Consider the following 71,610-nt stretch of genomic DNA (forward strand, 5'->3'; position numbering starts at 1 on the left):
CAAACAAGTAATGGATGTTGTATTTTAGTTGAACTTTTTAAACAGTTTTCAGCCACTGTAAAATGTATTTCCTTATACTTTTTGTCCTGTCTGACATCTTTATGACTTTGTTTAGGTATCTGTTTGAGGACGTACACAAAACGTAAAATAATCAATAAAGCATACATTAAAGATTATTTATTTAGGCTTTTTGCATTTATTAATGAAAAAAGGGAAGAAGGGGCGACTTGCAGCAAAGGGACGTTTTTTTGTCTGGTTTCAAACTCCGACCACTGCAGGAGTCAGACTTAGTATATGGGCCACAGAAAAGGAGAGGATTGTGCCTTTGTCCTCCAGTGAGGACTGGACATTTCAACAGGCTGAGCGACACTAAACCATTCTCACATGGTTTCAGTCACTAACAGGAAACATGTTCTGCCAACACGTCTGTCTCACTGGGTGTTTCTCAATGTCGAGGAGGCTTCCTTGTCTTCCGAGTCAGGTCCATCAGAGGCTAGGCAAGAATCCTTCCTGGCATTCGGAGAACGAAGAATTGAACAGGCTAGCAAGTGTGCAAGTGTGCGTCATATGAGAGGCCCCGCTTTACATTTTCCGCCAAAGATTTGGGAAATTGTTCCGTGCGCAAAGCATTGTGGGGATTTTAAGACCGCGGAGTCTACACATGTGCAGCCTCGAAATTTCACGCTACGAAGTACGCCGGCCTCGGTAGAATTCCAAGTATGCTGGACATTGAAATAGTGGCTCTGGAGCAGCTTTCCTCGACATTGAGAAACACCCAGTTACAGAAAAAAGGCCCGTCGTCCACTATGGGCCAAAACCACAGCCCCAAACAAGGGGCCCCTTGAGAGGGCCTAGACATCAGGAGCAAACCCATCTCGGCATAATGCTGTATGCTTATCGTCTGCATAAAAACCCAGGTGTAAAGCTATTGTGTCTTTAGGTCAGTTCACCAGTTGTTTTTTCTCAAGTGAGCCAGAGTTCATTTTGTTATTGTGGTGTGGTTTGTACTGTGATAATGCCCTTTTGTTGTGAAAGAAGGAGGAAAAGCAGCACACTTTGTAGTGTTAAATGTGTTTCCAGTGAAACCATAATGATTTGCATGTCATCAATTGCCTCAAGTGTCAGATTTATCTCTGCATTTCAAAAAAGGATGGAGTACTACAAATGAGGGCTCAGTATTTGTTGCATTGAGTTGTTGTGCTCTAATGTTGTGTATGTTAATGTTGTTTGTATACTATGCTTCGCATAACTAACACCCGATGTCCTCTTCAAAGGACACACAATAATTGTTTTAGTTTGTGTTAGTCATTATGTTAATACCACCCTAAAGACTTGTGTGATCTAAAAAAAAAAGGACATTTTAAACCTTTTTCTTTCTGGGTCTCAGGAGGAAAGTCATTCAAACTAGCTGCACCTTTACCAGCTTTGAGAACACTTTAATGATCAATCATTATAAAACATATCGTATATATTATTCTGAAATGGACCAATCTGCACAATGACTACTTTGACTTTTGGTACTTTAAGTATATGATCTCAAAAGTATTTTTGTAAAACTTTAAATCTAATGTTAATTACAGAGAGGGATGCTGAATGGTCTCATTTGAGTTATGAATGTAATTAAGCAAATGAGGGTTTTATTACATATTAACGGACGTTTAATCATCAAATCCATATATAAGAATTATAAAAACAATATTTAAAGGAATACTTTTTCCCCCTGAATGTTAGTTTTTCTCGATTGCTAACACTAAAATTATTTTAACTGACACTCAAAGAGCAAAACATCGGCTCAAATCTCCAAAACTCTAAACACGTTTTCAGCTTTTCACACAATTTGCAAATCAACATGGCACTTTTGGCAAACCACTGCACACGTTTCTCCACGTAAGACACAGGAATCTGACATAAAGTCACGTGTTAGCTGGTTTAAAACACTGATATTCAAAATGCCTCACACATGGACCAATGATCAAGAAACACGTTCCACCTGACCAAACACCTGATAGCATAATTGTTGGCTCATCAATCAGGATGTTAGCACTATAAAAAGACCACAGGTGAGTACTTTCTTGGAAGCAAGAGCAAGAGGAAGAGGAAGAGGAAGAGCTGGGCTGAGAGTGAGAGGAGGAGGAAGAGTACTCTCTAATGAAATGAAATGTTATCAACCATGGTTTGACGATGAGAGAGGCTGGACAGAGGGTTCAGCCTAATCTAAGCCGATTTACTGTTATAGTGCTTATATCTGTTGTGTGAAACGTATTTACTTCATTACTGTAATTTAATTGTTGGCATGTTGCATACTATAACTGTACAGAAATCCTGCACAATGTACTGTGGTAGGCTTACTTTTATGCAACACAAACACTGACCAACCACTATATCTTTGTTGTTTATCTGAAGGACTGAGAAAAGAAGAGGTATAGGTGGAAGGTTAAGGATTTTCAATGAGGCACAGGAAGCAGCAGTTACAAACTCAGCACATAGTAACTATGTGCTGAGATGCATGTTGCATAATGTTATTTTTGAATAAAATGTGATTTTCAACAACTCATTTGTATTTCTTCATTTACTGTATTTCTGTATAAGCAAGCAATCTTTCTCTGCAGAAACCTCTATGTACAGAGCATAGCCCATAAAAGATGAAAGTGCTTTAGATTATGCTCAGCAGTGTGTAGTTGGGTGGTCAAACAATCTAGAATTATGAATGAAGTGTGTTATATTTGGTGCTAAAGTTTGCATTTGGTAAGTGTTTGTGTAGTTTTGAGTGCAGTTCTTCATTTAGCAGGAGAAATTAGGTGCTTTGCACTTTGGGTGTGTGGTTTTTTGAATTGTGTTTAGTGTTCTGAGAAACTGAGCAATTTAAAAAAAAAATTGTGTGCTAACACAATTTTTTTTTTAAATCGAGAAAAACTGTAATGTGGAGGCTGCAGCGTTGGCCCCGCCTAGCAGCTTTCCCGCTCTCCGTCTTCTCTTAGGTCCGCAGTGAATATTTATATACTGCCGGTCAAACTGCTTCTACTCATTCGTTCTTAACGACCCGACTCAACAAGACTTGAGAATGAGTGGAAGAGGAAAGGGAGGAAAGGGACTCGGCAAAGGAGGCGCCAAGCGTCACCGTAAAGTTCTCCGTGATAACATCCAGGGAATCACCAAGCCCGCTATCCGCCGTCTGGCTCGCCGTGGCGGAGTGAAGCGAATCTCCGGCCTGATCTACGAGGAGACCCGTGGGGTGCTGAAGGTCTTCCTGGAGAATGTGATCCGTGATGCCGTCACCTACACCGAGCACGCCAAGAGAAAGACTGTGACCGCCATGGATGTGGTGTATGCCCTCAAGAGGCAGGGCCGCACTCTGTACGGTTTCGGAGGTTAAATACTCACCATCTGACAACAACAACCCAAAGGTCCTTTTAAGGGCCACCCATATCCTCAAATTAGAGAGCTCAATTCCCTCATGATACCGCATTAGTGAGCACTAGAAGTTGGTGCAGGTAAGAGTTCTTTGTCGTCTCTGAAAACATCATGTTCAGGATCAAAATGTCAATAAAACTACTTAACATAACATCCCTTGCAAATTAACATTAACTGTATGGAAACACTGCTCGCAGTGTTTCCATACAGTTAATGTTAATTTGACTGCGCTTTGTGGTCAAAACAATAACTGATATATTTGCAAAAGCGATATAACTGCATAATGTTTTAACTTAAGTGTAGGAATAATTTAAAGGATTAATGGATTCTACTGACATGTAGAGCTGATTTGACTAAATTGTTGCAATCGGAAGTACTCGCACAGTAAATACAGGTATATCTAATACAGGTTTGCAACTCACATATAAATATTCCTATTACTGTATAGAACAGCGGTTCCCAACCTGTGGGCCGCGGCTCCCTAGTGGTCCGCGAAGGCATTGCACATTTTTAATTTAATTTTGTACAGGCTAAAGACACAAACATGGACATAATAACATAATAGGACTTGACATTGACATTGACATTCCCATCTCAGACAAAAACAGAATACATAAAGATACAGTCAGTAGGATCACTTCAACATTTCACAAACAAAAATAGTTTGACAACCAAATGCCACCAAAAACACAACATGGCAAGCATATTTATTGTACCTTTAATCCCACTCTTTGTTAGAGCTCATTATTTCCCATTTCATGGCGTGTTGAGCCACTCTTTGATTTTTTGTGGCAATACTTTTTCCAAAATAAATTGTATTCTACTCTTCAAACACCTTAAATTAAGATTACTCCTTGATTGACTTTTAAAAATATGTATTTTAGCCAGAAGAATAGTTGTATTTATTAACTGTGTGCGGTCTTCATCTAAAAGCCCAAATAAAATATTAAAGGGTGTAAATGTAAATTCAATATTTGCCGCCAAAATCATTTGTTATGATTTGTGTGGAAACATTTTCATTAAGATTTTTTTATTTATTTGAACCTCTTTTCCTTTCTTTCTTGATCCTCCTTAGCAACGGTCATTACAGTCCTTGACAGCGGTCTGTTCTACTGGATTTACAACGTGTCACATGTTCTGAATTGACCAATCAGAACTTTATTTAGCCTCCGTATTGTTTATGGTTGAATGTGGGCCGCAACATTTTTTTTATTCTTAAGTGGGCACTGAGTTGAAAAAGGTTGGGAGCCGACTATTCTGCACAGTTTCTATCATATTCTGTTTCGATTATTTTCTATTTTATTTTATTCATGTGTACTATTTTATCTGTTTTATTGTGTTGCACTGTTGGAGGAGCCTGTGACCTAAGATTTTCATTCTCATAACTACACTGTAGCACACATGACAATAAAATATACAATATACATCAGAATATTGTGGAAAAGTCTCATATGGATTCATTTCACACAAAGTGAATTATTTCAAGTGTTTGAAGTCTTGATGATTACGGCTTACAGCTAATGAAACCCCAAAATTCAGTATCTCAGAACATTTGAATATTGAAAAAAGTTCAATATTGTAGACTCAGTGTCAAACTATGATCAGCTAATTAACTCAAAACACCTCCAAAGGGTTTCCGAGCCTTCAAATGGTCTCTCAATCTGATTCAGTAGGATACACAATAATTGGGAAGGCTGCTGAACTGACAGTGGTCCAGAAGAGAGCCATTGACCCCCTCCACAAGGGGGGTAAGCCTCAAAAGGTCATTGATAAATAAACTGGCTGTTCACAGAGTGCTGTATCCAAGCATATTATCAGAAAGTTGTGTGGTAGGAAAAGGAGCACAAGCAACAGAGTGGGCCGAAGAATTGAGAGGATTAAAAGCAAAAGCCATTAAAAAATGGGGAGGGGGGGAGCTTCACGAGGAGTGGACGGGCGCTTGGGTCAGTGCCTCAAGAGCCACCATGCACAGACTTACCAGGACATGGGATACAAGTTTGCATTCCTCGTGTCAAGCCACTCCTGAACCAAAGACAACTTCAGAAGCATCTTACCTGGCCTAAGGAGAAAAGGAACTGGTCTCTTGTTCAGTGGTCCTTATTTCAGATGAAAGTCCATTTTGCGATGAACTTGGAAATAAAGGTCTCAGAGTCTGGAGGGAGAGTGGAGAGGCACCTAATCAAAGATGCTTGAAGTCCAGTGTGAAGTTTCCACAGTCAGGGATGATTTGGGGAGCCATGTCATCTGCTGGTGTTGGTCCACTGTGTTTTATTAAGTCAAAAGTAAACGCAGCCGTCAACCAGGACATTTTAGAGCACTTCATGCTTCCTTTTTCTGAAAAGCTGAATGCTGATTTTATTTTCCAGCAGGACTTGGCACCTGCCCACACTGCCAAAATGACTAAGCCCTGGTTGAATGACCATGGAGATACTGTGCTTCATTGGCCAGCAAAACTCGCCTGACCTAAACGCCATAGGGTATGGGGTATTGTCACGAGGAAGATAAGAGACACGAGACCCAACGACGCTGACAAGCTGAAAGGCGCTATTGAAACAACCGTGGCTTCCATCACACCTCAGCAGAGCCGAAGGCTGATCGCCTCCATGCCACGCAGTAATTTGTGCAAAAGGAGGCCCAACCAAGTACTGAGAGCAGAAACATGAACATACTTTTTTACAAGCCCGACATTTCGGTATTATTTTTCGGTAATTTTCTGAGAAACTGAATGTTGGTTTTTCATTAGCTGTAAGCCGTTATCATCTTGTTAACATGTACCTGTAGATACATGTTCCAGTTGATGGTGAACAAAACACATAAGAACAATATGATTTATGCAGCTGAGATAGTTATTGTTCCACTTAAGAGTTCTTAAAGAAGTTGGTTATTTGATGCTGTTGCATTTCCTCATATAGAACTATATTTTGTGGATTTAATGTTATAATCATAAGAAACATCATGTTGAAGAGCTAAACAAAATTAAGTACATTGTTCTAAATTAACATTTAAAAAACAACATAATGTAAAAATGCAATTAAAATAGGGAAATGAAAAAAATGATATTATGTATGCACACATAAGGGAAACAATGTCAAGTTTACATTTACAGATCAGTGCCTCTTAAAAGCCACTCTTGTCCTTTTTATATTTTAATTAGACCATTAAATCAGCATCAAGTTTTCTGATGAGTGTCAGTGAAACAGTATAACTAACCTGTATTTGCCAGGCCTCATCTGGAGACATGTTCACAGCGAGCAACTTTAATGGGAAGCCTGGTTAAACCGCACCCTCCCGGATCATCAGTGTGTTTGCTCCTACCAGAAAACTTCATTTTATTATAATATCATAAACAACAAACAGCTGTTTTTTACAGGGAGTCCCTGGACACACATGTGGGTCACTTGGAAACAGCTTTTATCAAAGATTTGGTGCATTTGAAATGTTTTCAGTAGAAGAATTAGAGGGATAAGCAGCTGAACAGTGCTGGCCACAGCGGGGGAAATGTGACGATTGGAAGCTCCACAAACAAAATTCAGTGAGCATCAGAGCTATACATCATTTCAAAATGAAGCAAATCAAGTCTGCTATCAGTTCCATTAACAGTCAGCCTTCAGCACTTTTTCCACAATGAGTTTGGAGGCTTTTATCAGTGACGAGAAAACACAAGTGGCAAAGTTTTCAGACTGCGGAGTGGCGCCATGGGCTTAGTTGAGTCTCCACGGTTCTCATGGTGTGTTTAAGTGCAGCCCCTGCTCTGCTCTCTCCAACAGTTCAGTCAGACTCGTGTTAGTGTGAGCAGGAACAGAAAACTCGAGCAGAAAATGGCAGAAGTCCCTCCAGCCGCAGCACCGGCCAAAGCCGCAGCACCGACCAAAGCCGCCAAGAAGAAGGTTTCCAAGCCGAAGGCAGCTGGCCCCAAAGTCAGCGATCTCATCGTTAAAGCTGTGGCCGCATCCAAGGAGCGAAGCGGCGTGTCTCTGTCCGCCGTCAAGAAGGCTCTGGCTGCCGGAGGCTACGATGTGGAGAAGAACAATTCCCGCGTTAAGACCACCATCAAGAGTCTGGTCGTTAATGGGACTCTGGTCCAGATCAAGGGCATCGGAGCTTCCGGATCATTCAAGATGAGCAAGAAGGTTGCCGAGCCTAAGGACAAGAAGCCCGCAGCCAAGAAAGTCGCTCCTAAAGCCAAGAAGCCCGCAGCCAAGAAACCTGCAGCGGCCAAAAAGCCCGCGGCAGGAAAGAAGTCTCCCAAGAAGGCGAAGAAACCCGCAGCAGCCATGAAAGCAGCCCCCAAGAGCCCCAAGAAGGCCACCAAGAGCCCGAAGAAGGTCGCTAAAAGCCCGAAGAAGGTCGTTAAAAAGGCTGCAAAGAGCCCCGCAAAGGTGGTGAAAAAGGCCCCTGCCGTCAAGAAATCCCCCGCAAAGGTCGCCAAACCCAAAGCGAAGAAGGCAGCACCCAAGAAGAAGTGAGCTGTCATCAGACTGATCTGACTAAGATCCACAAAAGGCTCTTTTAAGAGCCACCCATTTTGTCATTAATGAGCATATTTCTTGTGTCAATAACTGCAGTCAGTATAAGATGAGAGACGATGCAAAACGTGTCTTTTTATGAACACGTTTGCTTGTATGAAAATGTTTGATCTCAGACTCAGACATCGAGTGTTGCAGCGTATGTGCAATTTGATAATAATGAATAACCTTAATATTCAAATAATGTCATGGTTATTATACTTAAGGCGCAATCCTATTAACAGTGACTTGTTGAATAAGTACAAAGTCCAGAAGTGTAGTTAGCGCTATAACCAGCCCACAGCACACACAGCACATTACACACTACAGTCACCATTCACCCATTCATACACAGATGAATGCCATTATCTTCCTAACTGTTTCTTTTGCTTTATTTCTGTTTCCATACTTGAATATTATTATACCAGTGTCCAATCTTCAATTATTTAATTTAAATGTTGCATGGATTGCTTTGTTCTGAAAAGGTAATTTATTTTATATGCAGACAATTTTTATAATAATTAAACATATAAATAAATACATTACCAGCTGTCAGTCTGCAAAAGCACCCTGCATATATCTCTCATCCTTTACCCTTCTCCGACAATTCTTAAATAATCCATCCTCTTCCAATTACCGTTGTACAGTATTGGCCTTTCCTTCAATGTTTCCACCTCAATTCCTTTTATCCTTTAATTTTTTTTTTTTTATAAAACTTTATTTTAAATTATTTGGCAGTACATGATATACACAAGTTACATTAATAATACACATAACTCACAATGCATACATATATAAATAACATAAACAGAGAGCACGTCCATATTCCAGCGAGACTCAGTTCGGTCAGAGACTCAACATTTGTCCAGGGTTTTTCTTCTTAGTTCGTTGATAAGTTGTCCCACATGAGGCGACCTTTTACAGCACATGTTTGCTCTTTATCTATTATTTTATCTAGTATATCTGTTAATCTATTCATTATTATTTTTGCTAGTATCTTATAATCAGTATTCATAGTTAAACGTCTGTAATTATCTATATCACATTCTTATCTATGTCTTCCGTTACTGCATTAAAATCTCCACCCAATACAATTCTATAACCCACCGTTAAAACCTCTCCAAGTTTTCTAAATACCTGTAACCCACTTGTTGCGTCAGGGGCAGTATAAATACCAACAAGTCGACATTTTTCATTTCCACAAAAACAATCCACCACAAGCAGCCCCCCGGAACCACGTCCCCTCTTCCAACAACAGCAATGTCCCCCTCCCTGAAGAAAATGCCAACTCCATCAGCTCCGCCATCTCCGACGGAGACAACACATTCTCCCCCGTGCCACATCTTACACTCTACATCTCTAAATTAGCCCGTTTTTCTATTTCGTTCAAGTTTCTGCTTGCAGGTCTCTTTTTTTTAGAGACCTCAAACGGGGCCTCCCTCTGAGCCTCACTCGGGGGGTCTGGATAATCCGGAGTCGGAGAAAAAGACCCCGAGTGACTCTCAGGGGGCGAGTAGAGGGGCATGCTGACTCGCTGACCAGCTGTAAGGCTGTCAGGGCTAGAGTCAGATCCTGGGCTTTCGCTCACACTCTCATAGTATTTATCATCTTCAATCTCACTGTCAGAGCTGCACTCACTCTCAACATCACTGTCAATGGTCAGTCTGCCCTCACCTGACAGGGGTGGAGAGTCGTCTTCAGGAGATGAAGGCTGTTGATCATCAGGGAGAGGGACATCCTTGCTGGCAGGACGACGATCAGGCTGCTGCTGGGCTGAAGGACGAGGACCAGGACCAGGCTGCTGCTGGGCTGAAGGACCGGGACAGGGACCGGGCTGCTGGGCTGAAGGACGAGGACCAGGCTGCTGCTGGGCTGAAGGACCGGGACCGGGACCGGGCTGCTGGGCTGAAGTACGAGGACCAGGACCAGGCCTCTCCTTCAATGTTTCCACCTCAATTCCTTTTATCCTTTAACATGTGTGTTTGAAAGTTATACAGAAATGTGCACCGCATATATTGGAAATGTCCTCTTTTCAGTTAGAATCAGATGTGTTTGTATATCGAACTGTGTAATTGACAACAGATGGAAGAATATCATCAACAGTTTTAGGTTTATTTATAAGTACATATTACGTTGTATGGTAACGGAAACCTCAAGACATCTGATGTGAGCAGATGTCTTCTTAAAATAATCAAGAACCTCTCCACAGTGAAACACTTGATGTAACAACTTGACCCACTTGTACTTTTTGGAGCAAAGACAAATTAATGATCTATGTTTCTGTACCAAAATTAAGTTTTAGAAAATACCGCTTCGTACTCTTTGGGACAACTAACCCCCGGCCCGAAGGAAGAAGCTAATTCTGAGTGCATGGGGTGGGAGTCATCGTCTAATATGGAGCTGGATAACCGCTGTAACTGCCTGAGGTACAGCCAGGGTCTCCAGGTGTAGCTGTGGCTCACCAATCAGTCTGCTGGACCCCTTTACGATCTGACTCAGAGAGTTTCTGCTCTTTAAAGTCAGGTTACCAAACCATGACATTAATGAAAAAGACAGAATTGACTCGATAAAAGCACAATAAAACATGATCATCATGGTGTTGTCAATGTTAAAATAGGACAGTTTCCTAAGACAGTACAAACGCTGGTGCCCCCTTTTGCACACAGCTTCACAGTTTGGTGAATAGGCTGACCCATTTACACATCCCATATGCAGGTTAATACAATAGTTTCTATTTTCCACAATTACTCACATCCATGCTAAAGTGGGAAAGAATGAGTCCTTAAACCCTAAACAAAAGCTGGAATGTTAGGATGAGTACATTCGCTTAAAATAAGTCAGTGGTTGACACACTTTTAAAAGTCTTTATTTTTAATATGTTATTACTTGTCCCACTTGTAAATGTCTGAAGCTAAAATGTTCTTTAATAAGCATACAGTAACAACATATTGTTGAGTGACCGATTTCAGATTCCCACCTCACTTTACTGAAGTCTGCTTGGGGAGCAGCATTGTAGCTGGACTAGCAGACAAACAGCTACTGGAGAAATGAGTTATCTGCTGTTGGTAAGAAAGATGCCCTACATATCCAAATATATTCTGCTTCATGTAGATTTCGCTTGTATCAGGTATCCAATTAACTGGTATTTAAAACACAAGGAAAACCCATTCAACCGTATAACTCAGTAGCAGTCAGAGTTATGGCTAACTCTGACTATGCTACATTGTTGATGTATTTTGACAGAATAACTATTTTTAACCTTTCACTCATAAGTACAAATAAAACAGTGTGGCTTTAACAGGTATTTGTTAATATCCCCTCTAAAGGCTCATGAAACAAATACTAGTTTATTATTTACAGAGAGTAAAAACAATCTGCTATCTTTTTTTAGTCTCACTTTAAACTAAACAAAGGGGTTCAATCAGAGGCCTTTAGGGCAGCTGCTTTTCTTCATATTCACTCGGATTTTTGGCGGTGCAGCTTCTGTTGAGAAGAGGTTTTGTTTTTCAAATTACTTTTGTCGAATAGTTGATAAGCTACAGCGCACGTGTCATCTTCCCTGGGCCAATCAGCGCTGACCTGACTCCGGCAGTTCCTTTATAAAGCCGCTGTTCTCGGCGAGATTTTTACTGTCTTGAACTGTAAACACACAGAGAAACTACAATGGCAAGAACCAAGCAGACCGCCCGTAAGTCCACCGGAGGCAAAGCCCCCAGGAAGCAGCTGGCTACCAAGGCAGCTCGTAAGAGCGCCCCGGCCACCGGCGGAGTGAAGAAGCCTCACCGTTACAGGCCCGGTACCGTGGCTCTGAGAGAGATCCGTCGCTACCAGAAATCCACGGAGCTGCTGATCCGCAAGCTGCCCTTCCAGCGCCTGGTCAGAGAAATCGCTCAGGACTTCAAGACCGACCTGCGCTTCCAGAGCTCCGCTGTCATGGCTCTGCAGGAGTCCAGCGAGGCTTACCTGGTCGGCCTGTTCGAGGACACCAACCTGTGCGCCATCCACGCCAAGAGGGTCACCATCATGCCCAAAGACATCCAGCTGGCCCGCCGCATCCGCGGAGAGAGAGCTTAGACTGACCCAAAGCCAGCCCATAGAAACCCAAAGGCTCTTTTAAGAGCCACCTCACTCTTCACTAACGTGCTCATTCCTCTATTTTGACATTTGTTACCAACAAGCACTGGCCAAGATTGGCTGTACAACAATATCAACCGTTACTTAGCGATCGGTTTAATAATCATAACAAAGTTACATTGTTAGGGATAATGACTCATTCAAACATTGTTTAGTAAGTTTATCATCTGTTCATGCACAATTTTTAATTTAGTATGGGCCTTGCGTTGCCTTAACAAATCTCATTAACACTTTGAATCGTGTCCGTTAATAGCCAGTATTAAATGAACTTAAGCTCTACATAATGCAGTTTACAATCGTAAACACTAATACAATGTTCCCCTTGTCTACTATTGGCCAGTCACTGCGGTAGCTAGGAAAGATGCACGACTCTACTACATGCACATGATGGGTCGTTCTACAGAAAAGGTGGAAGTAGTGTCACTTACTTTTGCAGACACCAAAATACATGACGTTGACCTAATACTCACATTAATTATATATGTTGAATAAATAGAGATTGTCTTTGCAATGGTACTAAATAAAAAAATAAAATGGTTTTATACATAAATTGCAATTTATTTAAAATGCCAAGTTCAAGGGACTGCCTTGTCACTTTGATCATACATGGAAGTGGAGCATATAGTTTTAATTTAAAATATTTTTTTTTCAATAAATATAATTTATATTTACATAACATAACACTGAACTAAAAAACGCAAATTATTAATATCAAATAAATGTCAGTCACCCAAAATTACGTCATTGGTTAGTTAGTGTCATTAGTGTTTTCTCCAAATTGTCACTGATGTTACTCTTCTCCCTGGTAACACCAGTGACGTTCCTATATAAATCCTTTTTTTTTTAAATGTATAAAAATACTTTAAGCAAGTTAAGAGTTAGTTATTGCTATTTAACAGGTTTTAGATGGAATATATATTTCAGCAGATTTGTATCACCCAGATTCCACATTTTCTGTAGAATACAAGAGACTAAAAGATAGGTAGGAAGCACTCTTTTAAGGAGGTTTGTGTGGCTCTTAAAAGAGCCGTTGTTGTTTGATGAAGCGGGTTCAGGGTCTTCACTTCTTGGCGGCCTTCTCGGTCTTCTTGGGCAGAAGCACAGCCTGGATGTTGGGCAGTACACCGCCCTGAGCGATGGTCACTCCTCCCAGCAGCTTGTTGAGCTCCTCGTCGTTGCGGACAGCCAGCTGCAGGTGACGGGGGATGATACGGGTCTTCTTGTTGTCGCGGGCAGCGTTTCCAGCCAGCTCCAGGATCTCAGCGGTCAGGTACTCCAGCACAGCCGCCAGGTAGACGGGGGCTCCGGCTCCGACGCGATGAGCATAGTTACCCTTCCTCAGATGTCTGTGGACACGGCCGACAGGGAACTGGAGCCCGGCACGGGAGGAGCGGGTCTTTGCCTTTGCTCTGGCCTTTCCGCCGGTTTTGCCTCGACCTGACATACTGGATTGGTTTTATTTTTGAGATTGCAGAGGAAATATGTCACCGATTGCCAAAACCGACATTTTATATATACCAAGCTGCTTGTTGATTGGCCGTCTTGAGCGTATCTCTCATCGTCCAATCGGTGGAAAGCTTAGGGTACGTTTCCTTATATGTCATAGAGCCTCCTCTTTATACTGTTACTTCAAAATAAAAGTATGTAATGTCTTGTTGCTTTGTTTGTCTGCCCGTGGACTTTGTTGTGTGTAGAATATATGATATTCAATAAAGAAAAAAGAAAAAGCAGCAATATGGAGATAAGACTTTATTTATCACCAAGGAAATCGGGTGCCAGAGTTGCAAAAGATTAAATATAAAAATCATAGTAATAATAACACTAGTAAAAAAAGTAGAAAAGCTAATTGAACAAGAAACAAATAATGACCTTAAGAAATTGTCCAGTGAGGAGTGCTATTGTAACAGTACAAACAAAATGTAGTGAAAATGAAATGATTTGTAATACATTTAATATGGTAATTGTTCCATTTATTGCTCAGTGGATGCTTTTGTTTTTTTTGTTATGTTTGGTAAAGTTAAGACCACTAAAATGAATAATACTATACAAAAGGATAGCAATGACCCATTATTATTCTCAATTTCTTGTCAGACAGTATTATTTTTAATAATCTCAAAATTCTAGGGCTACATTTTACTATTGGATGGCGAACACTTAGGTTCATTTAACATATTCACTTTCTTCTTTTTCTGTGGTTTTTAGAGGCGGTTGGCATCACTTTCTTTGGTTTTCATCGTTGTGCATTATTTTCTTGGACCTATTCTTGTTTTTTTGTATCTCACTCTGTCTTGGACAATCAGATACTCCCATGAATCCATGCTTCGTGATTCCCCCCCACACTGACTACACTTCGGCTCACTTTCACTGTTTCTATCGCTGCACATAATCATCACAAGATTTGCCACAAATCCCCGAAGAGTGTCTACAGACCAAAGAACTCTGACCAAATTTCCAACATTGAGGAACAAACGTCCTCACAGGGTAAGTGATGTGATCCAGTAATACTTTGTACAGCAGGAACTCAGTATCAAAGTATAGAATAATTGATATTGTTTGTGATCTTTGTCCATCACTCATCCTGTACATTCTGTGGCTGTCTCACTCTGTCACATATCTTGAATCTACTGGCATCAAGTTAGTCGGTACTCCGACGACACCTTTCAGTGGAACTCTTTTAGAAGGTTGGAAACTCAACAGTTGGTATTCCTCCAAATTGTTAATCTCAACGCTTTCTTTAGTTGTGCTTGTGACTCACACTCCACAATGATCTTTCCACTTCCTCACATCCACCAACTTAACATCTCCAAGGTTGTCCATGATCCAACCTGCTACCTCATGTTTGTCACAACTCAAACTATATTTCTCCCAGTCAGTTTTATTCCTGCCAAGTATGTTTCATCTTTGTTGTCATTACTATCACTGTTACTAGATCTCTTGTCTTCTTTTTCCTTCCTGTTTTTGTCCTGCTGCTCCTTTCCAACTTGTCTACCCCCTTACTCGCTTTGATGTCAACAACATATTCACCTATTTTTAATTGTTGTTCAAATAGGTTTTGCAGTGAGATGGCGGGGCGTTTTGGACGTCCAGCCCCTGATTTGTGGGATCCAACTGAAGCTCAGCAATGACTGGCTGGCCACCGCCGAATCTCTGCTGCTTATTGGCGAAAATTCAGAGTGGGACATCCTCCAATGAAATCATCTTTTCCGGTCTGGTGGTGACACGTCACGTGCTCCACCGACATTTATTTTTCAGTGTGCTTATAAGATTCTTTGACAATGGGTGAACAGAAATGAATTTTTTATTAACATCACTAAGAGTTGATGTTTTGTAGGCTTGAGCCAATGACAATTTGGGTTAATTAAAGGACACCAAATCTGTATCATTATTTTAAATTGTTATGTCTAAATATCAAAGAGGAAAGTTGGGCAGATAACAGAGATGCTAACAAATAGAGTAATCTGAGAACATCTCCAAGACATACCAGTTATAGAATTTAATTGAATGTGGTTATAACTTATGCACCCCTCTTTGCCTTGTAAATATTTTAGATATAATTACAGTGTAAATACTTCTTGCACTATGTCCACCTCGCAAGGTTTTACTTGGCCACCACTGTAAGGAATTTCAGCGGTCTAATGCTGCGTTCATACCGGACGCGATGCGATGTTTGGGGGCGGCGGGATTACATATAAAGTCAATGCAGAGACGCGGACCGATGCAAATTCGCTCCGACGGTGCGCATGAAGCGGTGGATGCGAATGCCGCGGCGCGATTGAGGCGATTGGAGGGGGCCGCTTGAGTTCAATTTTTTCAACTCGAGCGTCAAATTTGCATGACGCGACCTCGCGGTAGCCAATCAGCGGTGAAGATCTCAGCCTGCCGTCACTGAGGTTGAACCACAAAACCAAAACATCAGCCGTTAGCTGTTAGCACTCAGAGCTCACAGCTCCTCATATCTGTTCAGAAACTAGACAAAAGTTAAAGAAGTACAAACCACAGACTCTCTGTGTCATGGTTAATACAGTCACTGGTTTACTTATGTCTGTAGGCCGTTGTTGTGAGTGTGGACGGAGCATATACAACGTTAGCTTAGCCTGATCGATCCGATCTCCATTCAGAAAACACGCATTTTAAAAGGTTTTTCGCCTGCCGTCTTGTCTGCAGACTTGTCAACGCATTAATTCATGGTTTTTACTAACCGGTATCAGTATGTTTTTACTTCGGCATCATTTTGAAACGTGCATTACAATTAAATCAAAGTAAAATCAATCAATCAATCAATGTTTATTTATATAGCCCAATATCACAAATGTTACATTTGTCTCAGTGGACTTCACAGTTTGTACAGAATATCAGTATGACAATATGACACCCTCTGTCCCTCACATCGTACAAGGAAAAACTTCCAAAAAAGCAAAAACCCCACCGTTTAAACACGAGTGTAATGTGTAACGTTAATCAAATCAAATCATTCAATTTGATTTGATTTGAATGTGTAACGTTAATGACATCACTTACGCGACTCTGGGATTTGTAGTCTTTCTAGTTGCGTATTTTTCATAGTCTTATATTTCAACAGTTTTACGACAAACTGACTTTTTTGACATGGAAATTCTTTTTTAAGATTGACAAACATCATGTGTAATTCGTGGCACAATTCAAACGGGATCGAAAGATAATCTTTCTCTCTCCATTGACTTCAATACATAGGCCGTGTCTCAATTCAGGGGCTGCACCCTTCGGAGGACCCAGCCTACGCGGTCGACGCAGGATGCGGCCGACGTAGACCGCGTAGACTGGAGCGAGCGGCCTGCGAAATGAGACGGTCTAGTCTACGTCTTGACATCACCAACAGTTCCCCGCCCCTACGTTTTGCCGCCTCTGTTGCCTAGCAACCACTTCCTTTGAAGACAGAATTTGTTTGAAGTTATTCTGAAGAAAGAATTCACAAAGATGGAGAACGAACTTGCCACCGAAGTCACGTTGCTGCTTTTAATCATGTTCATGGAACATGTGGTTCCAAGAACTAAGAACAGGCGAGTCCTGTACTTCAGGCTTAGAGAAGACCATTTCCAGGTAAGAAAAATATAGCTTAAGCCCTGTACTTTATTGTTAATATTGGCTTCAGAAAACTATAGTCAAGTATGCTAACTGTAGTTCATATGGCTAATCCCATTTCATTTTGACAATATAACACATGGTTAAAATGCCATTAATAAGATTCATAATGTGGAATAACCTCAGCTATGTAATATAGTATATATAATGTGGAACTAACCCACCAAAATACATGATTGCTCCCATCTCACCATGTTCAAATCACATATCAAAACTCCACTCTTCATAACTGCTTTATTGTCAATAAAGTTCTGTTTTATGTATTTAAAGTGGGTTGCTTTAATTATGTCTTGTGAATTTTGAGTGTTTAAAGTGTTGAGTATGTGAAAACGCTATTCAAATAATATGTATTATTTCAGATATAACATATATTATATACACTGACAAATAAGCAATTTATACAGAATTCTCTATTGCCCTTTTTCCTCCACCTTTTCTTATAGCCAAGACCCCTGTACTGCAGGATAAATCTGACCGTCCCTGTCCTGGACAGGGACGCACGGCCAGATTTTCGGCTGAGCAGGGAGTCCCTGAATAACATATTGCCACTTTTGCTATTTCAGGTCATTACAGCATGTGCTGTAATGCACAATATCTGCATCGGAGCCGGTGACATCATGGACCCCGATGCAGATATTGTTGAGGACGTGGCGGAGCCCATCCAGGTCCAGCAGCACCACCTGGGACTCCCTGCTCAGCCTGAATATATATAGTTAAACTGTTGTGTCTTATGCTGTTGTGTTTGTATTGTGTTTTATGCTGTTGTGTGTTTTATGCTGTTATGTTATATATATGTCGTTAATAAAAAATAGAAATCATTTTTTTCAGTTGATGACATTATTTATTGTTGTGATAAACATTTATTTGTCCACAATTTTCTCCAGTATGGAAAACAGTCGGTCCATCCTCTCCCTATTCTCTTGGGCTCTCCTCTCCTCTGCCTCTCTCTGGTACCTCATATCCTCTTTTATGAGATCCACTAGTGAACTAGTGAGATCTCTCCCTTTCCTCTTTCTCCCCTGTGATGGCCCTGGCTGGCTATCTGCATCCGCCTCCTGCTCCTCCACTTCCTGGTCACCCACTGCTGCACTTGGCTGTGGTGTGTCCTCTGGGATGGAGGAAATTAGGACAGGAGGTGTGATGGAGGGCCTCTGTCCTAATACCTCATCCATTTGGATGAACCACGGCCAAGATACAGCGGTGGATTTCCCACTGACTCCCTCTCCTGACCCTGGGTACTTGCAATCCTAAGGCAGAGTAAAACCATCATGGCAGTAAAATAACAGCAGCAGCTACACTAATGTCGGCAAATGTGTTTATTAATGTCACACACACACACACACACACACACACACACACACACACACACACACACACACACACCCACACACACACACATACACATACACATACACACTTCTTCTTGTTCCACTTTTTCTTCGCTTGCAGGGGGGTCACCTTCCCCTGCAGGCCCATTTCTTCCAAAATCTTCCTACTCACAGAAATAATAGAAGAAGAAATTAACTATTATCAATAACAATAACGTAAAAAGGCTAAATTTGGAAAAACTGACACTGCAAGACACACACAAATAATTAATAAAACATTTACTTAATGCTCAAAAGGCTGAGACATCACTACAGAAAAATACAAAGAAGAACATTGGGTATTGCTGCATTTAATTGTTGTTTTCTTGGGAGGGCTTTTTATAAAATGAGGGATAATTGATAAGCGTAAGAATGATACAATTGGTATATTGTGCCTTACCTCCATCCAACGCTGGCCGAGTATTTGGCCCCCGTGAAGAGGGTATCATTTCCCCCCCTCAGCTTTATAAAAAGCTCCGTCTGTTCTTTGTTCCCTAAAACAAAAGCAATTGTAAGCAGATGAAAAGCTACCCCTTTGGCTATCATTTTTGTGTCGTTAAGTATTTAAGTGGGATGAAACACTTTTACTCACATTTAAAAACGAAATCACTCGCTACTGCCACGGATGGGACGGTTGACGCCATTCTCTGAAAAAACGTAACTGGAAGGATGAACCCCCTGAATTGAGACACGGCCATCATTTTTCCGAAAAAGGTCCCATGGGTCGGAAGTAGATGGGCGGGACTTCGCCTCTCTATAGAGTGGCGAAGTCCCTCCCCTTCCGGTGGACCTCCATGGGACCTTATTTCGGAAAAATTATGTATTGAAGTCAATGGAGAGAGAAAGATTATCTTTCGATCCCGTTTGAATTGTGCCACGAATTACACATATGATGTTTGTCAATTTAAAAGATAATTTTGCAAGTAAAAAAAAAAAAAAAGGTGTCGTAAAACTGTGAAGTAACACATTTGTTTGTGTGAAACGCTCAATGAATTACATCTCTGGTCAACAACACACGTCACCAAGATGGCCGTCACTACTGTCTTGTCAACAAAACGATTGACTACCCTCACTATCACCACAATGAAACACGTCCTGAAGAAAGTCATGCAAAGCTGCCTGCCTGCCTTCCTTTGATTCTCTCTGAACTGGCTGGTCTTTTTAATGTTTAATGTCAACCATTTGTGCAGATAGCATGAAGTAGAGAAGATCGCTAGCGTTAGCATTTCTCCCCCGGGCTTAAATGGTGTATTATAGAATGATCACACCGGTGTGACAGTACTCTTCAAAGGGTTCACGAAATATGACCACTACTCTTACTGTTTAACATTTTGGGTTACTTAATGTTACTTCATGTTAAGGCTAATAAAAATGACAAGGCTGTAATGCTAACTAACGTGCTAGCTACTAGCTAGGTAGCTAACTTGATCAAGCCACTCCTGGTCCTTTCATCAGACGGGAAGCAAAAGAACGAGCAAGACCCATTGCTGGTATAATAACAACCTGTTACTAAGCACACAGGCATCTTGTTAAAGTTATCTTATCTTAGCCAGCGCCATATAGATAGATTATATCTATATTGCGCTGATCTTAGCTATCTGAATGGTGGAGGAAAACAATTGTGACATCACTTACGTGACTCTGGGATTTGTAGTCTTTCTAGTTACGTATTTTTCATAGTCTTATATTTCAACAGTTTTATGACAAACTGACTTTTTTGACATGGAAATGATTTTTTCAGATTGACAAACATCATATGTGTAATTCATGGCACAATTCAAACGGGATCGAAAGATAAGTTTTCTCTCTCCATTGACTTCAATACATTATTTTTCCGAAATAAGGTCCCATGGGGCGGAAGTAGATGGGCGTGACTTCGCCACTCTATGTGGAGGCTGCAGCGTTGGCCCCGCCTAGCAGCTTTCCCGCTCTCCGTCTTCTCTTAGGTCCGCAGTAAATATTTATATACTGCCGGTCAAACTGCATCTATCCATTCGTTCTTGACGACCCGACCCAACAAGACTCGAAAATGAGTGGAAGAGGAAAAGGAGGAAAGGGACTCGGCAAAGGAGGCGCCAAGCGTCACCGTAAAGTTCTCCGTGATAACATCCAGGGAATCACCAAGCCCGCTATCCGCCGTCTGGCTCGCCGTGGTGGAGTGAAGCGAATCTCCGGTCTGATCTACGAGGAGACCCGTGGGGTGCTGAAGGTCTTCCTGGAGAATGTGATCCGTGATGCCGTCACCTACACCGAGCACGCCAAGAGAAAGACTGTGACCGCCATGGATGTGGTGTATGCCCTCAAGAGGCAGGGCCGCACTCTGTACGGTTTCGGAGGTTAAATACTCACCATCTGACAATAAAAACACAAAGGTCCTTTTAAGGGCCACCCATATCCTCAAATTAGAGAGCTCAATTCCCTCATGATACCGCATTAGTGAGCATTTGAAGTTGGTGCAGGCAAGAGGTTTTTGTCTTCATCATGTTCAGGATCAAAATTTCAATAAAACTACTTAAATAACATCTCTTACAAATGAACATTTGGACAATAACTTTATGGAAACACCGCGAGGACTGCGCTTTGTGGTCAAAACAATAACTGATATATTTGCAAAAGGGATATAACAATGCATATTTTATTAGGAATCATTTCAAAGGATTACTGGAATCTACTGACATGTAGAGCTGATTTGACTAAACTGTTGCAATCGGAAGTACTCACACAGTAAATACAGGTATATCTAATACAGGTTTGCAACTCTCATATATAAATATTCCTATTACTGTATTGCTCTCAAAGCATTTGCATGTAGAGCTGTGTTGCATCTTTCGCTTTGTTTTGGGCGTCTGACATTAACATCCGTTGCATGTCTCATTGTAATTTATGTTATAGATAGGTCTATAATAGTGTTCAGCTTGCACATGAATGACTACTTTTTTGTAAGAGATGTTATTTTAAAGTAGTAGTAGTAGTAGAACCTTTATTTAGCCAGGAAAATAAATTAAGAACAAATTATTATTTTCAATGATGACCTGACAGGAGGCAAAAGGCTTCCTGAGGGGATGGGATGGGAGTTGGGAGGAAGAAAATAAAAGACAGACTCCGAGCACTACAGAACCCAGGAGACAACACAATGACGCAGAGCAGAGATGTGTGAGTAGTTACTTTTTTTTTTTTAGAAAACTTTATTTTAAATTATTAGGGCAGTACATTATATACAAGTTACATCAATAATACACACATCACACTAAGTATAAATATATAAATAACATAAGGAGAGCACGTTTTACTTATGAGGCTCAGTTAGGTCACAGACTCAAGATGCCCGCCCCATGGCAGAGTCTGGGATTTGTCCAGGGTCTTTTTTCTCCTTAGTTCAATAAGTATCTGTTTCACTATGGTGTTACTGCCGATTACTGTCTGGTTCAGTATCATTTTACACCTTGTTTTCCACATTTTCATACATGCGATACAAATTATCATCTGAAAAAGTTCCCTCTGCTTTATGCCCATCCCCTCATCTAGAATACAAAAAATAATTGAGGCATATCTTACATTGAATACTAAACCGATGCCCCGCAGGAGCGACCACACCTCCTCGGCTCTGTAGCAGTCCATGAGGAGGTGCTGTAAGGTCTCGTCACATCACATAGAAAATGTCTGGTCGCGGCAAAGGTGCGTTTTGATGTTTCGTTCTGAACGACCCGTTCCAACCGACTCAAAATGACTGGAAGAGGAAAGGAATAATCACATATAAAATGTCTGGTCGCGGGAAAGGTATTTTCTGCTAACCTAAACAGAAAATGTTAGGAAGAGGCAAGACCGGAGTCTCGAAGAACAATCACATAGAAAATGTCTGGTCGAGGCAAAGGCTCGACTTTTCTTTCCGAGGAGTTTACTTGCTAACCATGGCAAGAACCAAGCCGTTCTGAACGACCCGATCTACCAAGACTCAAAAATGAGTGGACGAGGAAAAGGAGGAGGTGAAAAAGGGTGAAAAAATACAAAAAAAAAAAAATATATATATATATACACAACAAAAAAAAAAAAAATGTCTCTCCCTGGAAGCGTGCCATCTTTCGCTTCAAAATTTGGACAGTTTTGGGTTCGCCTGAACTTCACAGGCTCAGGAGAACCCCCTAGTCGTGAATATGTTGGAGAATCACTGTTATTTGATACCTGCTGGATCAATACAAATGAAGTATATTCCTTCATAGCACTGCCAAATAGAAAGGAGTTTGAACTCTGCTTTTTGCTAGAAGCTCCACTGAGACGTTTCCTTGACGTTCTCACAACTAAATCCTCAGATCCCAAATGGAAAGACTGGACTTTTGAATCTTCCATTCAAATGGACATCTCAAACATTATTGTTAAATTCTGGACTGGCCGTATTCCAGACCATGATGTTGAGACCTATTTGAAGAGATATGGAAATATAATCAGCAAATACAAACCAGTAGATAAACTTGGGATATGGTATGGAGTGAGAAAATACAAAATTAAGATGAATCGAAACAGTGATGGTGAGATCCTAAATCTCCCAAATTCGATATCTCTCGGCCCCTATAATGGCAGAATAATTTATCCAGGGCAATCCGTCACCTGTTTCATCTGCAACTCAGCTGACCATCAGGTCAGAAAATGCACCACAGTGAAATGTTGGAGATGCAATGAACTGGGCCACAAGGCTAAAGATTGCGATTCAGACAGTCTCTGCAACCTGTGTGGAAAGATTGGACACAACTTCTTCAACTGCCCATCTTCTTATGTAAACAAGGCAAAAACCCAGCAGCAGCCTCGTCCTGCAGCTCAAAAGCAGCCTGGCCCTCCTTCAGTTACCCAGCAGCAGACTGGTCCTCCTTCAGTCACCCAGCAGCAGCCCCGCCCTGCAGCCCAGCAGCAGCCCGGTCCTGGTCCTTCAGCTCAGCAGCCCGGACCCGGTCCTCGACCTGCTGACCAGCAGCAGCCCGGTCCCGGCCCTTCAGCCCAGCAGCCCGGTCCCGGCCCTCGACCTGCAGCCCAGCAGCAGCCCGGTCCAGGTCCTTCAGCTCAGCAGCCCGGACCCGGTCCTCGACCTGCTGACCAGCAGCAGCCCGGTCCCGGCCCTTCAGCCCAGCAGCCCGGTCCCGGCCCTCGACCTGCAGCCCAGCAGCAGCCCGGTCCCGGTCCTTCAGCCCAGCAGCCCGGTCCCGGTCCTCATCCTGCAGCCCAGCACCAGCCCGAGCCCGTTCCCGGTCCTTCAGCCCAGCAGCCCGGTCCCGGCCCTCGACCTGCAGCCCAGCAGCAGCCCGGTCCCGGTCCTTCAGCCCAGCAGGCCCGGTCCCGGTCCTCATCCTGCAGCCCAGCACCAGCCCGAGCCCGTTCCCGGTCCTTCAGCCCAGCAGGCCCGGTCCCGGCCCTCGACCGGCAGCCCAGCCTCGTACTTCAGCCCAGCAGCCCGGTCCCAGTCCCGGTCCTTCAGCCCAGCAGCAGCCTGGTCCTGGTCCTCGTCCTTCAGCCCAGCAGCCCGCTCCCGGTCCCGGTCCTTCAGCCCAGCAGCAGCCTGGTCCTGGTCCTCGTCCTTCAGCCCAGCAGCAGCCTGATCGTCGTCCTGCCAGCAAGGATGTCCCTCTCCCTTCATCTCCTGAAGACGACTCTACACCCCTGTCAGGTGAAGGCAAACTAACCATTGACAGTGATGTAGAGAGTGAGTACAGCTCTGACAGTGAGATTGGAGATGATAAATACTATGAGAGTGTGAGCGAAAGCCCAGGTTCTGACTCTAGCTCTGACAGCCTTACAGCTGGTCAGCGAGTCAACATGCCCCTCTATTCTCCCCCTGAGAGTCACTCTGGGTCTTTTTCACCTACTCCGGATTATCTAGACCCCCCGAGTGAGGCTCAGAGGGAAGCCCCGTTTGAGGTCTCTAAAAAAAGAGACCTGCAAGTAGAAACTTGAACGAAATAGACAAACGGGCTAATTTAGAGACAATATAAATCCAACATGAGCTTCATAAACGTCGCTACTTGGAATGTACGTGGTATTCAGTCTAAGAACTTTCGAGAGAAGAAAATGAAATATTTATTGGACACTGATTATGACTTCCTCTTTGCGCAGGAACTTAGACTGAGTACCACCGGAGATGTTGACGATGTGTGTAAAATGTGGCACAAAGGAGAGTGTATTATCTCCATCGGAGATAGCAGAGCTGATGGAGTTGGCATCTTCTTCAAGGAAAAATACATAACTATTATTAGAAGAAGGGACATAATTCCAGGAAGGCTGCTTTTGGTGGATTGTTTTTATAAAAATGAAAAATATCGTCTTATTAATATTTATACTGCCCCTGACGCAACAAATAAGTTACACATATTTAGAAAACTTAGAGAAGTTTTAACAGTTGGTTATAAAATTATATTATGTGGAGATTTTAATACAATAACGGAAGATATAGATAGGTGTAGTACAGTTGTCTTTAAACTGAGGGCGGAAGGAAAACTGCTGAAAGAAATCTGCAGCGATGCAGGCCTAATCGATGTCTGTCGCTCACTGAATCCCTTTGGAATGGATTTCACGAGATATGACAAAACAACTAAAACCCGTATAGACAGGATTTATGTATCGAATCACTTCTCTGTAACCAACTACAGAACCATTTTTAGTGACTTTTCTGATCATCTTTTGGCCCAAAACGTCGTTGTCCTCCGGAGCCCCTTCCATTAGAGGCTTCTGGAAACTGAACACACAGTGCCTAAAAAATACTTGTGTTTCAACAGAATTAAAACTGGAAATACAAAAAATTATACAATTGAGATGCTTAACAAACTCTGACATCAAATTATGGGAAACATTAAAAAGTAGGTTAAAATGTTTTTTCAAATTTAAATGTAGGGAACTCAATAAAGCAAAAAATATTAAATATGAATCATTAATCAAACAATACATTCATTTAAAGCAGATGAAAGTTAAAACTAAAACGGTAAAAGAAAATATATCTAAATTAAAAACTGAAATTGATCAATTAAACCAGGAATCATATAATATGCATACATCTGAAATAGATCAAAGAGGCAACGTGGCTCAAGCCATTAAAACCAACCAAAAGAAAATCCAAAGTAAATTCATCAAATGTATAAAAAATCAAGAAGGTTGTATTGTGTATAATGAAAAACAGAAACGGGAAGTGATAAGAGATTTATGTTCTGAAGCATATAAAAAAATAGACATTGAAACGGACTGTGTTGAAATTCTGTTGGGAACTATCCCTCCGTACAACATCCAAGAATTTGATTTCCTTCTCGGTGAAATTAAAAAAGACGAGGTGATCCAGGCGGTGAAAGAGCTGAATGTCGGTAAGAGCCCCGGTCCTGATGGTCTGCCCACTGAGTTTTATCAATTATTATCTGATGATGTTTTAAACTTACTGACCTCTATGTTTAATGAAGGTCTCAGCAGTGGTTGTATGGGTGACTCATTTTATGAAGGTGTCTTGTCTCTACTATATAAAAAAAATGATGAAACTGATATAGATAATTACAGACATTTAACTATTATGAATACTGATTATAAGATACTAGCAAAAATAATAATGAATAGATTAACAGATATATTAGATAAAATAATAGATAAAGAGCAAACATGTGCTATAAAAGGTCGCCTTATGTGGGACAACTTATCAATTTTAAGAGAAATCATAAATAAACCAAAAAAAGAAAAAGGTTTCTTTATTATTGGACTTGATCAAAAAAAAGCCTTCGACTATTTATCCAGAGATTATTTATGGTCGGTGATGAAGTCCTACGGATTTCCTGAAGCCTTCATAAACATGATTAAGTGTCTGTATTTTAAGTCTTGTGTCTGTGTAAATGTAAACGGTGTGTTGACAAATGCATTTAATGTTGAAAGAGGGGTTAAGCAGGGGTGCCCTCTAAGCGCAGCTCTATACGTGCTAGCCATAAATCCATTAATTAAAATAATAAACAATGACAGTTTAATATCAGGAACACCAGTTGGCCATGCGCCCAAAATAACTGCCATCGCCTATGCAGACGATGTCACTGTTATTATAAAAAACCAACAAGAAATGGATGTTCTAACAAATCACCTAAACCTATATGAATTGGCATCAGGAGCTAAATTAAACCACAACAAAACTGAAGGTGTTTGGATCGGCGCCGACGATACCAAACGCGACATCAACATTCAAGTGAAAAAAGAAATTAAAATACTTGGAATAACTATTTGTAGCGACAACTGTGCTGAACTCAATTGGGAGAACAAACTAAGAGAAGTCAAAGAACAAGTTAAACAATGGGAGAATAAAAATACAAATTATAAATCAAGAATAAACATAATAAAATCATTCATACTTAGCAAGATCCTTTTTCTAGCAAACATCTTTCCCCATCAGCCCAAATAATTATGCAACTAAACAAACAGTGTGTCAATTTGGTGTGGGGTACAACAAGGGAGGTTACTAAACGTAATTTGTTATTTAAAAGTAGGGAATATGGAGGCCTGGGAGCCATAGACCTGGACATTAAACTAAAAATTACCTTTGTAAAAAACATCTCGGCTGCTATAAATAGGAAAGCACCTTGGGTCGAGGATGGAAAAAAGGGATGGAACAAAAGAAGAGGCAGAGCTAGAAATAGTCCATATTATAAATTAGTTTATGGTGATTTCACAACTGAAGTTCAACATTTAGGGATTGATTGGATCGGACTACAGAATAGAGTGATTTTTAAAATGGTAAATGATTTCAAATATGGAGGTTTTATAACATACAAAAACCTAAACCCTGACGAAGGTAAAGAAGTCCTGAAATTAGTGAAATGTAAACAGATATCAGAGAGCATGAGAGACGTGAGGTGGCTGATATCGGTTAACAGACTTGCCGTCAGAGCTGTGGTTTCATGGAGCTGCTATGTGAAAACTAAAACATGCCCCATGATAAACTGTGAGGAAGATGAGACCTTACAGCACCTCCTCATGGACTGCCACAGAGCCGAGGAGGTGTGGTCGCTCCTACGGGGCATCGGTTTGGAGTTCGACGTAGAATATGCCTCAATCATGTATTGTATTCTGGATGAGGGTATGGTCATAAAACACAGGGAACTTTTTCAGTTAGTAATTTGTATAACATGTATGAAAATCTGGAAGACAAGGTGCAAGATGATACTAAATCAGACGATAATAAACAGTGGCACCATCGTGAAACAAATAATCTCTGAACTAAGGAGAAGAAAAACCCTGGACAAATCCCAGACTCTGCCATGGGGCATTTTGAAGCTGTGACCGAACTAAGCCTCTCTGGAATATGGACGTTCTCTCTGTTTATGTTATTTATATATGTATGCATTGCGATTTATATGTATTATTAATGTAACTTGTGTATATCATGTACTGCCAAATAATTTAAAATAAAGTTTTATAAAAAAAAAGAAAAGGTGCAGGTGCTGGAAAATGCCCGTAACTATAGTTGACCGTTTTGAAGTTTCGTTCTGAACGACCCTTTCCAACAGACTCAAAATAACTCCAAGAGGAAAGGAAGGAGGTGAAAAAGGGTGAAAAAATACAAAAAAAAAAATATATATATATATATATATATATATTAGGGCTGTCAGTCGATTAAAATATTTAATCGCGATTAATCGCATGATTGTCCATAGTTAATCGCGATTAATCGCAAATTAATCGCACATTTTGTATCTGTTCTAAATGTACCATAGAGGGATATCTTTCAAGTTTTTAATACTCTTATCAACATATGAGTGGACAAATATGCTTTATATGTTTGTTTATTATCATTTGAACAATGACAAATATTCTCATGAATATTAAACACAACAACCTCTGAACATTACAAATATTCACCTCAATTCAACCTGGAACCTCTCTCATACAATAATACTGTGTGTGTGTGTGTGTGTGTTGGTGTGTGTGTGTGTGTGTGTGTGTGTGTGTGTGTGTGTGTGTGTGTGTGTGTGTGTGTGTGTGTGTGTGTGTGATAGAGTGTGATAGAGTGTGAGTGTGTGTGTGTGGAGACACTGATGGATCGTTGGAGCTATGTGCAGCTCAAGGCATATATGCTCGAATGGGAGCTGCCTGGACGCTGCAATCATGTTGCGCACACTATCCGTGCTGAGTGTGCTGACTTTTTGTACAATGTCCCACTGTCTGGCTACCTGCATAAAGTCAAGTGCTCGGCGCAGTTGTCGGCGAAATGTCATTGAAACAGCTCCTTATATCCGTCAGCGCAGCTAGCTAGCACCAGATGCTAACAACAACAACACGTAAGGTGTGCCTCGCTCGCGCGAGTCGCGCCACACATACACACTCCTTCCCGGTCCTCCCGATGGCCAGTCCGGGCCTGCCAGTGAGCGTGGTAGTGTGGTCTGCCACAAGCGGGTGGCAGGAGCGGGGCTGTCAGCATCAGCTTGTCGATGGTATTTTACACTCAATGCGCTCTGAAACTACGGCGGCCGAGGACAAAAAATACACATGCGTTAATCGCGTTAAAATAATTAGTGGCGTTAATTTTTTTTTTGCGTTAACGCGTTATTAACGCGTTAACTTGACAGCCCTAATATATATATATATATATATATATATATACAACAACAACAACAAAAATGTCTCTCCCTGGAAGCGTGCCATCTTTTGCTTCAAAATTTGGACAGTTTTGGGTTCGCCTGAACTTCACAGGCTCAGGAGAACCCCCTAGTCGTGAATATGTTGGAGAATCACTGTTATTTGATACCTGCTGGATCAATACAAATGATGTATATTCCTTCATAGCACTGCCAAACAGAAAGGAGTTTGAACTCTGCTTTTTGCTAGAAACTCCACTGAGACGTTTCCTTGACGTTCTCACAACTAAATCCTCAGATCCCAAGTGGAAAGACTGGACTTTCGAATCTTCCATTCAAATGGACATCTCAAACATCATTGTTAAATTCTGGACTGGCCGTATTCCAGACCATGATGTTGAGACCTATTTGAAGAGATATGGAAATATAATCAGCAAATACAAACCAGTAGATACATTTGGGATATGGTATGGAGTGAGAAAATACAAAATTAAGATGAATCGAAACAGTGATGGTGAGATCCAAAATCTCCCAAATTCGATATCTCTCGGCCCCTATAATGGCAGAATAATTTATCCAGGGCAATCCGTCACCTGTTTCATCTGCAACTCAGCTGACCATCAGGTCAGAAAATGCACCACAGTGAAATGTTGGAGATGCAATGAACTGGGCCACAAGGCTAAAGATTGCAATTCAGACAGTCTCTGCAACCTGTGTGGAAAGATTGGACACAACTTCTTCAACTGCTCATCTTCTTATGTAAACAAGGCAAAAACCCAGCAGCAGCCTCGTCCTACAGCCCAAAAGCAGCCTGGCCCTCCTTCAGTTACCCAGCATCAGCCTGGTCCTCCTTCAGTCACCCAGCAGCAGCCCCGCCCTGCAGCCCAGCAGCAGCCCGGTCCTGGTCCTTCAGCCCAGCAGCCCGGACCCGGTCCTCGACCTGCAGCCCAGCAGCAGCCCGGTCCCGGTCCTTCAGCCCATCAGCCCGGTCCCGGCCCTCGACCTGCAGCCCAGCAGCAGCCTGGTCCTCGTCCTTCAGCCCAGCAGCCCGGTCCCGGTCCTGGTCCTTCAGCCCAGCAGCAGCCTGGTCCTGGTCCTCGTACTTCAGCCCAGCAGCCCGGTCCCGGTCCTGGTCCTTCAGCCCAGCAGCAGCCTAGTCCTGGTCCTCGTCCTTCAGCCCAGCAGCCCGGTCCCGGTCCCGGTCCTTCAGCCCAGCAGCAGCCTGGTCCTGGTCCTCGTCCTTCAGCCCAGCAGCCCGGTCCCGGTCCCGGTCCTTCAGCCCAGCAGCAGCCTGGTCCTGGTCCTCGTCCTTCAGCCCAGCAGCAGCCTGATCGTCGTCCTGCCAGCAAGGATGTCCCTCTCCCTGATGATCAACAGCCTTCATCTCCTGAAGACGACTCTCCACCCCTGTCAGGTGAGGGCAGACTGACCATTGACAGTGATGTGGAGAGTGAGTGCAGCTCTGACAGTGAGATTGAAGATGATAAATACTATGAGAGTGTGAGCGAAAGCCCAGGATCTGACTCTAGCCCTGACAGCCTTACAGCTGGTCAGCGAGTCAGCATGCCCCTCTACTCGCCCCCTGAGAGTCACTCGGGGTCTTTTTCTCCGACTCCGGATTATCCAGACCCCCCGAGTGAGGCTCAGAGGGAGGCCCCGTTTGAGGTCTCTAAAAAAAAGAGACCTGCAAGCAGAAACTTGAACGAAATAGAAAACGGGCTAATTTAGAGACAATATAAAACCAACATGAGCTTCATAAACGTCGCTACTTGGAATGTACGTGGTATTCAGTCTAAGAACTTTCGAGAGAGGAAAATGAAATATTTATTGGACACTAACTATGATTTCCTCTTTACGCAGGAACTTAGACTGAATACCACCGGGGATGTTGACGATGTATGTAAAATGTGGCACAAAGGAGAATGTCTTATCTCCATCGGAGATAGCAGAGCTGATGGAGTTGGCATTTTCTTCAAGGAAAGGGACATTACTATTATTAGAAGAAGGGACATAATTCCAGGAAGGCTGCTTATGGTGGATTGTTTTTATAAAAATGAAAAATATCGACTTATTAATATTTATACTGCCCCTGACGCAACAAATAAGTTACAAATATACAAATACGCCCCTTAAGTACACATTTACTGACACAAACATTTGTATCATCTGTTGTAGACCCAAATACATTAAATAAGAACTCATTCTCAAAAAAGATAAACGCCATTCTTAAAATGTATAAACGAACAATAGTTAGATTAATATTGATTAGAGTGCACAATAGAAATAAAATAATTGAGAGAAGAAAGAGAGATATGTTATCTATCAAAACCCAGTTAGATTAACATTCATTGGATTGCACACTTTGTCTGTTTGTGTGGATATGTAGCACATTAACATGTTAAATAGCACTTAATGACTGACTGAATGGAAATGACAATAAATGAAATGTAAAACGAAAAAAGCGATCATGAAAATGTTTCCAATAAATGAATAAAATGATTTTTTGAGCACTTTGTTGTTCAGATATATCACATATTTGTAACTGAATGATGCATTCATTGAAACAGAACACGGTATGAACTGAGGAGTGAGTCCCGTGAGTTTCATGTGTTTTCTTCACTCCGCTGGGAAACTGCTCTCATGTCAAGAAGCATCAGATCATTGCATGCGCTGCATCGTCCAATCAGTGAGCGATACACAATAAGGGGGCGGGGCGAGTCTCTGAGGATTTCATCGAAGGATGGTCTGGTAGTTCCTCGATTATAGCTCCTCCATTATCGCTCCTCGCTCCTCAGTCCTCGGTGTCACTACCCGATCCGTTCACCTGCCCGATCGGTACTGCGCATGTGCGAGATGGTCCGCCATATTGGACAACTACATACGGCAACTCTAATAGGACATTTGACACAGTGGCTTTTGGCAAAGCAGAAAAAGAACTGATAGAGATGAGTTATTGTTATTACAACGTGACTTCACTATTATTTAACAACTCTTTATTGGGTTCTTTTATTTGGGGTTAAGTACATTGTCAGAATAAGTGAGAAATGGATTTAACTTCTGTTAGACAGCTATATGCCATACATTTTTGCATACATTCACAGTAAATATTTATTCAGTATGATAGCTGTCTAACAGAAGTTAAATCCATGTCTCAATTACTCTGACAAAAAAAAAGAGTTGTTAAATAATAGTGAAGTCACGTTGTAATAACAATAATCTCTCTCGGTTTCTTTTTCTGCTTTGCCAAAAGTCACTGTGTCAAGTGTCCTATTAGAGTTGCCGTATGTAGTTGTCCAATATGGCGGACCATCTCGCACATGCGCAGTACCGATCGGGCAGGTGAACGGATCGGGTAGTGACACTCGGTCCTCCGGCAAAAATAAGGCCATTGGGACGCTACTCAAGATGGCGCAGACAAATCAACTTCCGGTGAGACCGAGACCGAGGAGCGAGGAAATGAAAAATAAGAGAAGTGAAACGCAGCCAATGTCTGATGTTCATGACGACTTATATATTTACTTTTAATTGATTCACAGTGCGGTATAATGAGACAATAACAGGCTACAGATGCGGACATATACACACATATATATATTTGGTTCCCAGTTCCATATAAACAAAAACATGTTTACATCTCACCCAAACCTGACAGCAGAAGAAAGACTCCTACTATTATGGTTTATTGTACAAACTTGTTGTATACTATCTTCCACGACAACAGCATTCTCTGGTGGTCACAATTTCACATTATCTTAATGCAGGGGTGCCTTAACTACAACCCTGGGACAAACATTTCTTACGGTCATTATTTGTTTCTTGTTCAATTAGCTTTTCTGCTTTTTTTACTAGTTTTATTATTACTATGATTATTATATTTAATATTTTGCAACTCTGGCACCCGATTTCCTTGGGGATAAATAAAGTATTTTCTCCATATTGCTGCTTTTGCTTTTGATGTTGTTATTTTTTCTTTATTGAATATCATATATTCTACACACAACAAAGTCCACGGGCAGACAAACAAAGCAACAAGACATTACATACTTTTTATTTTGAATAAAGAGGAGGCTCTGTGACATATAAGGAAACGTACCCTAAGCTTTCCACCCATTGGACGATGAGAGATACGCACCCTAAGCTTTCTACCGATTGGACGATGAGAGATACGCTCAAGACGGCCAATCAACAAGCAGCTTGGTATATATATATTGTCGGTCTTGGCAAACAGTGACATATTTCTTCTGCAACGTAATCAAGAAAACCAATCCAGAATGTCAGGTCGAGGCAAAACCGGCGGAAAGGCCAGAGCAAAGGCCAAGACCCGCTCTTCCCGTGCCGGGCTCCAGTTCCCTGTCGGCCGTGTCCACAGACATCTGAGGAAGGGTAACTATGCTCATCGCGTCGGAGCCGGAGCCCCTGTCTATCTGGCGGCTGTGCTGGAGTACCTGACCGCTGAGATCCTGGAGCTGGCTGGAAACGCTGCCCGCGACAACAAGAAGACCCGTATCATCCCCCGTCACCTGCAGCTGGCTGTCCGCAACGACGAGGAGCTCAACAAGCTGCTGGGAGGAGTGACCATCGCTCAGGGCGGTGTGCTGCCCAACATCCAGGCTGTGCTTTCTGCCCAAGAAGACCCGAGAAGGCCCGCCAAGAAGTAAACTACTCTACTCATTAAGAACAAACCAACGGCTCTTTTAAGAGCCACACAAACCTCCTTAAAGAGTGCTTCCTGCCTATCTTTTAGTCTCTTGTAGAGTCGTGCATCTTCCTAGTTACCGCAGTGACTGGCCAGTAGTGGACAAGGGGAACATTGTATTAGTGTTTACGATTGCAAACTGCAAACATCTTTCCTAGCTACCGGTGTTGCATGATTGACAACTGGCGGAATCCCATTATTCTCGTCACAGGAATCCGGGGCGTGTACATTGAGGACCCATTGTGGACTTACCAGGAAATAAACATGTCGATCGCCTCGTTTGTCGTTTACATTCATCTTTTGCTGTCTGCCTTCCTAAGATCACTTTGATGCACATTCACTACTCGTATGTGAGGTTGTGGGTGAGAGGTCGATATCGTGACGCTTACAGGGAGGTATCGAACATTACAAAGTAGGTGACTGTGGATGCCTGTTCAAAACATTGCAAACTTGAATAAATCATTTAAATTATATATGTGTGTCCGACTTTCATTTGTACATCGTTCTTAATGTGATGTATAGTAGCTTTGATAGCTGTCCACACCTTCACAATAATAAAAATGCTTACATGGCATGTCCTTTGTTAAACATTAAGCTGTCTTTGGCTCTTTTCTGCTGTAACAAATGTAAATTTCCCCTCTGGGACGAATAAAGGTATTCTGATTCTGATTACATTTAACCTGTTGTGGGAACATTTCTTGATCAAATTGTTTTTAATTTCAAACCTTTATTTAACCAGATGGTCCCAGATCATAGATCTCTTTTTCAAGGGAGACCTGCAGCATATAGGTTCCACATGAAACATAAAACAATAAAGGACATCATACATTATATTTACAGGATACATTTACATAGTTATAGACATTTACAAGTACCCATAGTATCAACGAGCATTTCATTTAGCCTAGCTTTAAAAACATGCAGAGGAATGAGACAATGTTATGAATGTTATGAAACAAATGAGACAAATATCGCTGTGACACTGATGTCACATCGGGACCTTAACCCTAAACATTCACAGTAAACCCGGAGTGACATATGCACAATTAGAAATATTATTATGATCTGCTCGGTTAATTTAGTTAATATATTCGTTATTATTCAATTCAAAGTATGTTCAAACAAATGTAAACCAAAAAATCTTCCTCATTAATTTAGTTATAAATAAGAGTTAATTTACCATTAAAGCTCAATGTGACATATATGTCACATTTCAGATATGTGACACTGTGATTTCTTGTCAGAAATGTGTTCTAGTGGTCTATTTAGTCTAAATGACGTTCCCCTTTATTTTCCCAAAAGTAGAAATGGGTCCGGATTCTTATGGGTTAAACGTATCACTTAAAGGCATAATAGAACTACCGTAATGTATTGAACTTGTGCCCCGCTGGACTTACTTGTGGAGAATAGCCACAGAATTGATATCACAATTTAATCGGAGCTGATCACAACTTGTCACAGAAGATCCAGTCACCTCGATGCTGCTTTCGGGCTATGAATAAACAACTTGTGTTTTACTTTGAGGATGTTTGAAGGTGTAGACAGCTATCAAAGCTACTATACATCACATTAAGAACGATGTACAAATGAAAGTCGGACACAAATATATAATTTAAATGATTTATTCAAGTTTGCAATGTTTTGAACCAGGCATCCACACAGTCACCTACTTTGTAATTCCGATACTTCCCTGTAAGCGTCACGATATCGACCTCTCACCCACAACATCACATACGAGTAGTGAATGTGCATCAAAGTGATCTTAGGAAGGCAGATATAGCAAAAGATGAATGTAAACGACAAACGATGCGATCGACACCTACATTCCTGGTAGGTCCACAATGTACACGCCCCGGATTCCTGTGACAAGTTACACAGTGACTGACCAATAGTGGACAAGGGGAACATTGTATTAGTGTTTATGATTGCAAACTTAATTATAGAGCTTAAGTTGATTTAATGCTGAATATTAACGGACACGATTCAAAGTGTTAATGAGATGTTAAGGAAACAAGTCCCATACTAAATGAACAATTGTGCATGACTATCGAACTAAACAATGTCTAAATGAGTCATTATCCCCAACCATGTAACTTTGTTATTACTAAACTAATAATTCATAGTTGTGTTTATTGTACAGCCAATATCAAAATATAGAGGAATGAGCACGTTAGTGAAGAGTGAGGTGGCTCTTAAAAGAGCCTTTGGGTTTCTAGAGCTGGCTTTGGGTCAGTCTAAGCTCTCTCTCCGCGGATGCGGCGGGGCCAGCTGGATGTCTTTGGGCATGATGGTGACCCCTCTTGGCGTGGATGGCGCACAGGTTGGTGTCCTCGAAAAGGCCGACCAGGTAAGCCTCGCTGGACTCCTGCAGAGCCATGACAGCGGAGCTCTGGAAGCGCAGGTCGGTCTTGAAGTCCTGAGCGATTTCTCTCACCAGGCGCCTGGAAGGGCAGCTTGCGGATCAGCAGCTCCGTGGATTTCTGGTAGCGACGGATCTCTCTCAGAGCCACGGTACCGGGCCTGTAACGGTGAGAGGCTTCTTCACCTCCGCCGGTGGCCGGGGCGCTCTTACGAGCTGCCTTGGTGGCCAGCTGCTTTCCTGGGGGCTTTGCCTCCGGTGGACTTACGGGCGGTCTGCTTGGTTCTTGCCATTGTAGTTCCTCTGTGTTCACAGTTCAAGACAGTATAACCCTCGCCGAGAACAGCGGCTTTATAAAGGAACTGCCGGAGTCAGGTCAGCGCTGATTGGCCCAGGGAAGATGACACGTGCGCTGTAGCTTATCAACTATTCGACAAAAGTCATTTGGAAAAACGAAACCTCTTCTCAACAGAAGCTGCAACCGCCAAAAATCCGAGTGAAGAAAGAAAGCAGCCCTGCCCTAAAGGCCTCTGATTGAATACCTTTGTTTAGTTTAAAGTGAGACTAAAAAAAGATAGCAGATTGTTTTTGTACTCTCTGTAAATAATAAACTAGTATTTGTTTCATGAGCCTTTAGAGGGGATATTAAAAAAAAAAACTGTTTAAAAGCCTCACTGTTTATTTGTACTTATGAGTAGAAAGGTTAAAAATAGGTATTCTGTCAAAAATACATCACAATGTAGCATAGTCGAGTTAACCATAACTCTCAGTCAGAGTTAACCATAACTCTGACTATGCTACATTGTTCTGAAAGGCAAATCTCCCCTAGAAAAAAGTTTAACAAACAAAAAAGTTTATAAATTAATTTACACACTAAAAGTGTTACCTTAAAACACACCAATAACATTCAGAAATCATATTGAATTAACTGAGAAAAAAGTGCAGAAACTAAAGCTTTCAAGTGACTAAGAAGTTATAAGGTTGAATGGGTTTTCCTTGTGTTTTTAAATACCAGTTAATTGGATACCTGATACAAGCGAAATCTACATGAAGCAGAATATATTTGGATATGTAGGGCATCTTTCTTACCAACGGCAGATAACTCATTTCTCCAGTAGCTGTTTGTCTGCTCGTCCAGGCTACAATGCTGCTCTCCCCAAGCAGACTTCAGTAAAGTGAGGTGGGAATCTGAAATCGGTCACTCAACAATATGTTGTTACTGTATGCTTATTAAAGAACATTTGAGCTTTAGACATTTACAAGTGGGCAAGTATGAAATATTAAATTAAATACTTTAAAAGTGTGTCAACCACTGATTTATTTTAAGCGAATGTACTCATCCTAACAGTCCAGCTTTTGTTCAGGGTTTAAGGACTCATTCTTGCCCACTTTAGCATGGATGTGAGTAATTGTGGAAAATAGAAACTGCAAAGGGGGCACCAGCGTTTGTACTGTCTTAGGAAAACTGTCCTATTTTAACATTGTGCTTTTATCGAGTCAATTCTTGTCTTTTTCATTATTGTCATGGTTTGGTAACCTGACTTTAAAAGAGCAGAAACTCTCTGAGTCAGATCGTAAAGGGGTCCAGCAGACTGATTGGTGAGCCACAGCTACACCTGGAGACCCTGGCTGTACCTCAGGCAGTTACAGCGGTTATCCAGCTCCATATTAGACGATGACTCCCACCCCATGCACCTCAGAATTTAAGCTTCTTCCTTCGGGGCCGGGGGTTAGTTGTCCCAAAGAGTACGAAGCGGTAAAAAAACAGATTTTATTCCCAGCAGCTATTGGCAACAAATTAAAGACATCACAGGAGTGTCACATCAGATGCCTATTTTTGATTGAATTATGAATTTGAATGTCCATGTTTGTACTAGTGTTTTCCTTCTTAAATGTTTTTGAAATATTTTGAGATTTGACGGGAGCAGGGTGTACTTGTACTTTTTTTACTAGTCCTTTTATTAGAGATGTGTCTGTTGTTTGTGTTTGTGTTTAGAGTGTGTCAGGATGGATCCCCTTGTCTTTTCTCTGCAAACAAAATCTACCTACGGGTACAAATAAAGAACCTGAACCGGAAACCTGATAGCTGTTTTGTGTGAAACCAAATGTTGAGTTGTTTTTATACTGACAACTTCATGTAGTATCATTTAAAAGGGTCATGTAAAACTCGTGCCTACATCACTCAGTCAGATGGCAATACATCAAAATGTTTCGTATATTAATTCAAATTCGGCATTGTGAGTTTCTGGTATAGCCTTATAAGAGTTAGGATTTTTCAACATATTTTCTAAAACTTAATTTTGGTACAGAAACATAGATCATTAATTTGTCTTTTTCTTTGCTCCAAAAAGTACAAGTGGGTCAAGTTGTTACATCAAGTGTTTCACTGTGGAGAGGATCTTGATTATTTTAAGAAGAAATCTGCTCACATCAGATGTCTTGAGGTTTCCGTTACCATACAACTTAATATGTACTTATAAATAAACCTAAAACTGTTGATGATATTCTTCCATCTGTTGTCAATTACACAGTCAGCACTGTTCGATATACAAACACATCTGAGTTCTATATTTAACTGAAAAGAGGACATTTCCAATATATGCGGTGCACATTTCTGTTTAACTTTCAAACACACATGTTAAAGGATAAAAGGAATTGAGGTGGAAAACATTGAAGGAAAGGCCAATACTGTACAACGGTATTGGAAGAGGATGGATTATTTAGAATTGTCGGAGAAGGGTAAAGGATGAGAGATTATATGCAGGGGCTGCTTTTGCAGACTGACAGCTGTTAATGTATTTATATATGTTTAATTATTATAAAAATTGTCTGCATATAAAATAAATTACTTTTCAGAACAAAGCAATCCATGCGACATTTAAATTAAATAATTGAAGATTGGACACTGGTATAATAATATTCAAGTTTTCAACAGTTAGGAGATAATAGCATTAATCTGTGTATGAATGTGTGAATGAGACTGTAGTGTGTAATGTGCTGTGTGTGCTGTGGGCTGGTTATAGCGCTAACTACACTTCTGGACTTGTACTTATTCAACAATACTGTCACTGTTAATAGGATTGCGCCTTAAGTATAATAACCATGACATTATTTGAATATTAAGGTTATTCATTATTATCAAATTGCACATACGCTGCAACACTCGATGTCTGAGTCTGAGAACAAACATTTTCATACAAGCAAACGTGTTCATAATAAGACACGTTTAGCATCTCGTCTCTCATCTTATACTGACTGCAGTTATTGACACAAGAAATATGCTCATTAATGACAAAATGGGTGGCTCTTAAAAGAGCCTTTTGTGGATCTTAGTCAGATCAGTCTGATGACAGCTCACTTCTTCTTGGGTGCTGCCTTCTTCGCTTTGGGTTTGGCGACCTTTGCGGGGGATTTCTTGACGGCAGGGGCCTTTTTCACCACCTTTGCGGGGCTCTTTGCAGCCTTTTTAACGACCTTCTTCGGGCTTTTAGCGACCTTCTTCGGGCTCTTGGTGGCCTTCTTGGGGCTCTTGGGGGCTGCTTTCATGGCTGCTGCGGGTTTCTTCGCCTTCTTGGGAGACTTCTTTCCTGCCGCGGGCTTTTTGGCCGCTGCAGGTTTCTTGGCTGCGGGCTTCTTGGCTTTAGGAGCGACTTTCTTGGCTGCGGGCTTCTTGTCCTTAGGCTCGGCAACCTTCTTGCTCATCTTGAATGATCCGGAAGCTCCGATGCCCTTGATCTGGACCAGAGTCCCATTAACGACCAGACTCTTGATGGTGGTCTTAACGCGGGAATTGTTCTTCTCCACATCGTAGCCTCCGGCAGCCAGAGCCTTCTTGACGGCGGACAGAGACACGCCGCTTCGCTCCTTGGATGCGGCCACAGCTTTAACGATGAGATCGCTGACTTTGGGGCCAGCTGCCTTCGGCTTGGAAACCTTCTTCTTGGCGGCTTTGGTCGGTGCTGCGGCTTTGGCCGGTGCTGCGGCTGGAGGGACTTCTGCCATTTTCTGCTCGAGTTTTCTGTTCCTGCTCACACTAACACGAGTCTGACTGAACTGTTGGAGAGAGCAGAGCAGGGGCTGCACTTAAACACACCATGAGAACCGTGGAGACTCAACTAAGCCCATGGCGCCACTCCGCAGTCTGAAAACTTTGCCACTTGTGTTTCTCTTCACTGATAAAAGCCTCCAAACTCATTGTGGAAAAAGTGCTGAAGGCTGACTGTTAATGGAACTGATAGCGGACTTGATTTGCTTCATTTTGAAATGATGTATAGCTCTGATGCTCACTGAATTTTGTTTGTGGAGCTTCCAATCGTCACATTTCCCCCGCTGTGGCCAGCACTGTTCAGCTGCTTATCCCTCTAATTCTTCTACTGAAAACATTTCAAATGACCAAATCTTTGATAAAAGCTGTTTCCAAGTGACCCACATGTGTGTCCAGGGACTCCCTGTAAAAAACAGCTGTGTTGTTTATGATATTATAATAAAGTGAAGTTTTCTGGTAGGAGCAAACACACTGATGATCCGGGCATAGGGTGCGGTTTAACCAGGCTTCCCATTAAAGTTGCTCGCTGTGAACATGTCTCCAGGTGAGGCCTGGCAAATACAGGTTAGTTATACTGTTTCACTGACACTCATCAGAAAACTTGATGCTGATTTAATGGTCTAATTAAAATATAAAAAGGACAAGAGTGGCTTTTAAGAGGCACTGATCTGTACATGTAAACTTGACATTGTTTCCCTTATGTGTGCATACATAATATGATTTTTTTAATTTCCCTATTTTAATTACATTTTTACATTATGTTTTTTAAATGTTAATTTAGAACAATGTACTTAATTTTGTTTAGCTCTTCAACATGATGTTTCTTATGATTATAACATTAAATCCACAAAATATAGTTCTATATGAGGAAATGCAACAGCATCAAATAACCAACTTCTTTAAGAACTCTTAAGTGGAACAATAACTATCTCAGCTGCATAAATCATATTGTTCTTATGTGTTTTGTTCACCATCAACTGGAACATGTATCTACAGGTACATGTTAACAAGATGATAACGGCTTACAGCTAATGAAAAACCAACATTCAGTTTCTCAGAAAATTACCGAAAATAATACCGAAATGTCGGCCTTGTAAAAAAGTATGTTCATGTTTCTGCTCTCAGTACTTGGTTGGGCCTCCTTTTGCACAAATTACTGCGTGGCATGGAGACGATCAGCCTTCGGCTCTGCTGAGGTGTGATGGAAGCCACGGTTGTTTCAATAGCGTCCTTCAGCTTGTCAGCGTCATTGGGTCTTGTGTCTCTTATCTTCCTCGTGACAATACCCCATACCCTATGGCGTTTAGGTCAGGCGAGTTTGCTGGCCAATGAAGCCAGTATCTCCATGGTCATTCAACCAGGGCTTAGTCATGTTGGCAGTGTGGGCAGGTGCCAAGTCCTTCTGGAAAATAAAATCAGCATTCAGCTTTTCAGAAAAAGGAAGCATGAAGTGCTCTAAAATGTCCTGGTTGACGGCTGCGTTGACTTTTGACTTAATAAAACACAGTGGACCAACACCAGCAGATGACATGGCTCCCCAAATCATCCCTGACTGTGGAAACTTCACACTGGACTTCAAGCATCTTTGATTAGGTGCCTCTCCACTCTCCCTCCAGACTCTGAGACCTTTATTTCCAAGTTCATCGCAAAATGGACTTTCATCTGAAATAAGGACCACTGAACAAGAGACCAGTTCCTTTTCTCCTTAGGCCAGGTAAGATGCTTCTGAAGTTGTCTTTGGTTCAGGAGTGGCTTGACACGAGGAATGCAAACTTGTATCCCATGTCCTGGTAAGTCTGTGCGTGGTGGCTCTTGAGGCACTGACCCAAGCGACCGTCCACTCCTCGTGAAGCTCCCCCCTCCCCATTTTTTAATGGCTTTTGCTTTTAATCCTCTCAATTCTTCGGCCCACTCTGTTGCTTGTGCTCCTTTTCCTACCACACAACTTTCTGATAATATGCTTGGATACAGCACTCTGTGAACAGCCAGTTTATTTATCAATGACCTTGTGAGGCTTACCCCCCTTGTGGAGGGGGTCAATGACTCTCTTCTGGACCACTGTCAGTTCAGCAGCCTTCCCCATGATTGTGTATCCTACTGAATCAGATTGAGAGACCATTTGAAGGCTCGGAAACCCTTTGGAGGGGTTTGAGTTAATTAGCTGATCATAGTTTGACACTGAGTCTACAATATTGTTTTTTCAATATTCAAATTTTCTGAGATACTGAATTTTGGGGTTTCATTAGCTGTAAGCCGTAATCATCAAGACTTGAAATGAATCCATATGAGACTCACTTTTCCGATGTATTGAGATATTTCAAGATTCAAGGCGTTTGTCATGCGTGCATAGTGTAGTTATGAGAATGAACATCTTAGGTCACATGCTCCAACAGTGCAACACAATAGAAATTAATCGAAACAGAATGATAGAAACTGTGCAGAATAGTCTATTCAGTAATAGGAATATTGATATATGCGAGTTGCAAACCTGTATTAGATATAGATATACCTGTATTTACTGTGAGTACTTCATTGCAACAATTTAGTCAAATCAGCTCTACATGTCAGTAGATTCCAGTAATCCTGATATTATTCCTACACTTTTTTTAAACATATATCATGCACATTGTTATATCACTTTTTTAAAAATATCAGTTATTGTTTTGACCACAAAGCACAGTCCTCGCTGTGTTTCCATACAGTATATGTCCAAATGTTCATTTGCAAGGGATGTTATTTAAGTAGTTTTATTGACATTTTGACCCTGAACATGTTTTACAAAGACAAATGAACTCTTGCCTGCACCAACTTCTAGTGCTCACTAATGCGGTATCATGAGGGAATTGAGCTCTCTAATTTGAGGATATGGGTGGCCCTTAAAAGGACCTTTGGGTTGTTGTTGTTGTTCAGATGGTGAGTATTTAACCTCCGAAACCGTACAGAGTGCGGCCCTGCCTCTTGAGGGCATACACCACATCCATGGCGGTCACAGTCTTTCTCTTGGCGTGCTCGGTGTAGGTGACGGCATCACGGATCACATTCTCCAGGAAGACCTTCAGCACCCCACGGGTCTCCTCGTAGATCAGACCGGAGATTCGCTTCACTCCGCCACGGCGAGCCAGACGGCGGATAGCGGGCTTGGTGATTCCCTGGATGTTATCGCGGAGAACTTTACGGTGACGCTTGGCGCCTCCTTTGCCGAGTCCCTTTCCTCCTTTTCCTCTTCCACTCATTCTCAAGTCTTGATGAGTCGGGTCGTTCAGAACGAATGAGTAGAAGCAGTTTGACCGGCAGTATATAAATATTCACTGCGGACCTAAGAGAAGACGGAGAGCGGGAAAGCTGCTAGGCGGGGCCAACGCTGCAGGGGGAAAACGACATTCAGGGGGAAAAAGTATTCCTTTAAATAATGTTTATATAATTCTTATATAAGAATTTGATGATTAAACGTCCGTTAATATGTAATAAAACCCTCATATGCTTAATTACATGTCAAACCTTTATTTATCCAGGTGTATCCCATTGAGATGGTCTCATGTATAATTCAAATGAGACCATGCAGCATCCCTCTCTGTAATTAACATTAGATTTATTAAAGTATTACAAAAATACTTTTGAGATCTTAAATTTAAAGTACAAACAGTAAGAGTAGTCATTGTGCAAATTGGTCCATTTCAGAATAATATATATGATATGTTTTATAATGATTGATCATGAAAGTGTTCTCAAAGCTGGTAAAGGTGCAGCTAGTTTGAATGACTTTGTATACTGCAGGGTAGCTTGTGAATTTACTCCAGGTGGAACTAAAGTCTGATTTAACACTTGATTATATTTCACATCATTCATCCAGATCTGTAAAGTAACTAAAGGGATTAAATACATGTAGTGGAGTAGAAGTACATGATTTACCTCTGAATTGTAGTGGAGTTGAAGTACAAAGTAGCATACAATGGAAATACTCAAGTAGAGTACAAGTACCTGAAAATTGTTCTTGAGTAAATGTACTTAATTACTTTACATCACTGTTCAAACGGTTCATATTTTGCAGGGGCAAGATATAATATTAAACTAATTATGTCATAACTATTAATAGTCAAAGTACGGATCATCATGATGTAAAAAATAAAACTTCCTATGATTTACTTTCAGAAAATGTAGACATCTATTAAACTGAAATACAACATTAGAGAAAAATCTTTATTTAACACTTTTGGTCACATTCATGTATATTAATGACAGGAAATCAGATAGTGATCATCATTAGAGGAGCTGTGTAGACTTCAGACTCTGCAGAGCTTCAGGGGAAAGTTCTCTGTGATCAGGTGATCATCGTGAAGCACCATCACCACGTTCACCTCAAACTCTGAAAAGACAGAACAATTATTCAGCAAAACAAGTCATTAATGCACCTCATAGTATGTCAGAAAATAGTTTTGTTTTTTTAAAGTAATGGCAATAGTATGTCTTGAAAAAAAGTTATAAAAATGTCAGTATTTGGTAAAATATGTCCAAAAAGCGATACAATAGTATGTCATAAAAACACATTTTATACTATGTTGTTAAAAAAACACACTATAATATTTCGTAACAACATACTAGTATGTCATTAAAAAAAGTTATGAAAAAGTAAGTTTGATATCACATTAAACTAGAATGAATAGTCAAAGGAAAAATGTCAGTATGTCATAAAAATATAATAAGAAAGTCATTGCAGATATACTTTGACTTTTTTTTTGTAAAGAATGCTATCCAAAAATTATAGTAGCATCAAGTACGTCATCAAAAGGTGTATTTTTAACTCATACAGTTACACTATTTGATGACTCCCTCCACTGTTTGGATCTGGATCTTTAAGCCTCTTTGAGCACTATAAAAATGTAATTTATTATTATTGTTATTATTATTAAAGCAGCTTGGACTTCACTGACCGACTTTGAAGTTGGTGGTCTCCAGCGTGGGGCAGATGAAGAGGGGGGGAACACCATATAGATCGGGATGGGGAGGCCGTGGCACACGTCGCCTTCAGCGATCTGGATGTTCTGGATCTCCGTGGCGTCTCTGGCGTAACCTTCAGCACAACCTGAACACACCGGACATTTTAGTAGCAGTCGAATATGATTTTTTTACCTGATCTAACTGGGTAAAATGACCCAGAAGTACCTGAGAGGCAGCCATGATAAAAGCTGTTTGAACGCTCTAGAAGAGAAGGAGCTTCAGTGCTTCATAATGTAGTGAAGTAGAAGCAGAACGTAGCAGGTATTGGAAATACTAAGTGTAAAGTAAACACATACCTCAGATTTCTGATTTGGGTTTGAGCAGAGGTGGGAAGTAACTAAGTACATTTACTCAAGTACTACCTGCAGTTTGAAATGGCCACAAAATAAGTCTTTGAGTCTCTGTTCAAATGTTCCTTTAAAGTTGATCAAGATTTGTCTACTGTAGGTCCTTTATTGTTTCCTTTAGCAAAGGGTATACTAGAACATCCTCTACGAAATGCAGGAGGAAAGGCTGCCGCGACATTTAAAGTTATCTTATGGCTTAATTTGCTTATTTCAACACTTACAAAAAGGCGAACTATAAACGTTACACTCATTACTGTACACTGATCATATAGAGTCAATATTTCGCAGTGAATACTGAGTTGTGTGGGGGTTTCTTAAGTCTTTTTATTTAATTCATCATGTTGTAATGGTGATATGAACCAGACTAGATGATCTGGCCTTACAGGTTATGCATAAAATATATTCAAGTGGAGACAGGGGTGAGTGCGAGCAACCGTTCCCTTTCACTTTGCTTTTTTAATTTCAATTCAAACCCTGGTTATGAAGTTATATATTTTACAGAGTTACCCACAATCATAAAGCTAGCATGAATGGGTCAAATTATCTAAATGTGCTTTTGTTGACCAGCTACAGAATATTGTATTACGTCCCCCAGTGAATGCGGTCTCTTTTTCGTAGTCCTGATGAATTCTCCTTCACTTATTTCCTTTTAACCCCAAGATTTGTTTTACTATCCGGTCTAAAACCACCAGACTCAGGGACAGTTTCATCCCACAGGCCATAAGACACCTGAACCTTTGGAAGAACATCCATAACATTCATCTGGCTGCAATTTACAAATTATTTATCACTTGTATATAGACTCTTATGGCACTACTTCTATTCTATTTTATTGCATTTACTTGCACTATTTTACCTGTTTTATTGTGTTGCACTGTTGGAGGAGCCTGGGACCTAAGATTGTCATCGACATAACTACACTGTAGCTATGTACGCATGACAATAAAAGCCTTGAATCTTGAATCTTGAGGTTAAGGAAAAGTCTTTTTTTTACTATTTATTGCAACCGTAGAAAAACCCATCAGCCGTGCCGTTAGAGAACAGAACTGTGAACTCACCGCAGGTCTCCACTCTCACCAGCTGCAGCTCGATGCTCTTTATGGGGACGTCAGAGTTCTCACCACCAGCTCTCCGGTCAGCGGCTGGCTGATCACGCAGTTGGTGGCGTCTAGCTTCCCTCTGACCAGAAACTTTGGCAAGGCACTCCTCTGAGGGCAGGAAGCAAAATCAAGTCAAAGTCAACTTTATTGTCAATCTTTCAGTTTGTGTTCACAGACAGAGAGATCGAAGTTACTTTGTTCAGACTTAGGTCAAGCAACTTAAACAAACAAGAAATTAAACTATTCTAGATAGTATGCTATTAAAAGAAGAGTGTATTGTGCAATGAAAAAGTTTGTAAAATGTCAACGAATGGTAATAAAAAAAGGTGACAATTAACATAAAAAAGGGTTAAATATCAGAGGTAATGGTGAAGTAAAGAATTCCATAAATAAAAGTGTTGTTTGTCAAAAGAATCACGTCACAAAAAAGTTATATTATACTACGCCTTATTATAGTATGTATAGCATGCAGTATATAAAAGTATCATAAAAATAGCGTTGAAAAATAATCTAGAATGACAAAAAAAGTCTGTCAAATAAAAAAGCATGGGAAAGAAATTGTAAAAATTCCCCTCAAAAAGTTAAGTCTATCCCCAAAAAGTATTAAATAATGTCACACAAAACAAAACGTGACATACAAGTGACATAAAATGGTGTACACATTATAAAACACATTATAGTAAATCAGTACATTGTAAGCTGTTCCTCACCTCTCTGGAGTTCTGCAGGGTGTCTGGAGTGATGGTGAAGTTCACTGGCGTCGGGACAACTTTAGCTTTCTGAGGCTGAGGAAAACATTAAACACGGTTCATCAACACGGCTAACATCTCCTCTGAGTTTCACTGAGTTACGTTTTGCAAGCTAATACTGTAGTTTATTAACATGGAGCTTATTTTAGATACTTGGTTTACTTCTGGGTAGAATAAGAGTATAGTACTTTCATACCGTATATGTTTTAATGTAAACAAATATTAATTTAAGCTACCAAACAAATGTAGTGCAGTCAAGAGTATAATATTTGCCTCTGAGATGTAGACGAGTAGCATAAGATAGAAATACTTTGACCCTTTATCAGAGGTATTTTTAATCTAATATCTGTCTCATTACCATCCCCTGAGTCTTTATCTGGTTCGATGTGAGCCACTGACCTGACGAGTGAACGATGAACTCACAGCTTCGGCTCAGGTCTTTGGCCAGCAGCGAGCGCTTCATGTCGCAGCGCAGCGTGTACTGAGGAGAGGAAAAGAGAGGGTTAACTGACAGGACATTTTCATTTGATATGTACCCACATTTTTTTGGGACTAAAACACTTATAAGGTATTCTAGTTGAGCTCTTGTGGCATCACATAAAAACTCTGTGTCCCTCTCCAGAGGTGGGAAGTAGTGGAGTACAAATACTTCGTTACCGTACTTAAGTACATTTTTCTGGTATCAGTACTTTACTCCACTACTTATTATTCTGATGACTTTTTACTTTGACTTCTTACATTTTGAACACAAATACCTGTACTTTCTACTTCTTACATTTTGAACCCAAATACCTGTACTTTCTACTTCTTACATTTTCCAAACAGGCTGGTTCCTTTAGTTTGAATGTGTGTTTGGTGGCGTGATCATTATTATTTAGAGTCATTGCGTGCCTATTGATTTGAACACGATCCGTGTATCCATCATTTCCTGGTCTTCTCTAAAGAAGAGGGACCAATGAAAACGTTGTCATGTTGCCGTTGTTCAGCATGGAAACATTCATTAGCTAACAATGACATTATTGTTCTATTAATATAAAGGGAGGTCGGGTACTCTTTAAAACAGCTGCTAGTTATGGGTACTTTTTACTGAAGTACATTTCAAAGCCCTCTTTACTTTTACTTGAGTAAAGAAGTTTAGTCAGTACTTCTACTTTTATCAGAGTATTTTCAAACACGAGTATCTGTACTTCTACTTGAGTAAAGGATGCGTTTACTTGCCATCTCTGTCCCTCTCTCACCTGAATGTTGACGAAGACGCCGTGGTACGTCTCGTACAGAACTTTGTTTCCTTTGGTGTTCAGGGGGAACTCAAACGGGATCTCCGTCTTTCCTCCCGGGATCTTTCCTGCCTTGGCCACCTCGATGTTGCTGCTGATCAGCTGGATGGGCTGCAGGAAGTGAGAAGCATATTAACAACAGGTTACAGACTGATGTGCAGACATTTAACATCAATATCATGTCAGGTCAGGAAATGTTGTAGGGTTGATCCTAGGAAACTTGTAGCAAAATGATCTGGGTAAAGCTTCTGTTGGGAAAATACTGAATGTACTCTTCAAATATCAGAGTAGCACATGATAACAAAAGCCCTACGTAGCTTTGCAGATGACAGGATGTTTGATTACCTAGAACAGTGTTTCTCAAACTTTTGAAGGACCACTTAACCAATAAAAAAACACTCGCGGACCAACTGACTCCACAAATATCCAAAAACAATAGGCCTGCTTACCACTCCAACAACAAATAACAGCCTAATAATGACAGCTTAACCTTCTCTACATCGCCTCGTTCACACATTAAATCAACAATACAAATACATTTATTACAGAGTTTATGTCCGAGCCAACAGACTCGCAGATCGTTGACTACTGAGAGATATGCTAAATACACCGCATAGTACGACACAAACCTCCGCTGTGGATTTTCAAAACAAAATACAGTAAAACTATGGTCGCAGCAGGCCCAAGTTTAACTCTCTGAGGTCTAAGCCAGTTTTTTACATGTTAGGCTCGCGTGGGCTTTTTTTGTAAAAATGCTATTAAAACATGAACCTTGGTGACCATCGGGCTGGCCTGCATGGTCTGTCTACAAAGCAAAAATGTAAACTTAAACTCGCTTCATTTCGGAGATATTCCCGCGTGAGTGCGGAAAACTTAAATGTATTTATTTATTTCAAATGTGAAATTTTACCAATATACTCAAGGACCACTAGGGGGCGCTCACTGACCACCAGTGGTCCACAAACCACACTTTGAGAAGCACTGACCTAGAAGAGCATCAGGACTGTTTAGGCATATGATAGCTATGTGATTAACATGATGATTCAGCCTCTATGGAGATAGACATATGACAAGCATGATCATTTCTGACGTGGAGCTAATCTGAACTAAACATTGAATACTGCTTTATTCCTCCATCTTGTGACTGTGTAACTCCTCTCTTGGATATCAGCATGTGAAGGACACTGTTCAGGAACTAGTTGATGCTCTGTATGTGATGACTACTTCCATTCTTGAGAGGATCAGAAATACATGGATCCTGAGATTGAAGCTCAAACCGGTGACTCGTGAGATTTTTCTAACAGCTTCTCAATGGGAAGACTTTGGTTATTTTCTTTGCCTTATATTTGCGAATTGAACATCTTTGGGTGTCACTCGGAACAATCAAGACATTAGGAGATGTCAGTCTTGGTATGTTTTATATAAAAAAATCTTTGTACATTTACCAAAGCTGTCAAATAAATGTAGAGGAGTAAACTACTACTTCACTCTGAGATTTGAGTCATGAAAAGTGGCATGAAAAGTACCTAATATGTGTACTTAAATACAGTACTTTAGTAATTGTATGTTGTTACGTCCCACCACCCCTGTATGATGCTGAGTGTAATTCACCTTGACAGAGTTGTAGAAAGCCTCGAACACCCCCACGCTCTTGGAGCTCAGCTGCAGGTTGACGAGCCCCTCGAGGTTCAGAGAGACGCCGTGGTGCTGCAGCGGCTCTTTGCACACCAGCAGGATGACGCCCGCCACCACCTCCTAAACACACAAAGGGTCAGAAGTCAAATCAAATCAAATCAAAATGTGTTATAGCCCCAAATCACAAGAATGCCTCAAAGGGCTGTACAAAGCAAACAAAAGCAAAGAGCAAAATACAAACGTCATAGCATAACAATTATAAGAACATTATACAACATTATACATCAACATAAGTATTGCCGTGTGATAAAAGCATGTGACTGAAGTGATGGTAACTCAACATTTAAGTAACCTAAACTCTGATTTGTTGTTAGACTACATGAACAACTAGTGTGGATCGGCATCTGTTTCAGTGTAACATCCAAGTTCTGTGAGCTGATGAGAATTTAGCTTTATTTCTACTACATAACTAAAGATGTATCTCACATAAGTGCTTCAGAAAGAAGACTAACTAAGTGTTTAGTGCACATGATGATAAGAACCCAGTATAAGCATCCAGAAAAGTACAGAAGTATGTGCATCACAATATAATTAAAGTACTAAAATATTAAATATGCAGAGTAATGTTTATATGAGTTGTAGTTATTGATGCAACAAGTTATAGTAACTATATAGTTGCAGCTGGGGAAGGTGGAGCTAATCAATAGTTATTTATATAACCCAATATTTCAATTTGCCTCAGATTGCTTTACAATCTGTACAAAAATAATCTTAATAAGGCTTCTTTATATACTGCCAGGAAGCTTAACCTAATACATCATAATTAATCCGTCGATTGACATTTTGTATTAGTGACTAATCAATGTAATGCCCTGAAATGTGTATTTAAAGAGGCATCAAATGGTACTTTAAAATTGTATTTAAGTAAATGTACTTCGTTACTTACAACCACTGATTTGTTAGGAATGTATTCAATGTTGTTTCCTTTATTATTGATCTCAGAGGGTTAGAATATGATGGATGACAGATTGTAGTGTGCCAATCTGATCAGCTGCTGGTCACGTGCGCACAGGAAGCTGTCTCCTAGCTAATGTTATATTGTTATGTTATATTGTATAATATATGAATGAAATACTGCATTTTACTAACGGTTACGTAAAACACCATGACAACGAGTTAATGTTAACTTAACAGCACATAGATAGAAGAAGCTTGTTAGCTAGCTAAGCTAACTGTGACTGTGACTTACCCCTTCATGATAAACTTTGTTCGCTCTTTTTAGTCTTATATCCAAAGTGACACTCATCTCTGACCACTACGCATCAGACAGACGTTTAAAAGAACTGCTTATAAGTGAAAACAACGCGTTTTATATATAAATATAGATCTTGTTTCCCTCCCGGTTTGTGTTCCGCTCGGTCGCAACAACAACACGACTTCCGGTATGTATCCTTCAGAATAAAAGCATTCACTTCAGCTCCGCTCTGTTCTCGGGAAAGGCTTGATGTTCCGACCCCTTCAAAATAAAAGAGTCAAACAAGAAGAGATACATTTAAAAGTAAGGATATTAAAGAAGCTTTAAATTAGGGTTAGGGTCATAATCATAATGCAGAATGGCTTTTGGAATCACATAACCCATATGATATTACTGGATTATGATTATTAATTGCCTCTCTCTTTATCACTTTAAGGCTTGCAGCTTGTAAAGGTCAAGCTAATTGTAACTTTACACACTTAAATATTGATTTCCCCCCATAAATCGGATATAATCGGATATATCCCCCATATCGGAATCAAAGTAGGCTAACTAAAGTTATCAAAAGATTGAATGGCAGTAAAGTACAATATTTCATTCTGAAGTGGAGTAGAAGTATTAGAATGAAAACCCTTGTTTTATTAATTTATATTAGTATGATCTCACATCAGACAGCATTTTCTAGCCAAGCTGTTAGACCCCCTCGTCTCTGGCAGTAAAAGATCAGTTGTGTTTTGGATTTTAAAGATTTGTTTTGACCAGATACAGCTGCCACGCACACAGTGTGTTTCCACAACAAAAACTAAACACAACCTGAGACGGGGGGCTGAACCTGTTCTGTCCTTCAAACTGCTTCAAACATTTACCTGCATTGTTCTCTGAAACCATTTATACTAAAGTACCATGTGTCTATGCCAGCATGCCACGAGTGGGCAGTGGTAAAATAACAATTTGATCTGTTTAATATAATAGAAGTGGCGTTACTACAAAGTAAAAGTATGCTTCTTTGAGAAAAACTACTAAACTTTGGAACAAAAAAACATATATTTTTACTTTTCTTTATTTACAAAACATCTACATCATAAACCTTTTATAAACATAATTTCACTCTTCCATGTTCAGCTATCTTCTCATACTTAAAACACAACAAATACATTTTACATCTTCACATGAATCATGTCTTGAACAGTTGGATTTCTTACCGCTTGTTTGCTATTCCCAAAGTCATATAAAGAACCCTGGTGTGTTTATGTGAGCCTCATTCTGATGTGTCGACGTCAATAACGATCTGTATTTATTCTGTGGATAGTGTCTGTATTAAACTGTATATTTTTATACCTGATTTATAGTGTCTCCAATTTCTAAACTGCTGTTTAATAATGTCCACCTTTATCATGTTCATAGTGTAAATACATTCAGCTCTGTTTATACCTGTCACAGTATATATATATTTATATTATACTACAACTCTTTTTTCTTTTTCTGTGTGTATACCTCTGGTTAGCACTTGTACTCTGTGCAATCACAATAAAGGTGGATGTAATCTAATGTGTTGCAAGTTGCCAGGGAGAACATCTTCGGTAAAAATATCGGCCTTGAGATGGTGAAACTTGAAGCACAAAATGTGAGCTCTTTTTCAGTTTTTAGGAAAAGTTTCTGCAGTAGAGTAATATTCTCTAAGTAGAGCCAAGGATTGTTTTGATTGTTGGAAAGTCTCTGAAGCTCGTGTTAACCGCAGGGGTAAATGTCCTGTATCTAAAAAACTAATTCAGAAAACCCATCAACTTTGAGAAAGGTAACCAAGACGTCGAAAAATGCGACTCATTCCAAGATTTGAGGACTCATTCCTGCAGCAATCTGTTATTCTCAATGTAATGCCAAGATGGTTGGGTTGGTGGAAGGTAATGAGTATTCTACTGTTTATGTAAATGTCTAAAACGTTGAAAAAATCAAAACTAAGTTCAACTGATCAAGCCCAAACTAACTTTCACCATTACATCAAACGGTGTAAAAAACAACACGTCCTCTATTCTGTCTTGTAGTCCTCCTCCAGTTTGAGCTTCTCCGTGTTGTACTCAGGAAAACCGCATCGTTGGTGACTTGCACCTTGTCGAAGAAGTTGAAATCTGCCACGTATCGGCCCCCTCGTGGTGCTGAACAACACCGGCTTGAACTCGTACCCCCAGAGGATCTCCTGCGGGACGTAAGAGGTGCGGCTCTGGCACGTGGCGGCGGTGGACTCCATGGTGGCGTTCAGGTCACGAGCAGCTCGAAGTCTCGGGTCTGCAGGTTCTCTGCGTTGAGGCCTGTGAGAGGACTGTGCGCGTCCAGGACGTGGTAGAAGGTGAGCGGGAGGATCAGGAAGGGGCACTCTCCACTGGAGTCCATGAAGAAGTCCACAGAGCTCTGGTGGATCTGCGTCTCTCACCTTCCTCCGTGACGTTGGACTGGAGGAATTTCCCCGTCAGCTGGCACTGGATCAGAAGACTCTTCCTCATGTTGGCCACCCTCACCATCAGACCACACTTTCCCGGCGCGCGGCAGATCACCGCAGACTTACTGAACTTGATGGTCCTACGCTCTTTTCTTTTGGGCGGGGCCAGTTTGGGCGAGAAAGGCCCCGGGTGACGAAGATCTCAGCCAGGCCGGTGATGACGAGCTGAGCCACGAGCGTGAAGATGGCTCAGCGGACACTCTTCTGTGATGTACCGGAAACCGTTACCCGATGGTGGTCTGCGACTCCAGGGAGAACAGGAAGGCTCCGGTGAGGGTCTTCACTTTCTCCACGCAGGCCGTGCGGTTTGGCGCTCAAGTTGGGATCAAAGTCCCCGTTGACCATGCCGATGAAGTAGAAAAATGACCCCGAAGATGAACCAGGTCAAGACGAAGGTGGAGGCGAACAGAGTGAGTTTGTAGCGCCACTTCATGTCCACCACCGTGGTCCAGATGTCGTGCAGGTACAGCTTCACCATGCCCTCCACGTTGTCGACGCGCACGTTGTTTGTGGCCGTCTTTGGACACGATCCTCCGCTGGACCTCTGCCGTCCTGGTCGCCATGGTGATGTCAGTCAAACTGATGGTGACTAATGATGAGGTCTCAGTATGGCATCGCCTATGGATGAGCTGACACGAAACAAAGAAGAAACAAAACATTAATATCAAGTAAATTACATATATATGTACATAAGTAATATAACCACACTGTATACATCTGTTCATATCTTTATACTGTATACTGTACATACTTCATCTGTTTATAGCCTATTTATAATTATTCATTCATTTATTTATATCATGTAGACACTTGCACTGCTATTTTTGCACTTCTGGTCAGATGCCAAACTCTGTTTCGTTACTAGTACCTGTACTATGTAATGACAATAAAGTTGAATCTGAATCTCAATCTAAATGTACTTTCAGTTTAGATCCAAACATCAACTACATTTATAGAAAATTGTAGGTACTTTGAAGATAATACATTACAGTGTATTATTATAGAAATAAATCATTAAGTAATTCAAATCTGCTCCATATGTTTTTCCAGCCACAACATTTATGTGATGAACAATTCATTGCATTAATCCAGGAATAAAATATGTGTTTTAGTTAAAAGGACTTTAATCTGAGGTAACCATACCTCAGATTTTTGATTTGGGTTTGAGTACATGTACTTAGAGTACAAACATGCCACCATTGATGTAGGAGCTAAACTAAAATATTTTGCTTATAGAACAAATTCTAACAAAATTAAAAATACAATTAAAAATTAAAGTACTGGTACTCGAAAATGAATTCAAGTCCCGTACTGTATGTAAGATAAAATAATCAATATAAATGAACAAATAAATAAAACGCTGAAAACTGGTACCTGCAGTTTGAATGCCACTAAATAAGAGTCTTTGTTAAAAAGTCTCTAAAATGACACAATTTTCCTTTAAAGTTGATCAAGATTTGTCAACTGAAGGTCAGAAAAGTACAGCAGATGATTCAACACACCAAATAAAACTATAAAATGTGAAGTTAAATGTAAGTCTAAACCTACAGTGTAACGTCTCAGGGTTAAAAACAATGTTGAAAAGTTAGCCTAAGAAGTAAGAGCCATTACAGGAGCCGGAGAACATTTGCTTTAATCATTGATTTCTTGATAAATCTGTGTTATACTCACATCCCGCTGCCTCGTTGAATACTCTCAGGGGTTTTTCTTCACTCTTCTCAGGTGTGCCACAGACAATATGAAAGATGAAGCGTCTGCAGAACATCTAGTTCAGTGTCTTCTTTCTTTCTATTGTCCGTGTTGTGTGAGCGCTGAACTTTGGCACAGACGTATTCAGGGTCGGCAGACAAAAGCCGAGCTGTAAACTCTGATCTGAGCGAGGGTTGGCTGTTTTACCTCCGCCTCCTTCTCACCTGTCCACCAGGTAACCAGCAACTTAGTTTGTTTTGATCCTTTTATGGTTGTTGTTGCTTTACACAAACACACCCACATTTACTGCTTACAGAAAGTCTCTAAAGGTCATTAAGAATGGACACTTTGATGTCAATACAAATAATAACAACGGTGTGACGCTGTGGAAAACTAGAGAAACATCACTGAGAAAATGTGTGTACAGCTGAATACTGCAAACACTTCTGAAGTATTTGGAGCTTTTGAAATGTATTTCTGTGTCTGAAATAGATGTATGCCTCATATTTTAAAGTCGAATGAAGTTGTAAATTCAGGTAAAGTTAAAAAACTAAAAGGGGTTGAAGTTTAACAAGAGCAAATTCAAGTGAAGTCCTAAATAACAATAAGGCTTCAGTTAAAATAAGTATCAGTTTACACATCGAGTTAAAATTAGCGAGTAAATTATGAGAACAATTATAAAATCTGAACATGTATTATTAAAGAATTAGCTGATGCTCAAACACTGATAGGAGTTAAAGTTGAGGCTCTTACAGAAGGTGATTTGGGGGGGGAAATGAAGTTAATGTGCGGACTAATTTAGTTTAAATAAGGTTTGATCTGTGTGAAATGGAAGAGGCAGCTGAACTGAAAAGACTAAAAGATGTCATTATGAAGTATTCTAATCACATTTAACAGATTCAAAACACACACAGAGAATACAAAACAATTACAATGAGCTAAATTGTGAGAAAGAAATATAAAATCTTAACATGTGTAACCAGGGAAAGCAGTGGAAGTCTCACACTGAGCTGAAGGGACATAAAATGTGACTTTTATTCGGTGTAAAATAAGTTTAAACTAAGGAGTATGAAGAGAAGTGCCATGTGCAAACACTAAAAGACGCTGTGAGTGTTTGATGAAAGTTTAAAAATGACACTTTAACTATTAAATGTACAGTGAATGTTCCTTTAAATCTTGAACGCTGGTTGTTAAACTTTATGACCTTGAATTGCAAGTCTTAGCTTTGTTATTAACCTCATTGTTGTTACCCACATTCCTTAAGAGTGTGTGTGTGTGTGTGTGTGTGTGTGTGTGTGTGTGTGTGTGTGTGTGTGTGTGTCACTACGGTTATGAGATCACTAATTGATTTCCTTGTTCCTACAAATTGTCCTTGACAGCAGTTTATTTATCTTTCAGGATCCTTTTAAGAACATTGCACCAATAAAACACTCACCATATCCTATCGGTACTTAATTTAAATTACTCATTTCTATTTTCAGTCATTATATTTGGACACACCACATCAATAACTGTGTGTTTGGTTAAATCCTTTATTTAGATCCGAACTGTTGTTGTAATATTTTAGTTTGAAAACACTTAAATGTTATTTGCATTGAACTTATCTGTAAAACTGAAAACAATAAACAATATTTAACATTTTTATAATTAACCACTCCTGTTGTGTTCGGGTCAAATCTGACCGATTTACTACTTCATCAATCATAACTTTTTTGTTTTACATTCGATTGCATTAAGCTTTATGATATCCTTCACAGTAGACATTTGAACATAGAAAATTGCTGTCACCACTTTCATTGAATTTTGGATGATTTAGTCAGACTTTGTAACACCCATGGTGTTCCCGCTCAAAAATGACTGCCATAAAGAAAAGGAATTAGTAACCATCCGGATCAGATAAAACACACACACACACACACACACACACACACACACACCCACACACAACACACCACACACATACTGTGTCCACCCCCCCCTTATGGGCCCATCCACCCACATGGATTACAGCTGGCACACATAAACCACACGGAACAATTCGACCCCATTTCCCGCGCTTTATGTGCCCATCCCCCCATGTGAATCACACACAGTACATGTTCAGTGTCTGTTCTTGTATATTACAGCAGTTTTTCATGTATACCAGTAGTCTGATACAAATATTACAGTTTGAAAGGGTGTTAAATGAATGTAGTGATGATTAATGTTTTTGTGTTAAATGTAATAGCAGTTAAAACAGGACCGGTCAAATTTGACCACGAACACCAAAGTAAGGGGGGGGACGAACACAACAGGAGGGTTTTGAATGAAAGCCTTCATTTGACAGGAAAGCAGAAATTATAGGGATTTTGAATTAATTGTTAATGCAATTATAAGACAGTCTAATAATAGTATAAGGCCATGTATATATTGGTATAAACGTTAGAAGGGTCATTTATCTCGATAAATAAATGAAGGGTCAAACCCCAACTAGTGGACAAAAAGTAAAATACAATATTTAATGCTTCAACGTGAGAAATGTGTCTTTCAGGCTGACATTAAATAATTTAAAACAATAACATCTGACAAAGAATGAAGAACTCTAGTTTTTATTTACAGAAAAACATAACTTGTTCCACTCCGGTCCCCAGTCTGTCTGTTCTTTTTATTTGTATTTAGTAGTCAGTGTTTTAGTAGTAGGTACGTGTATTGTGTGACATATGATGCAGAATACAGGTCACACTTTACTGCAAGTCCCCAAAATTCACAGATATGAAAAGTGCCAAAACAACTACCTTTCATGCCATGTAGTCTGGGAGAGAAAACTACACGAAGCTGGTCTCAATTTGCACAAAACATATCAGCAACTGTTGTGATAGTGGATTAATCTTCTAAAAAAGAAACATTTTTTTATACAAAGTTCCTGGTTTAATCTGCTCCGATGTGTTTTTTGTATTATAGAGTACACATAAATACAGAATGTTTTTTAAGGCACAAAAACAGGGATGCAAACCCATCAGGTATGAAAAAGGTGACAAGGATCCGAGCCCCCCGACCCCACGGAATATCGGCTTTAAAATGAGGAATAACAGAGGATTTTAGCAGTCAGAACAACTAAAGCAGCAGTTAATAATAACAGAAACGCCAAAGAGTCACATCTAATAGAAATATATTAAGCATTTATTTTAATTGTGTAGCAGTCAGTTATAATTTTGGCAGGACTGTTGAGCATTTTGAAAATGTATTTTCATGCCTCTGTGCAAGGCTTAGTCTTTCTATCTGTATAGCCAGTGGTGTAAAGTAAAGGTTCATAAACTCAAGTACTATACTTGGGTACAATTTTAGATACTTGTACTTTATTTAAGTATTTCAATGTTTTGCTACTTTGTTCTTCTTCTTCCTCTACAGTTCAGAGGTAAATGGTGTACTTTTACTCTACTACATGTATTGAATGCCTTTAGTTACTTCACAGATGTGGATGAATGATGTGAAATATAATCAAGTGTTAAATCAGACTTTAGTTCCACCTGGAGTAAATTCACAAGCTACCCTGCAGTATACAAAGTCATTCAAACTAGCTGCACCTTTACCAGCTTTGAGAAACACTTTCATGATCAATCATTATAAAACATATCATATATATTATTCTGAAATGGACCAATCTGCACAATGACTACTTTTTGCTGTTGCTACTTTAACTATATTTTGATGATAATACTTTTCTACTTTTACTTGAGGAACATTTTGAATGCAGGACTTTTACTGTAACAGAGTATTCCTACACTCTGGTACTTCTACTTTTACTCAAGAACAAGATCCGAGTACTTCTACTTGTACTCAAGTACAAGACCCGAGTACTTCAACTTTTACTCAAGAACAAGATCTGAGTACTTCTACTTGTACTCAAGTACAAGACCCGAGTACTTCAACTTTTACTCAAGAACAAGATCTGAGTACTTCTACTTTTACTCAAGTACAAGATACTTATACCACCTCCGTTTATAGGCTATGAAAGAAACTATTTGAAAACGAAGGCTAAAGCTAACGTTAGCAGATAGTGACAATGTATGCTAGTTAGCTAGCTCAACGATTCATTAAATAATATTGCGACAGAAACACTCTTCAGTGCACATCACGCTCTGCTGCTCCGAACACCCCGTTCTAACCAGCGGTCCAGTCTGTGCCAGTGACTCTGGACCGCACAGTTAATATTAACGAACGCACCGTAGGTAATGTAGCTGCTGAAGCTAGACCCTCATCCCGGAGCAGCAGAGCCTTATTATACATCCATGAGCAGAGCTGACAGGCAGGAAGACTTGTGCTCGCGCTTCATTATAATATATAAAAAAAGAACACCATGCGTGTCATGATGGCACATAACAGCTCGCGGCCCGCAGAAACTCCGGGTCCCAGACCCCCCCCCATACCCCAAAATATTTTTATTGCAGATCTACATGAATCACACAAACGACCTATTTTGGAATCAAAACGGCGAATTTCGCCGAAAGGTGACAAGTTTGCATCCCTGTAAAAAGGAACATTTAATGATATGAAATTCAGGTCTTAAGGATTTGTGGTTGGCATTTCCCAGTTTCCTGATTATTTACAACAAAAAAGCAATTGATGAATTGATTTAAAATAATATTTAGTTACATCCCTAATTATATCTGCATACAACTCCATTGGTGTGTTGTATAGAGTTTTTATTAAATATATATTTACTGCTAGTAACTGTTAAATATGGGGATTTAAAATAAAGCGTACATGAGTCCAGCCTTATTACTGTACCCCATAATTAGCCTGTTTTAATGGCTCCTTCAGTCTTAAATGAAGCTCAGCGCAAGTTCTTTCAGGAAGACTGGTTCCCACGCTCTCATTCACAATTCTCTCTCACTCACCTCACCCTTTCTTTCATAAGCAAGAGCGCAACATACCCCCAGCTAAACCAATCGGTCGCGTCTCATCTCCACAGCCAATCACAGCACACCCGGCAAATGTTTAAATCTGCTCTTTCTCTCCCCTGCCAGCATCGTTCAGGAGAATTGATGCAACCCTCCCCCACCTCCTTCGCCTCCAGTCTCATCAGATCCAAGGCCAGGGTAGCCCAGAAGAACCCTCATCACTAAGGATTTTTATTTCCCTTTAGTTTTCACCACCACCAGTGTCTAGACCCCGGGGGGTTTCTCTTTTCCTAGTCGGCTTCTCCTCCCCCTTAACCCATCACAGTATGATGGGGTCTAATCTCCAAAACGTATTGTTCATACGGCAATAAATATGTTATCAACTAACGAACTAAGTCTCTCCTGATTTAACTGAAGTACGTCTATATTCATTAAAGCCACCACCTCTCTTTAATTCCTCCATCCAGACTTACATTACAATCTTTTCCCCAAAAATCTTGACATAAGTGCTATAAGCGATGCCATACTGAGAAATAAGTGATACATTGAATATCATACTGATGATTTACTGATTCTCTGCGCTACAGGTTAAAATGTTAAGTTTACGGTTTGGCACCACAGAAGCATACTTTCAATTGGGGTCATGAGCGTGAATATGTTTAATTTAAAAAAACTTCCTGACGTCATCAAAATAAACGAGATTTAATATGTCGGGGCTGGAAAAATCCACAGTACATTTAGATGAGGATTGAAGGGGTCAGGGGGGGGGGCACGGACTCACAAACATAAACATCTCGGCCTATATCAGGAAGTGTGAATAAATAAGAGGTCCCTCAGCGTCACTGAGGGGCCGGGGTAGCGGCCGTGGCCTTCAGGATGCCTCGCAGCACCTTGTGGTTGTTGAGCGGCTGGTTCTCTTTGGGGGGGTAGCAGGGCCCGCGGTCCGTACAGAAGGAATAAGGGAACCGCAGAACCCAGAACCCATCGGGAGGAAGAACCAAATCTGTCTGCTCCGGGTGGAACAACGGGCAGGGAGGAGGGCCGGGCTGCACCTGGAGACACAGCAGGGAACAAAAACACTTACAATTCATTCATACATACAGATTTTGTAAGTTTGCCCACTTACAAATATATTAACAGTCTATCATTTTAACGGTAGGTTTATATAAACAGTGAGAGTAAGAATATCAAAAAGAAAATCCAGAAATCAATTTGTATCTTTTATATAATATCAATTTCTGGATTTTCTTTTGAATACATGCGGCTAGTTTTCAGTGACCCACTGAGGGGGGGGTGTAGCTACCTGTGGGTTGAGGGTGACCTCCAGCGGGGCGTCCGGCACGACGACAAACAGCCGAGTCAGCTGAGCGTAGTGAGACTTGATGCCGCGGCCCTGCGACGGGGACGGGATGTAGAGCGGCATGTCGGTGTTCAGCACCCTGGTGGCGGGGTCTTTGGCCCCCCCTGGCCCCAGAACCTTCACTATCTTATCCGGCCCGCAGCTGATGAAGCGCCGCCCCCTGCTGTCCTCGTACTCGAACCCCACGAAGATCCGAGCCATGTCGTCCCTCCTGCGGCTCCTCCCCAGGCCCCCGGTGCTTCCCCTCTTCCCCACCAGGGTCTTATTGGGGGCCGGCCACGAGGAGGTGCCCCCATCCAGAGGCTCCATCAGTCTGTCCGTGTCCTCCTCCGACCGGGAGCGGATCACCAGGTCCCAGGGCAGCAGGAAGGAGGATCCGGGGAGGAAGCCCGGGTGCTCCAGGCCCGTGTGGCAGTTGTAGGATTTTGCGGGGCCCAGTTTGACGAGAGACCAGCTGGAGAACTTTGGGAGGAGACCCTTAGCGCAGCCAGAGTGCATCATCCCGGGGAGATACTCCACCGTGGAGGGCTGCCGGTCCACAAGACTGGGTCTCTTGGCTGGACTTGTGTTTCGGTGCCATCTCCGTCAGCATAGGGCCCCAAGCTGTCTGTGGACTGACCCAGGCTGAGGGCCAGGCTGAGGCTGGTGTCTGCGGGGGTGTGGCTCTGGGCAGGGGGGGGGCTCTGGGTGGGGGTGTGGCTTTGGGCGGGGATGGGGGTGTGGCTCTGGGCGGGGATGGGGATGGGGGTGTGGCTCTGGGTGGGGGGTGTGGCTCTGGGTGGTGCTCTGGGTGGTGCTCTGGTTGGTGATCGGCTCCTTCAGCTTCTCCACCACCACCTCTGTAGACCCGGAGGCCTCGATGGGGGTCCTCTGAGCCTGGTTTGTGGCGGGCGCCGGGTCCGGGGTGCTGGGCTGGAACACGGGGAAGTCGATCCGCTCCAACTTCCCGCAGCATTTCTCATCCAGCATCTAGTCATGGAGATTAGAGAATACATGGGTCAAGAATTGAAGAAAATTATATTCTGGAGGAATTTGAGGGAATGTGTGTTTACTGTTTTTTGTGACAGTTGATCAATGGGGACTGTCCACGACACTATAAACAAATACACTAAACTAAACTAAATAACAACAGGATGAGATGTTTGAAGCTGCTGACCTGGTAGAAGTCGTAGTTGGCCGCCTGGATGTCAAACGGATCTTCTCGTGGCGCCTGCTTCCTGCCGCAGTTACAGGCGCTGGTGGAGCGCCCCCTGCTGTTGTGGTTCAGGATGGGCGGGTTTCGATCCATGTCTGTCTTCTCTCCTGCAGAAACAACGTCAGAATTTATAAATGTAATTATTATCCTGACTAGTTATGAATGTATCTATATATATGTCTATCCATAAATAGACATATGTAAATGAACACTGAACTTGTTGGTTAATTGATTGGTTGATTAACAGAAGAACAATCATTAACCATTTTGATAAAAGATTAATTATTGATAATTGTTCAAGCTAAAGTGACTGTTTTACATCATATCGAAGTGCATACATTTGGGTTTAAGACAGAAAGACTGACATTTAAAGACATTATCTTGGACTTTAAGGAAACTGGGATAGACATCTTTCACTATGACCTGACATTTTGTAGACCAGACAACTCTTAAAATCTAGAAAAAAATCTGCGATAATCCCAAAAACACATAAATATTAATTAATATATATCATAAAGAAATTATTGAAACCATAATTAACAAATTCAGAGCTTTCTGCTTTTGTTAGTAGAATCATTTTTCCACACCCTCAGTTACCCATCAAGGTAGTTTGCTTCTCATTATCCCACGTGTGTAGATCTTATATTAAACACCCTGTGGATACCAGCATTAACTTGATGCAGTGCAGACTATTCTTGCACTATTTCTATTCTATTTTATTTTATTTTACTTGCACTATTTTATCTGTTTTATTGTGTTGCACTGTTGGAGGAGCCTGTGACCTCAGATTTTCATTGACATAACTACACTGTAGCTATGTACTGTTGGTAAAATACTGAATGTACTCTTCCAATATCAGAGTAACATGATAACAAAGGTATCCCAACTGTAGCTGAGTACATGACAGGATGTATGATTACCTAGAAGAGCATCAGGACTGTTGAGGCATATGATCGCTATGTGATTAACATGATGATTCAGCCTCTATGGAGAGAGACATATGACAAGCATGATCATTTCTGACGTGGAGCTAATCTGAACTAAACATTGAATACTGCTTTATATTCCTCCATCTTGTGACTGTGTAACTCCCTCTCTTGTATATCAGCACGTGAAGGACACTGTTCAGGAACTAGTTGATGCTCTGTATGTGATGACTACTTCCATTCTTGAGAGGATCATAAATACAACATGGATCCTGATTATTGAAGCTCAAGCCGGTGGCGAGTGATATTTTTCTAACATAACAAATGGCAATAAAAGCCTTGAATCTTGAATCTGCAGCAGAGGAATATGAAGCAGTGTTTCTGCTCACCTGTCTGAGGCAGCAGGTGGAACTTGTGCACGCAGTGCTGGTCCGTCAGGCTGCGCTCCTCACACAGCTGGTGGCCGTTGCTCCAGAACTTGTAGCAGTCCTCATGAAGCTGCAGAGCGTAGCGCTGGAAAGCCACGCCTCGTGCATGCTGGCTGTACACCCGCAGAGCCTGGGCCAGCTGGTTCTTGTGCACGGTCGTTGTGTAGTTATGGGGGAGGTTGGACTGGTAGGCACTGTGAGCCAGAGGCAGGGCTTTCTGACACCTGTTCTCAGAAAACTTTGTATCAGCGTCGAGAAAACCCTCCAAAACCTTCAGCTGGCCCTGAACCTTTGACCAAAGCTCTGCTATTTCCTCCTCTGTGTTGCTGATGAGAACCTGGTGGAGCTTAGAGGCGATCTGGACCCACTTGGAGTAGGACGGCAGCTCAAAGTGTGAAGGCTGAGGGTTGCGACCAACGCTGTCGTCGAAGCCTTTCTTGGTGAGCACCAGCTCCACGTGCTGCCAGAGGAACTCCTTCAGGCTGCAGTCTGTCAGCTGGCCGCCCATCAACAGAGTCGTTGGATCTCCGCTGTAACTCAACTGTCGCGCTGAACGTCTCATCTGCTGATATCTCCGCGGGCCCGTCACCACCACGACTGGCTCTGTTTCACTCACAGTGCAGGTGGAGCGCAGCTGGCTGAGTAACGCGCCCACAGGGTCCTCGTCAACGGTCGGGATCACGTACACGAAGGCCTGGTTGGCGGGAACGGTGAACAGGCAGTTGCTGCTCTGATTGGTCAAGACTCTGCTCTTACGGAAGATACGGTAGATCTGGTCCTCGAGCGCGTGCTGCAGCCTCCTCCTGGGGGAGTGCTTCTTGGGTTTGTCGGGGTTTCCTCCAGACTCTGAGCCGTTTGTAGAGACCTTTGAAACAACAAACAAAAGAGGTGTCAAATAAATGTTACATGCAATGGAGTTTATGTGAGATAACTCTGGAACTCCCTCCACAGCCACGTCCAATCTGCCAACACTCCCACGTCATTAAAAAAAGCCCACAAAACTCACCTTTTCACTCTTGCCTTCAACTCCTAATCCACTAACCCCTCGCCCTTATTCCACCCTAGCTGAGCACTTCACCCTCTGGAACACAGCACCTATTTGTTTTAAGATTGTACAACGACCCCTGGGTAAGTGGCAATGGTTTCTCCACCACCTGTTTGTAAATTAAAACTTGATAAAAGATAAGAAGCAGACCTTCATGGAGCCGTTCATCTGGAAGACGAAGAGCAGGCGAGGAGGGCATGGCCGACAGTTCAGCTTCCACTCTTTGGACACCGGGCAGTCCTTGATGGCAGCCCGGATCAGAGGCAGCACCTTCTGTCTCAGAGCATCCAGGGCCCGGAAGAGACGGTCATAAGTCACATCAAACGTCTGGTTCGGGTGCACCAGCAGGAGCACGTGACACACGGAGAAGATGTAGAGTAAATGCAGGCAGTGCTGTCGGTCCAGGTCTTTCCACAGCTCGTGGGAGTCGGAGTGTCCGGTACCGGCGCTCAGAGACTCGCAGGCCCGCAATAGCTGCCGGCTGTCGGACACGGAGGACAGCAACAGGTACAAAACCCGGTTCTCCTGGTGGTAGAAAGCCTCGATGCTGCTGTCCGCCGTACCGCCATCTTCCGGTCCTCCGAACAGCGAGAAGATGTGTTTGTCCGCGAGACTGTTGACGATAGATTCTTTAGGCGCGCCCGGTTGCATGTTGCTTTTACCGAAAATACCGACAACACACAACCCTTCGTCCCGGTAAGCGGCGTCCTCCTGGAGGTCCGCCTGAAGCAGAGCCCCCATACTCAGAGGGAGAGCCATGTTTGTTCCCTTCATGGTGGAAAGCGGGGGAAGAAAAACAAAGACGCACTTATTTCCGGTTCCCTTAACTAAAGTGTCCGAGTAGACACTATTTTCGGTTCCTTTTTTAATAACAATTAACGTTATGTTTCTAAATCCATATTGACACAACATTGTATTACACTACATTTTAAACAATAATCAGTTTTTCAGCATTATTATTATGATTATTTATATAACTAAACCAGTCCAATGTATATTTCGTCATATGCATATTTTTACATATTTATTCTTGTTATATATTGTAGTTCAATGTGCACATGTTTTACTTTAACTTCTTTATTTTTTATAAATATTTTACATTTATTTTTATTTTATTCTGAAATGGAGCGACTGTAACAAAATACATTTTCCCTGGTGAAAAGTATATATATTGTGATTCAGAAAAACAGGTAAAGAATGACATGCTTGATAATAAAAATAAAACCAAATACGTTTTAGAATGTGTTTTTAACTTATTGAACATCTCTGGTAATACATAAGAAAGTAAAACATTTAATTAAATAGAATACAAAGAATGCACAACAGGCAATGGGTAATGAAACCCACTGAATAATTGTGCTATAGCTAAAGTTATAGATTAAAATGTCTTGTTTCTTTTCCAAAAAAACAACTGTATAGATCTCAGGTTACACTGAAATAAAACAGCAGAACATCATCACATTAAAGAAGCTGGAATACAAACATATTGCACAGTGTTGGTCAAATTGGCAAAAACATTTTGAGTGGACAGGTTAAAACCCCACTACAGTCAGCATGTCGTTGTGTCCCTGGGCAAGACACTTCACCCCAGATTACTCCTGTGGGGATTGCCCACAGTATTGAGTATGTAAGTCGTTTTGGATAAAAGCGTCTAACAAGTAACATGTAATGAAGGAAATAGACATCCAAATATTTTCCAGACAAAAGGGGAACATGAAACACAGCGGTCCACCGACCACTCATACATTCACATGATGAGACCTTTAAAGCCATCGTGTTCTTCATCACTTATTCAACACTTTCAATGCTGCAGCTTAAAGCCTTTGAGACAGGTCACATGATCACATGCTAAGCGAGTATATCTCACCAGCTGTAACGAAGCATACTAATACGTTATTACAACATGAGGCTAACCACATTGACTCCAGTTTCTCACTGAATCCTGACTATTGGTTTTATATATAAATATCTAACATGCAGAATTTAAGTTATCTATATTGAAATTATGACTGGTCAAAACTACATTTATCTTTAATATGAAGTTTGACCAGTCATTATTTGAATAAAATCAACAATTTTGAATGGAAAAACGTAATTAGATATTCGTTAATGGATTCACATTTTCCTCAATATGGCTGTAAATAAAAAATACTAAAGTTATTCAATGTATAACACTGACAGGGTTGGACTGTTTTTCTAAATGTGTATTGACATACAAAAAAAAAAAGTAAAACATTTGAATACATGTTTGTTGTTAACGTTATTACCCAGGATGTGCTGTGTTTTTTTTCTTGTTTGTTAAAATTCCACTTATACTTTCTAAAAAATAAGTACATATTTGATATTATAAGAACGTACTACAGTAGGCTACTTTAGTAAATGTAGGCCACCTTAAGTTACAGTCTGTTATTGATTGTGGGATTCTATTGATATACATCTTAAATTAAGGTTTCCTGTTATAACATGTATCTACTTTTCTACTTTTGTTCATGAGATTTTTTCTAGGATGATGAAAAAGGGTTTGACAATATAATACTGTCTTAGTTTGACATCATACATATGACCAAACACACCCCCATGTCTATAAAAAGCTCTCAGACGTCAGAGGCAGCGATGCGTGCGCGTTCACGACTCTCTGACGTCACATTCGGGTGATCATCCGAAATCCCCGATAACGCGATGCGCGTTCCCGCTCGGCTCTGAATGGGGGGTTCAGTCCAGATACTGACAGTCCAGTCCAGTCCAGTCCAGTAGCACACCCGTAGAAAGTGCACTCATCCCGGCAGGTCCGCTGCTCTCACACGCGCACCGGTACTCCACCCGCCCCCGGTAGTTCACACTCATTCAGGTAGTCTGCGCGTGCACGACTCAGTGTACCGACTCCTCTTCTTTTTCTTCTCCTTCTTCTTCTCAGCCCGGAGAAGTTAGTGCACTGACGGGAGGAGTTGTCGCTGTCTGTCCAGGAATGAGAGATGATGGCCGGCTCTATAGCAGAGGAGAAAACCTTCCGACGGTTCCTGGAGCTCTTCCTGCGGGAGATGAGGATGCCTCTGCAGGAGAGCGACCCTCCACCGCTGCGCCCCTTGTCGGACTTGATGACTGAGGACGAAGTGGAGGGGGAATGCCTCGACCTGTGTCTCCAGCACCTCTACAAATAGTTGAGTAACCACTTTTACTCTAATTGCATGTTGTTATCTAGCGTTTGTAAACGTTTAAGTATAAAATGAAGTGACTGTCGCAGCTTTAATGTTCGTGTTTCGGACCGGGCGCTGTGTTGACCCTGGTCCCGGTCCACATCAGATAAGCCCCGCAGACACCTGCTTCATGCTGGGTGTGTCCAACAACACCAAGTTTAAACAAAGTGCGTTTACTGAAACATAATGGGGAATTAAAGAAAAAGCAGAAGTGAACAGATCTACACACGACCAGGGTATTAGCCTGTATTATATATCTCGTATATTCCCTCCTTTATTTGTGTTATAATGCCCCCAATGTACGCCAGTGGTGACGGTACCGGAGGTCCACAAAAAGGTGAACCCCTGCTTTTGCGTAACAGCCCGACGTCATGATGGTGTAGGAGGGGGAGGAAGCCATCGCCATCACTGCTGAGCGCATCTTCATGCAGGCTAAAAATAACCGGTTACGTTATTAGCCTCAATCGTTCGTCTTAAAATCCGAGACATTGACTAAAATGTGGCGTAGTGAAATGCAGAATATCTGGAAATATATCATGAGAACGTCAGTGTCTAAATCTCATTGATGCATTTTAACCTAATTCATACAAATTATTTAAAGGACTGCTATATATATGCATGATTTCAATTAATTCGATCTAGAGTTTAAAAGAAGGGAATGACTTCTCAGAGGCGGTGGAAAAAGCTCTGCCCTGAGCTCTGCTGCCTGGCCTGGTTTTGAATCAAAAATAGGTGCAGAAACTGTGCTGGAAAGAAAAGGGTGGAAGGACTCATCTAGGGCACTGAGTGGCAAGGGGGGCTGCTGCTCGCATGTAGGAATAAAAAATGATTTTCACCGGCTGACGTTACACGCAGTAGATTCAAAAGGCTCATATGTTCATCTCCTAAGGTCAGGAGATGGGGAGCATATGTTGGAGTCAGGATGGATCAGTAGAGCAGTCAGGTGTTTCCAAGATAGAAAGCAGACCTGTTGTAGCAGCAATATAATCAGTGTTGATTCACCACACATTCATAATGTTACAATGTGATTGGCTGGTGGATATAAGGTCATTGAGCATTCAACATCTTTCACACTTTACCCTCCCCCTCCAATTCTGCACTAACACGCGCATGCCTATTCAATGTTGGAGACAAACGGTGGAAAAATGACAGATTTTTTGTTTTCTGTATTGAAGAATGTGTGTTACACTAAAAGGTAATGTGTATTTCTGTTTAATGTGTCCACAAAGGCACATTCGTATGGTTGAGAGACGACTACTCTTGGCTTTATGTTTGAATAGTCTTTCATGCTTTTAGTAGGGCAGCACAATAAAAATGGTCTACACAGTATGGACTAATGCAATATCCAAATCAGAGTATGTGCAATATTTTTAAAAGGCTAAATTAAATCAAGTATTGTGGCGCACAAGAGAAGTCCGGACCTTAAACGGTATTCTACAGATCCTCTTAAAAATCACACCATGATAATGTATGGTGAGTTATGGTGAATAATAATCATTCCCTGTGATCGTCAATCGTATTGGAGTTGCATTTGGTCATATTAGTCAAAATAATCCCAATTAGTCGAGCAGCCGTAGTTTTTAAGTCGCATTCCCCTTAACATAAGCAACAATTCAATAAACATAGAATAAATAAGAACAGGTTAGTGTCAAGAGCTCAATAATGCCTCTAACAAACTGGAATTATCCGGCAACGTTATGCTCTAGAAAAACTATTCTTCAACTCTCTCTAGAAAAACTATAGAGAGGCGAAGTCCCTCCCTTTCCGGGGACCTCCATGGGACCTTATTTCGGAAAAATTATGTATTGAAGTCAATGGGGAGAGAAAGATTATCTTTCGATCCCGTTTGAATTGTGCCACGAATTACACATATGATGTTTGTCAATTTAAAAGATAATTTTGCAAGTCAAAAAAAAAAATGTGTCGTAAAACTGTGAAGTAACACCTTTTTTTGTGTGAAACCGCTCAATGAACTACATCTCCCGTCTCGCACCACACACCAAGACGGCCGTCACGTTGGCACATTTCACTTCTTTCTTTCAGAATGAGGCGGAAAGTATTAAAAGAGGTGAAAATCACTCCAAGTCTGGGCATGTTGAGAGCTGTACACACACACAAGGGGAGTTAGTCGGTTCCGTAAGAGCCAGCATGCGGGACCGGGATTCTGGGATTTGTAGTCTTTCTAGTTGCGTATTTTTCATAGTCTTATATTTCAACAGTTTTACGACAAACTGTGACTTTTTTGACATGGAAATTATTTTTTAAGATTGACAAACATCATATGTGTAATTTGTGGCACAATTCAAACGGGATCGAAAGATACGTTTTCTCTCCCCATTGACTTCAATACATAATTTTTCCGAAATAAGGTCCCATGGGTCGGAAGTAGAAGGGCGGGACTTCGCCTCTCTATTCTTCAACTCTCTCTTGAAAAACCAGGTGAGTCTATTAGCTGAACACACAATAAATTTACTTTCTAAACCTCTTCAGTTTAACCACAGACTATACAGAGCCCAAACTAAATATTTAGCCAAATTTCACCCCTTAGGAAACAGAAAAATCCAAGAGTATTTTCCCACATTATCCCACATTGTGTGGATATGGACTAAATGAAAGATTGAGCAATTTAATTCTTCTTCTTTTTTGGACCAAAACTATTTCAACAATCCATTTGGTGTCAGATTAACAATGTTTTATATTTGTTTTCATTGCCATTTATGAAGGAAAGCACAACTGATTTGTAAGATGTAGTAGGAGATGGGGTCAGGCGATAGCTTAGCATTAAGCCATTGGGGGGAAACACCCAGTCTGACTTTGTTCAATGTAAAAGAAAAA

The 71,610-nt window shown here is 41.2% G+C and overlaps 9 protein-coding genes and 1 pseudogene across 9 annotated transcripts in view; 3 read left to right on the forward strand and 7 right to left on the reverse strand.

Moving 5' to 3' along the window:
• The first annotated feature begins 7,164 nt into the window (after positions 1-7,164).
• On the forward strand, positions 7,165-7,989 carry LOC117490756 (histone H1-like). Its single transcript, XM_034140568.1, has one exon. It carries the CDS (start codon positions 7,230-7,232, stop codon positions 7,875-7,877), a length of 648 nt encoding a protein of 215 aa, XP_033996459.1. The 5' UTR covers positions 7,165-7,229; the 3' UTR covers positions 7,878-7,989.
• A 5,067-nt stretch (positions 7,990-13,056) lies between these two features.
• Positions 13,057-13,511, reverse strand: LOC117490753 (histone H2A-like). The gene has a single exon (XM_034140566.1). The coding sequence runs from the start codon at positions 13,492-13,494 to the stop codon at positions 13,111-13,113; it is 384 nt and encodes a 127-aa protein (XP_033996457.1). The 5' UTR covers positions 13,495-13,511; the 3' UTR covers positions 13,057-13,110.
• A 19,828-nt stretch (positions 13,512-33,339) lies between these two features.
• On the forward strand, positions 33,340-34,275 carry LOC117490752 (histone H2A-beta, sperm-like). Its single transcript, XM_034140565.1, has one exon. The coding sequence runs from the start codon at positions 33,378-33,380 to the stop codon at positions 33,762-33,764; it is 387 nt and encodes a 128-aa protein (XP_033996456.1). The 5' UTR covers positions 33,340-33,377; the 3' UTR covers positions 33,765-34,275.
• Positions 34,276-35,440: 1,165 nt separating this feature from the next.
• Positions 35,441-36,595, reverse strand: LOC117490751 (annotated as a pseudogene).
• A 2,570-nt stretch (positions 36,596-39,165) lies between these two features.
• On the reverse strand, positions 39,166-40,213 carry LOC117490757 (histone H1-like). The gene has a single exon (XM_034140569.1). It carries the CDS (start codon positions 40,161-40,163, stop codon positions 39,516-39,518), a length of 648 nt encoding a protein of 215 aa, XP_033996460.1. The 5' UTR covers positions 40,164-40,213; the 3' UTR covers positions 39,166-39,515.
• A 2,734-nt stretch (positions 40,214-42,947) lies between these two features.
• LOC117490754 (histone H4) lies at positions 42,948-43,462 on the reverse strand. Its single transcript, XM_034140567.1, has one exon. The coding sequence runs from the start codon at positions 43,437-43,439 to the stop codon at positions 43,128-43,130; it is 312 nt and encodes a 103-aa protein (XP_033996458.1). The 5' UTR covers positions 43,440-43,462; the 3' UTR covers positions 42,948-43,127.
• A 920-nt stretch (positions 43,463-44,382) lies between these two features.
• On the reverse strand, positions 44,383-51,760 carry vps26c (VPS26 endosomal protein sorting factor C). The gene is given in 10 exon segments (XM_034140564.1): positions 44,383-44,569; positions 45,135-45,179; positions 45,182-45,286; positions 46,607-46,669; positions 46,672-46,756; positions 47,359-47,436; positions 47,801-47,878; positions 48,636-48,785; positions 50,286-50,429; positions 51,559-51,760. Coding segments are annotated over 10 exon segments (888 nt in total). The 5' UTR covers positions 51,616-51,760; the 3' UTR covers positions 44,383-44,486.
• Positions 51,761-52,606: 846 nt separating this feature from the next.
• On the reverse strand, positions 52,607-54,683 carry kcnj15 (potassium inwardly rectifying channel subfamily J member 15). Its single transcript, XM_034140563.1, is given in 11 exon segments — positions 52,607-53,637; positions 53,640-53,709; positions 53,711-53,820; positions 53,823-53,987; positions 53,990-54,185; positions 54,188-54,247; positions 54,249-54,287; positions 54,289-54,366; positions 54,368-54,418; positions 54,420-54,566; positions 54,568-54,683. Coding segments are annotated over 11 exon segments (1,017 nt in total). The 5' UTR covers positions 54,622-54,683; the 3' UTR covers positions 52,607-53,590.
• Positions 54,684-61,313: 6,630 nt separating this feature from the next.
• Positions 61,314-66,376, reverse strand: smg8 (SMG8 nonsense mediated mRNA decay factor). The gene is given in 7 exon segments (XM_034140570.1): positions 61,314-61,679; positions 61,931-62,544; positions 62,547-62,668; positions 62,802-62,956; positions 63,144-63,289; positions 64,498-65,401; positions 65,732-66,376. Coding segments are annotated over 7 exon segments (2,778 nt in total). The 5' UTR covers positions 66,356-66,376; the 3' UTR covers positions 61,314-61,466.
• Positions 66,377-68,326: 1,950 nt separating this feature from the next.
• The window catches only part of ppm1e (protein phosphatase, Mg2+/Mn2+ dependent, 1E), a 44,328-nt gene continuing 41,044 nt past the window's right edge, over positions 68,327-71,610 (forward strand). The window contains exons 1-2 of the mRNA XM_034140549.1: positions 68,327-68,392; positions 68,496-68,738. Coding sequence (XP_033996440.1) covers positions 68,554-68,738 — 185 coding nt within the window. The 5' untranslated portion in view covers positions 68,327-68,392; positions 68,496-68,553. The remainder of the gene's footprint in view (positions 68,393-68,495; positions 68,739-71,610) is intronic.

Source organism: Trematomus bernacchii, unplaced genomic scaffold (assembly GCF_902827165.1).
Source record: "Trematomus bernacchii unplaced genomic scaffold, fTreBer1.1, whole genome shotgun sequence".
Classification (NCBI taxonomy): domain Eukaryota; kingdom Metazoa; phylum Chordata; class Actinopteri; order Perciformes; family Nototheniidae; genus Trematomus; species Trematomus bernacchii.

Coding starts and splice junctions, on each gene's coding strand:
- LOC117490753 (XM_034140566.1), bottom strand. CDS start 13,494: ATGTCAGGTCGAGGCAAAACCGGCGGAAAGGCCAGAGCAAAGGCAAAG.
- LOC117490756 (XM_034140568.1), top strand. CDS start 7,230: ATGGCAGAAGTCCCTCCAGCCGCAGCACCGGCCAAAGCCGCAGCACCG.
- LOC117490752 (XM_034140565.1), top strand. CDS start 33,378: ATGTCAGGTCGAGGCAAAACCGGCGGAAAGGCCAGAGCAAAGGCCAAG.
- LOC117490757 (XM_034140569.1), bottom strand. CDS start 40,163: ATGGCAGAAGTCCCTCCAGCCGCAGCACCGGCCAAAGCCGCAGCACCG.
- LOC117490754 (XM_034140567.1), bottom strand. CDS start 43,439: ATGAGTGGAAGAGGAAAAGGAGGAAAGGGACTCGGCAAAGGAGGCGCC.